Source organism: Lactuca serriola, chromosome 2, assembly GCF_051521515.1.
Source record: "Lactuca serriola cultivar US96UC23 chromosome 2, Lser_US96UC23_V15, whole genome shotgun sequence".
Lineage (NCBI taxonomy): Eukaryota > Viridiplantae > Streptophyta > Magnoliopsida > Asterales > Asteraceae > Lactuca > Lactuca serriola.
In genome coordinates this window covers 11,691,335-11,763,423 of record NC_136409.1, presented here as the reverse complement: position 1 = coordinate 11,763,423, position 72,089 = coordinate 11,691,335, and the positions used below count along the sequence as shown (strand labels likewise).

At 38.7% G+C, this 72,089-nt stretch overlaps 2 protein-coding genes across 2 annotated transcripts; one reads left to right on the top strand and one right to left on the bottom strand.

Annotated features, from left to right (window-relative positions):
• The first annotated feature begins 24,137 nt into the window (after positions 1-24,137).
• Positions 24,138-40,312, top strand: LOC145085976 (uncharacterized). Its single transcript, XM_079023683.1, has 7 exons — positions 24,138-26,809; positions 26,938-27,483; positions 28,708-29,382; positions 36,263-36,910; positions 38,842-39,663; positions 39,777-39,828; positions 39,937-40,312. Exons 1-6 carry the CDS (start codon positions 24,161-24,163, stop codon positions 39,813-39,815), a joined length of 5,379 nt encoding a protein of 1,792 aa, XP_078879809.1. The 5' UTR covers positions 24,138-24,160; the 3' UTR covers positions 39,816-39,828; positions 39,937-40,312.
• Positions 40,313-50,591: 10,279 nt separating this feature from the next.
• Positions 50,592-51,752, bottom strand: LOC145089027 (uncharacterized). Its single transcript, XM_079027527.1, has one exon. It carries the CDS (start codon positions 51,750-51,752, stop codon positions 50,592-50,594), a length of 1,161 nt encoding a protein of 386 aa, XP_078883653.1.
• Between the last annotated feature and the right edge of the window lie 20,337 nt (positions 51,753-72,089).

Sequence of the window (72,089 nt, the reverse complement as noted above, 5' to 3'; positions counted from 1 at the left end):
GCCGACCTGAAATTCAAGCTCGGATCGGCGCCTGTCAGCATAACTCTTCTGTCGGCTCTGGGCAGTCAATAACCTTTGTCTCACTCGCTGAATCTGCTCTGACGTCTGGAGCACGATCTCCGTGCTGCCCATCACTCTCTGTCCCACCTCTCCCCAGCAAATGGGGGTCCGACACCTCCTACCATACAACAGCTCGAAAGGTGGCATACCAATGCTCGAATGATGGCTGTTGTTGTAGGAGAACTCTGCCAATGGTAAATACGCATCCCAACTACCCCCGAAGTCTAACACACACGCCCGGAGCATGTCCTCCAGCGTCTGAATCGTCCGCTCGCTCTGACCGTCTGTCTGGGGATGGTATGCGGTACTAAAATGCAATTTAGTACCCAGCTCCTCATGGAATTTCTTCCAGAACCTGGAAGTGAAGCGCACATCGCGGTCTGACACAATCGAGATCGGCACCCCGTGCCGAGACACCACCTCTTTCACGTATATCTCCGCCAACTTTTCCGCTGAAGAACTCTCACTGATGGCAAGGAAGTGTGCACTCTTTGTCAACCTATCCACAATCACCCAAATTGCGTCAACTCCCCTAGCAGTCCTTGGCAATTTGGTGATAAAATCCATAGTGATCTGTTCCCACTTCCACTCGGGGATCTCCAATGGCTGCAACTTGCCATGCGGTCTCTGGTGCTCGGCCTTAACCCTACGGCAGGTCAAGCACCTCTCAACGAACCATGCTACGTCCCTCTTCATACAGGGCCACCAATATTCCTTCCTTAAATCCAAATACATCTTTGTAGCACCGGGATGGATCGAGAATTTCGATTTATGAGCCTCTTCCATCAACGTAATACGCGTACCGCCCACGAACGGTACCCAAATCCGACCCTGAAACGTCATGAGGCCTCGACTATCCTTGACAAACTCTGAGATTAACCCCACAACCCGCTCCTTCCTCCGCATTTCTGGTCGTACAGCCTCTGCCTGGGCTCCACGAATAGCGTCCAATACTGGAGTCATCACGGTCAGTCTCAAACATACATCTCGCAATGGAGTGCTCTCCGCCCTGCGGCTCAATGCATCGGCTACCACATTAGCCTTGCCTGGGTGGTACAGGATCTCACAATCATAATCCTTGACCACATCCAACCACCTCCTCTGACGCATATTTAGGTTGGGTTGATCCATCAAATACTTCAGACTCTTATGGTCCGTGTATAACGTACATCGAACCCCATACAAGTAGTGACGCCAAATTTTGAGAGCGAACACTACTGCCCCCAACTCTAAATCATGCGTGGGATATCTCGTCTCATGAGGCTTCAGTTGCCTCGACGCATAAGCTATCACATGACCCCTCTGCATCAATACTGCACCCAATCCCGAAATTGATGCGTCGCAATATACCACGAAATCTTCCATCCCTTCTGGGAGAGCTAATATCGGGGCTTCGCACAATCTCTGGCGAAGTGTCTCAAAGGAGGTCTGCTGCTCAGGCCCCCATGAGAATGCAACACCCTTCCGGGTCAATCTGGTGAGTGGCACTGCGATCTTGGAAAAATCCTTGATAAATCTCCGATAATACCCTGCCAACCCAAGGAAACTCCTGATCTCAGAGGGTGACTTCGGCACCTCCCAACTCATCACCGCCTCAACCTTGGCCGGATCGACCAATATCCCTTTCTGATTAACCACATGTCCTAGGAACTGGACCTCCCGCAACCAGAAGTCACATTTGGAGAACTTTGCATAAAGCTTCTCCGACCTCAATACCCCAAGGACCTCCCTCAAATGCTCCTCATGCTGCTCTCTAGATCTCGAATACACCAGAATGTCGTCGATAAACACAATCACTGACCGATCCAACATCGGCCTGGATACCCTATTCATGAGGTCCATGAACACAGCCGGGGCATTGGTGAGTCCAAAAGGCATCACCACAAACTCATAATGCCCATATCGCGTCCTAAACGCTGTCTTCTGGACGTCCTCTTCCCGTACCCTCACCTGATGGTATCCTGATCTCAGATCGATCTTGGAAAACCAAGATGCTCCCTGCAACTGATCGAATAAATCATCGATCCTCGGTAACGGGTAACGGTTCTTGACCGTTAGCTTGTTCAACTCCCGGTAATCAATGCACATCCGGTGTGAACCATCCTTCTTCTTGACGAACAGAATAGGTGCTCCCCAAGGCGAGCTGCTCGGCCGAATGAATCCCTTTCCCAGCAACTCCTGGAGTTGCGAGGACAACTCTTGCATCTCTGGAGGTGCAAGACGATAGGGCACTTTAGCAATAGGCGCGGCCCCCGGAACCAGATCGATACCAAACTCTACTTGCCTCACAGGAGGTACTCCCGGCAGTTCTTCGGGAAAAACATCTGAAAATTCACGCACCACAGGAACCTCCTTAACTGACTTCGGTCTCTCGGAAACCTCCCGCGTATCCATCACATACGCCACAAAACCCTTACAGCCCTGCTGTAGACACTGCCTCGCCCTAGCGGCCGAACAAAAAGCTGATCCTGAACGGGTACCCTCACCGTACACCGAAAGAATTCCCCCACTATGGTCTCGTATGGTCACCAACTGACGCTCGCAGTCGATGACAGCGCCGAATCGGCTCAACCAGTCCATGCCCATGATAACACAGACATCCCCCATCGCAATAGGAATCAGATCAATCGGGAATTCGACCCCGAAAATCTCTAGTACACATTTCCGAAGAACCTCCGTAGCACGAATCACTTTCTCGTCAGCTATAGAAACTCGTAAAGGTCGACTCAACGACTCACGACTAACGCCGATCTGCTGGCTAAAGGCTAAGGACACAAAGGACCTACTCGCACCCGAGTCAAATAACACTAAGGCAGGCACAGAGTTCACAAGGAAAGTACCTACGCGCATAATAACATAAGCATAACATATCGACATTAAAATAATTACACAAATTACAACATACCTGCCACAACATCGGGCGCAGCGCGGACCTCCTCCGCAGTCAGCTGAAAGGCTCTCCCACGAGCCCTCGGGGCCTCGACCTTCACCGGTCGAGTCTCAGTAGTCCTGGCAACAGGTGCAGATCCCTGACGAAGCTGCGGACACTCGGCCTTCCGATGGCCGGTCTGGTTGCAATGGAAGCAAACCATAAACCCCTTGGGGCACTCCCTAGCAATGTGCCCCTCTTTGCCGCACTTGTAGCAGGCACCGGCTCGACACGCCCCATCGTGACCCTTGCCGCACTTTACGCAAGTGCGGTTCTTCGAACCTCCCGTCCTCGAATCGGCGGACTTGATCCGCTTGGCTGCCGGCTGAGACTGAGCCGGCCGCCGGTCTGCCTGCTGAGACTCGGCCTCCTCCCTGGCCTGAGTCTCTAACTCGATCTCACGCTTCCTGGCATTCGCCTGAAGCTCAGTAAAAGTATGGTAAGTGGAGTTTGACACAAACTCCCGGATCTCCCTCCTCAGAACACCCAAATACCGGCTCATCCGAGCCTGCTCTGTGGCCACCAGCTCGGGGCAAAACATCGCCCTCTCATGGAACTTCCGCGTGATCGCCGCCACCGAATCAGTACCCTGCTTGAGGGTTAAGAACTCCTGAACCAATCGTTCCCGCTCCACCGGGGGAACGTACTCCTCCCTGAACATGGTAGTGAACCCCTCCCATGTCACTGCCGCTGTCTCTGCCAAAGTGAAGTTCGCCGTCACGAACTTCCACCAGTCCTTTGCTCCCAGACGGAGCTGGTTCAAAGCGAACCGTACCCTCAGGTGCTCCGGGCATGAACAAGTGTAAAAGCACCCCTCTATATCTGCGATCCACCTCATCGCAGCAATCGGATCCTGCGTCCCATCGAACTCTGGTGGCTTCGTGTTGCTGAACTCTCGGAACAGCAATGAATCACCCCCCTGTGGCCTAGCAGCGGCCACAGCTGCGGTAGCTGCAGCGGTTGCAGCCTCAGTCAATGCGGCGTACCGCTCGTCGAACGTCTCCATCAGGGTGGTCTTGATAGACCCAAACATCTCCGGGATCTCAGCACGGATCGCCGCCGCCACCTCCTCGTGGATCATCTGACGAATATCCTCGTCACTCACACCGCTCGTACTTGCTCCGTGACGCGGTCTAACCATGATATCTCTGAAATACAACATAAAACTATCAGAGATTCTACCGAGTATTATCGCACTCGATACGCAACCCTACTCAGTCCCAAATATCCAGGGATTCTTACTTGGGCCTCCCGCTGACCCGGTGTCCTCGGTAGTACGGGCCCAATACTACCGACCACACCGCATCAATGTTCATCCCAAGTCCTCCTCCCCAAACTCCGGATAGTGAGTACTCTACTTCTGATACGCCCTATCTACCCGCATACTAGCAAAGCATCTCATACAGGCAACTTCCCTAGACTAAGGCATCACAAATCAGGCCACTCTAGTCCTATCATGAATACCTAGTCTTCTAGCATGCATAACGATTCATATCATATAATATTGTAAGGTATTTTGGGGATCTTTACCGTTCGGGCGCTGACTGATCGTACACACTGCTTCTTTCTTGCTTACCACAAAACCATTTACAAAAGTTTATGCCTTTATTTGAAAAGCTTTCTCAAATCCTCGGTTTGAGTTCAGTTACCCCCTAAGGTGCACCCGAATCCCTCAAACCTGGCTCTGATACCAATTGTAACAGCTCAAATTTTTCAAACAAAATTTTCATTTTTAAAAACATAATTGTTTCCATTTTAAACAAGGCATAAATAGATTAATTATTCTGTCAAATACAATTATTCAAAATCCCAAGATCATAAAGACAATCTTCAGTGTGTATCGATCATGCCGGCGCCTTCCCACGGTCCTCGCTAGTACCTGAAATACATGCACAACAACTGTAAGCATAAATGCTTAGTGAGTTCCCAAATATACACTTACGCACATACGCCTTTCCAGGCCCTGACCTTCCGGTCCTCATAACGTAATCGCCTTCCGGCCCATAACATATTGCCTTCCGGCCCACATATCATACATAACACACATAACAATTAACTTACCACTTATAGCATACATATCACATAACATATCCGACCTTCCGGTCACACAGTCAAACCCTTCCGGGTACAGTATAGTGAGAAGACTCACCTCGTGAATGCTGAAAGCTAGCAACTCCTGAAATCACTCGTGCACAATCCGACGAGCTACAACCTTCCTATAATATCACATATCTCATTAACACTTATAACTTCTAAGGGTGACTATCCCTAAGAAGTCAGACTTAGGTCAACTCTGGTCAACGGTCAACGGTCAGCTCGACTGGACTCGGCGAGTACCATGATGACTCGGCGAGTCTAGACGTCCTCCAACTTTCTGAGATTCCCTATCTACTCGTCGAGTACCCTCCTCGACCCGACGAGTTACCCTTGAAAGAATCGCGGGGCCACCCCGACTCCACTCGCCGAGTCTGAAGAACAACTCGGCGAGTCCCAGTAAATCTTCAAGCTACTCGCCGAGTCGGAAGAACAACTCGGCGAGTCCATGCCATGCAGACGAGCATCTGCTTCCTGAATTACGTGTGGTCCCGAGATATACAACCATGGGACTTTCTGGGCTTCTAAGCATCTCATTACTGGGGGTATAAACGTTTGGGTAATAACATAATAACCCCTTTAATCACTAAATGGGTTTCATAAACCCTAACTTCATAAACACAACAAACAACAGAAGGAAATCCGAAATATTACCTGGAATACGCCCTCTCTGTGTTTCCAAACCGCAGAACTCAAATCCTTTGCTGTTCCTTTAGCCAAAACCTTTCTTCTCTTTGCCCCACAACCTCTTCAAGCCCTAATATCCTCCAATCTTGCTCTAGATGCCCACAACCGATTAGGGTTCCTCTCAATCGACTAAAACGAACAATGACGGCACCTAAGAGCGTTATATACGATCCAAAACCGAACGGTTAGGGTTTTTGCTGAACAGCGTCGACTCGCCGAGTCCATACCTGGACTCGTCGAGTCCAGTCGCGATCCCGCGACCAAGTCTGCGATCCTACTCGGCGAGTCTAGGCTCCAACTCGCCGAGTCCCCTCTTAAATCACCCAAAAACATAATTTAAACAATACCTGAGATTTCGGGCTGTTACAATTTTCTGCCAAAAATATCTCATGACTATAAATAGAATTATGAACCAAATTCATTCATTATTCACATTTCCAACTAGAGAAAAGCCATTTTCTCTCTGACGGATCTTCGGGTTTTTATCCCAAAATGTGAGTAACTCTTTCTAGTAGTGTTAGAAAGCTTATTATGTGCTTATAACATGATTTAGATGGCTAAATCATTAGATCTAGGAGTTTACTCCCAAGGTGTTCTTGGGCGGTAAACTCCCGAAACCGAGCCTAGATTGTCCCTTGTGTTATGCTACTGCCTTAGACTCATATGTATGTGTGTTAGGGACAAGAAAACAATCAAGAAACACAAACACATGGGAGTTCACGGCCCAAGAGCAATCTTAGGCCGTAAACTCCATTGTAATGGACAAAAGGGTGTTTTTAAGACACCTAAAGCCCTAGACCTTTACATGGAATTGTTCCCACTTGATTGAAGGACATAAACACATCAAAATCACTTATCAAAGTGAGTTTACGGCCAAGACTTTGTGCTCGGGCCGTAAACATGAAAGAATAGCACCAAAGTGTGCCTAATGTCTTCATATGCTTGGAATAAAAGCCTAGAACCAATACCACATGTGCAAGAGACTTGAAAACAACAAAAACAACACCCCAAAGGAGTTTACAACCGTAAAATCCAAGGGAAATGGCCTTGGGGCCGTAAACACCTAAATGGAGTGTTTCTAGACCTTAAACCCTTCCAAGAATTTAACCACCATGTTGGAATAATTCTAGGAATCATTTGGAACTTCAAAACACACAATACCCCCATGGTTGGGAGTTTACGTCCGTAAACTCAAGAGTTTACAACTGTAAACTCCATGTGTGATGGTATATGGGGAGTAAACTCACATATGGGATCCTTTGGAACCCTAAACACAAGTACCTTGTCCCACAATAGCTTAGATGCAATCCTTAGGGCTTAAAACACTTATATAAAGTGTTTATTATGTCTAGGATGTCTTAACATTATCAATTAGTGATTTAAGACTAATTGAAGGCATATATGTGTGATTATATGTTCATTAGGATCGTAGTGTGTGTACAAGTCCTCGCTTGACACCTAGCAATCCTATACCGTTCAGTTCATCCCAATCACCAACTTCAGGTGAGTTCATACCCCTAATCAATGTTTTAAATGATTTTAAATGCTTCAAAGGGGGGGGGGATAGAAGTAGAAACAAACATGTTATTAAATCATTGATATGTATTTTATAACTGTGTTTGTCATTCAACAGATTTCACATACTACAAAATGTGATGCATGAAATGGTTTTAAATCTTAAAAATACGTTGTTATCAAATGTTTTACTTTTTGAAATGTTTATTAAAATGACATCAAGTCATTGTTAATTATTGTTCAAAACCCATAAGATGTCTTACAAAACCATTTTTCATTCTTGAACTAAACTATGCATGTACACTTATATTCTTATATATGTATTGATGTTATAGTTTGCAACTTTCATTTAGTTTCGCACACTCTTGAGTTGCAAGAGTGTATAAACTTACTTGTACAACCAATTACCTATAAATTAACTATCATAGGGATAGTTAGAGGATAACAAAACATTATTCCTATTACAAGGAATCACACAAGAGTCAGTTCATTCATGAGTCTTTACTAGTACCTTACCTGATACATGAGTACATTTACATATGCTTACATGATACAAGAACACATTACATGAGTACCTTTACATATGCTTACATGATGCATGAACGCATTACATGAGTACCTTTACATAGATACACTTACCTGTGTATATTAACATGAATACTTGTATCTCGAATTGCAAGGATGATTTATTAGTATCTTCTGTGTAAATCTTCCTGCATATCCCTAGTACCTCGGGATATCTAGACATGACCCTATCCCTAGTACCTCGGGATACCTAGATGGGCCCCTATCCCTAGTACCTCGGGATATATGGACGGGACTAACCATTCCGGAACCCATCTGTTAGCAACAGTGGGTGATGAACATCTACGGATGCCTACGGTTATTACTTATATTAGGAGTACCTTTACGGGACTAACCCTTCCACCCAACTGCTGCTGCTACAGAGGACAAGTGGACAATCTTCGATTGTTCATAAGGTTATATCTTTCGCTTATTGAGATGTTGTGTTGGTCCTAGTACCCAGTGACAACACTTACAGTAGTACAATTTCCTGTTTACTTTATTTTGTGATACTTTCACATAAACGATGAGTTAGACTAAGTACTTTAATACTAGTCAATAGAAGGAAAAACTATCATTTTACTAACAAAACATTCGGGTCTTGGTAGAAGATTACATTGTCATAACAAAACATTCAGGTCTTGGTAGAAGACTACATTGTCATAACAAAACATTCGGGTCTTGGTAGAAGACTACATTGTCATAACAAAACATTCGGGTCTTGGTAGAAGACTACATTGTCATAACAAAACATTCGGGTCTTGGTAGAAGACTACATTGTCATAACAAAACATTCAAGTCTTGGTAGAAGACTACATTGTCATAACAAAACATTCGGATCTTGGTAGAAGACTACATTGTCATAACAAAACATTCGGGTCTTGGTAGAAGACTACATCTCACACTGATAGAAAATAAGGGATTTTCTAGAGCTTTTCATACTTACATCAACATTTTCATTTAAAGGTTTACATGACTTTTAAAACAGCTTTTAGTAAGCAAGACAACGACACTTATATACTTATGAATTCACCAGCTTCAAAGCTGATACTCTCTTTCAAAATAACTTGTATTCTCAGGTCATTAGTAGACAGGTACGGAGGCCAGGTTTTGAGAAGACGAAGTAGACAAGTCTCGTCTTTTATTTTGATTGTATATTTTTGGTGTCTTACTACAATGAAAGAACACACATGTATTAAAACTTTACTTATAATGCAATGGATGATGTTGTTGCTTGTTTATTATATTACACGGTTGTGATACTGTACATGACATCCTCCACACCTGAACGTTTCCGCCGTTCATGGTTTTGGGGTGTGACAGATTGGTATCAGAGAATTGTTTATAGTGAATTAAGTATATCAACCCATAAAAGATATACTAACTATAAATACATAGGATTAAAACACTCTGTCTAAGAGTGTATACTTTTAAATAATAAAATATTTAACAAAGTATACGTGCCTGCATTCATACTAAAATCAGTGTCACAACGTGAAGAACAAAAGTATTACGATTGTTGAATATCACAAGTAAGCCTAGGATATATGGTCAGTCTTGGGAATGGCATAGCCTGATCAACTATCTGGTCCGAGGGGTGATTAGCATATGCCGAAGAATGGTTGTGATGTGGCAACAAGTCTAAAAACTTACCAACACAACCATCATGAAATACCATAGGGGTATTTGGTCTTATTGTAATTATCTTAGGTAGTTCATCTAATTAACTATTTCTTATATCCCTTTTCTCACGTAGATTTTAAATGGCTGGATTTCACCACGACGATCCGTACTTCCTGAACCAAGGCAATGCTGGTTGGCTAGAGGCAGAACCAGAAGATGATCACCCAATCCCTGTGGATGATCACCATGCTGAGGGTTTTTCCGATAGTTCTGAATCCGATCCTGAAGTCAACAACCTACCCCCAGCTGCTCAAAACCCAAACTTGAATCCCCCGTCCTGTGTTTCAAGGACCCACACCTCTGTGGGCCACTAACTTGAATACCTGGAGTCATGAACAGAGTCAACCCATTCCCTACAATGGAGACCGAAGTTTCTACAACCTTACTGAAGGAGGTTCTGCTGATAAAGTCCTACCAATCATGGTGCATAGGATTTCCCGGAACACGATAATGGCTCTGGCAACTATCAATCAAGTCTTGGAAGTTGACGCCAACTCTGGTGTTAACGCTGCCCATATTCGCCAACTAGAGTTTGCTCATGAAAGGACTCTGGTCCGCAATGCAAATCTGCAGAGAGAACTTGCTGAAACCCGAGCTGAAGTTAGAGAACTTCGAGCTCAGCAAGCAAGGTCGGACAGGCATATAAGGGACATTGAACGTCTACTGTCGGGATCGAGGACTCATGCAAACAGCTCTCGTCGCCGATAGAATCTCGTCGACTCATCTTTTGGATATAACCTAGTTTATGTAAAACTTTGGTCTAATTTCCTGTCTGTATAAATCTTAGACCTGTTAGGTCTTGATCTAGTCTTAATTCTGTCAAAATTTTCCATCATTGGTTGATGTAAGGCCTACTTCTAGGCCATTTTTCCCGAACTTGTTACATCTGTAATTCCAGTATTATTGACAGATATCTAATCTTATGGAAATTATTATCCAACTACTGTCATTTCCAGTTAGTCATTCTATTCATTCTGTTGTTGGACTATGGGGAGTTAGTCCTTGAGACACATTCATTAATCATTTATTCTTATCCATGTTGTCATCTTTTAAATGTATAGTTAAAGATGCCGCTCCGCAGGAATCCCAGGCGTAATCCAAACAACGAAACACCGATACCACCACCGCCTATACCTGTTCAACCACCTAATCCTTTTGATGCCAACATGTTCCAGGCAGCTTTCATAGCAGCAGTTGCAGCTGCTGTGTCAGCAATCAACGCCCCTATCCCTAGTGGATCGGGAATAGGTGTACCTCCCTCGAACCACGGCGAAAGCCATGGATACCCTCAGGAATGCACCTACAAGGACTTCACTAACGCCAAACCCCGCAGCTTCAATGGTACTGGTGGGGTTATGGTGTTAAGACAGTGGATTGAGAAGATGGAATCTATCTTCGAAATTTGCGGATGCCTGGAAGGCAACAAGGTCAAGTTCGCAGCTTGTACCTTCTCTGACAGAGCATTAACATGGTGGAACGGCCATGTTAAGTATCTGACTTTGGTGGTAGCGTATTCCATCAGCTGGGAAAAGTTGAAAGACAAGCTGATGAAAGAGTACTGCCCTCGTGGCGAAGTACAGAAACTCGAGCAGGAGTTCTGGGGTATCATGCATTCCTCGCACACGTCGTCGATACCAGTCAAGAACTGAAAGACATCCAGAACATCCCAGAACTACGCGACTTTCCCGACATATTCCCAGAAGAACTTCCCGGTTTACCACCACAACGCCAAGTCGAGTTCAGAATCGACTTAGTGTCAGGAGCTACCCCAGTAGCCAAATCTCCTTATCGTCTAGCACCGACTGAGATGCAGGAACTTTCCAGTCAACTTAACGAACTTCTCAAGAAGGGATTCATTCAACCAAGCTTCTCACCATGGGGAGCACCGGTCTTGTTCGTCAAGAAGAAAGATGGATCGTTTCGCATGTGCATCGACTATAGAGAACTCAATAAACTTACCATTAAAAATCGTTATCCCTTGCCCCGCATTGACGATTTATTTGATCAACTTCAAGGAGCCAACTACTTCTCGAAGATAGATCTGCGATCCGGATATCACCAACTATGAGTGTTAGAGGAGGATGTTCCCAAGACAGCCTTCCGAACTCGTTATGGGCACTACGAGTTTGTACTGATGCCGTTCGGATTAACTAACGCGCCCACAGTATTCATGGATCTGATGAATAGGGTGTGTCGTCCTTACTTGGATAAGTTCGTCATAGTCTTCATTGATGACATACTTATCTACTCTCGAATTAAGGAGGAACATAGTCAACATCTCCGTAAAATCTTAGAAACATTGCGATCGGAGAAGCTCTACGCGAAGTTCTCAAAGTGTGAATTTTGGATTCGGCGAGTCGAATTTTTGGGCCATGTTGTTAGTGAAGAGGGAATACACGTGGACCCCTCCAAGATCAAAGCCATTGAGAACTGGTCAGCACCGAAGACACCTACCAAAATTCGTCAATTTCTAGGTCTCGCGGGCTACTATCGCAGGTTCATTCAGAACTTCTCCAGCATAGCGAAACCTCTTACAACCCTGACCCAGAAAGGTGTGGCCTTTGACTGGGAAGAGAAACAGGAAAGAGCGTTCCGAACGCTCAAACGAGCCTTGTGCACCGCCCCGATACTATCCCTCCCCGAAGGGATAGAAGACTTCATTATCTATTGCGATGAATCCAATCAAGGACTCGGATATGTTCTGATGCAGCGAGGTAAAGTCATCACCTATGCCTCGAGACAGCTGAAGACACATGAGGTAACCTACACAACCCACGATCTTGAACTAGGAGCAGTTGTGTTTGCTCTGAAGATCTGGCGACATTACCTATATGGTACAAAAAGCACGATCTTTACGGATCATAAGAGTCTACAACACATTTTCGACCAGAAAGAGCTCAACATGCGAAAATGACGGTGGGTCGAGCTACTCAGTGATTACGAATGACAAATTCGTTATCATCCGGGTAAAGCCAATGTAGTAGCCGACGCCCTAAGTCGGAAAGAATATACTGGTCGTAGAGTCAAATCTTTGACTCTAACTATCCATTCTCACTTGTCCACGCAAATTAAAGAGGATCAGCTCGACGCTTTGAAAACATGGTTGGTGAATCCCTTAGAGGAATGGATAAGAAGTTGGAAGTCAAGGGTGGCGGAGCCTTATACCTCATGGATCGGATCTGGACACCGAAACATGGTGGCTTCAGAGACTTGGTCTTGACCGAAGCTCACAACACTCGTTATTCCGTCCACCCAGGTTCAGATAAGATGTATCTGGATCTTAAAAAGCTATACTGGTCGCCTAACTTGAAAGCAGATATTGCTACCTTCGTGAGTAAATGCATTACTTGCGCAAAGGACAAGGTCGAATACCAGAAACCCTCCGGTCTTCTACAACAACAGGAAATACCAGAATGGAAGTGGGAGCGGATCACCATGGACTTCATAACGAAGTTGCCCAAGACGACGGGTGGACTTGATTCCATATGGGTCATCATCGATAGACTGACCAAGTCTGCACACTTCCTACCGATCAAAGAAACATACAAGATGGAGAAACTTACCCGAACTTACATTAGGGAGATTGTAAGGCTGCACGGTGTTCCTTTATCTATCATCTTAGACATAGATAGTAGATTCACTTCGAGGTTCTGGCAGTCATTACAAAATTCCCTAGGAACTAGGCTGGACATGAGTACAGCTTACCATCCACAGACCGACGGGCAAAGTGAGAGAACTATCCAAACCTTGGAAGATATGTTGCGTGCCTGTGTGATTGACTTTGGAAAAGCTTGGGATACCCATTTACCTCTTGTCAGATTTTCCTACAACAACAGTTACCATACGAGCATAAAGGCAGCTCCATTCGAGGCCCTCTATGGCCAAAAGTGCAGATCCCCTCTGTGCTGGGCTGAAGTGGGTGATACCCAGTTAGCTAAGGGATGAGTTCCCGAAAGCACTCTCACGGGTCCGGAGATCATTCGGGAAACGACAAAGAAGATCGTTCAAATTCGTGAAAGATTGAAAGCCTCTAGAGACCGACAGAAAAGCTACGCCGACAAGCGAAGGAAACCATTGGAATTCCAGGTGGGCAACCGAGTCCTACTGAAGGTCTCACCCTGGAAGGGCTTGATACACTTTGGAAAGCGTGGGAAGCTCAATCCAAGATACATAGGGCCTTTCAATATTCTTGCGAGAATCGGCCCTGTGGCTTACAAACTCAATCTACCGCACGAACTCAGTAACGTACATCCTACCTTCCACGTCTCGAACTTGAAAAAGTGTCTGTCCGACGAGACTCTTGTTATTCCACTCGATGAGATCGAGATCAATGAGAGCCTCAACTTCGTGGAGGAACCAGTAGAGATCATGGACCGAGAGGTCAAGCAAACAAAGCAGAGCCGTATCCCGATAGTGAAGGTGCGCTCGAATGCAAAGCGTGGACCGGAATTCACTTGGGAACGTGAGGATCAGATGAAACTGAAATACCCTCACCTATTCACTTAGTTATTTGTAACTTCTTATTTGCTTAAATTCTAATTTCGGGACTAAATTCCTTCTAACGGGGGGATGATATGACAACCCGAAATTTCCATTCTGTACAAACTATATCACTTCAATAGAAGTTATAGCAGTCGCAATTAAGTTTCAGACTTTTCGCGTAAGTTTGAGTAATTCGGGGTTTACACTTTAGGAGATATCAGGAGAGTGGGTGCACTAGGGTTTTGTGCAACACTGTGATTCCAACACTCTATTATATTAGAGATCATTTCAGGAATAAAAATATTTTCTGCCAAAAATATCTCAGGACTATAAATAGAATTTTGAACCAAATTCATTCATTATTCACATTTCCAACTAGAGAAAAGCCATTTTCTCTCTGACGGATCTTCGGGTTTTTATCCCAAAACGTGAGTAACTCTTTCTAGTAGTGTTAGAAAGCTTATTATGTGCTTATAACATGATTTAGATGGCTAAATCATTAGATCTAGGAGTTTACTCCCCAAGGTGTTCTTGGGCGGTAAACTCCCGAAACCAAGCCTAGATTGTCCCTTGTGTTATGATACTGCCTTAGACTCATATGTATGTGTGTTAGGGACAAGAAAACAATCAAGAAACACAAACACATGGGAGTTCACGGCCCAAGAGCAATCTTAGGCCGTAAACTCCATTGTAATGGACAAAAGGGTGTTTTTAAGACACCTAAAGCCCTAAACCTTTACATGGAATTGTTCCCACTTGATTGAAGGACATAAACACATCAAAATCACTTATCAAAGTGAGTTTACGGCCAAGACTTTGTGCTCGGGCCGTAAACATGAAAGAATGGCAACAAAGTGTGCCTAATGTCTTCATATGCTTTGAATAAAAGCCTAGAATCAATACCACATGTGCAAGAGACTTGAAAACAACAAAAACAACACCCCAAAGTAGTTTAAAACCGTAAACTCCAAGGGAAATGGCCTTGGGGCCGTAAACACCTAAATGGAGTGTTTCTAGACCTTAAACCCTTCCAAGAATTTAACCACCATGTTGGAATAATTCTAGGAATCATTTGGAACTTCAAAACACACAATACCCCCATGGTTGGGAGTTTACGGCCGTAAACTCAAGAGTTTACAATCGTAAACTCCATGTATGATGGTATATGGGGATTAAACTCACATATGGGATCCTTTGGAACCCTAAACACAAGTACCTTGTCCCACAATAGCTTAGATGCAATCCTTAGGGCTTAAAACACTTATATAAAGTGTTTATTATGTCTAGGATGTCTTAACATTATCAATTAGTGATTTAAGACTAATTGAAGGCATATATGTGTGATTATATGTTCATTAGGATCGTAGTGTGTGTACAAGTTCTCGCTTGACACCTAGCAATCCTATACCATTCAGTTCATCCCAATCACCAACTTCAGGTGAGTTCATACCCCTAATCAATGTTTTAAATGATTTTAAATGCTTTAAAGGGGGGATACAAGTAGAAACAAACATGTTATTAAATCATTGATATGTATTTTATAACTGTGTTTGTCATTCAACAGATTTCACATACTACAAAATGTGATGCATGAAATGGTTTTAAATCTTAAAAATACGTTGTTATCAAATGTTTTACTTTTTGAAATGTTTATTAAAATGACATCAAGTCATTGTTAATTATTGTTCAAAACCCATAAGATGTCTTACAAAACCATTTTTCATTCTTGAACTAAACTATGCATGTACACTTATATTCTTATATATGTATTGATGTTATAGTTTACAACTTTCATTTAGTTTCGCACACTCTTGAGTGCAAGAGTGTATAAACTTACTTGTACAACCAATTACCTTTAAATTAACTATCATAGGGATAGTTAGAGGATAACAAAACATTATTCCTATTACAAGGAATCACACAAGAGTCAGTTCATTCATGAGTCTTTACTAGTACCTTACCTGATACACGAGTACCTTCACATATGCTTACATGATACAAGAACACATTATGTAACAGCCCAGAATTTCAGGTATTGCTTTAAAACTATTTTTGGGGCATTTTTGGAAGGGACTCGGCGAGTTGGAGCCAGACTCGCCGAGTAGGACCACAGACTGGGTCGCGGGTTCGCGACTAGACTCGACAAGTCCATTATGGACTCGGCGAGTCTACGCTGTTCAGCAGAAACCCTAGCCGTTTGGTTTTGGATCGTATATAACGCCCCATATGCCGTCATTGTCCGTCTTTTAGCCGATTGAGAAGAACCCTAAGCGTCTGTGGACATCTAGAGCAAGATTAGAGGCTATTGGAACCTTGAAGAATTTGTTAGGCAAGAAGAGGAAGGGTTTTGGTCAAAGGAAGATCAAGGGGATCGAGTTCTGAGGTTTGGGGACACAGAGAGTACGTTTTTCAGGTAATACTTCGGATCATTCCTGTTATTTTGATGTGTACACGGATTTAGGGTTTATGAAACCCATTTGGTGAGTAGATGGATTATTATGTTGTTACCCAAACGTTTATACCCCAGTAATAGGATGTTTAGAGGTCCAGAAAGTCCCATGATTGTGTATTTCGGGACCATACGTATTTCAGGAAGCAGTTGATCGACTGCATGGCATGGACTCGCCGAGTCCAATGAACAGACTCGGTGAGTAGCTTGAAGATTCACTGGGACTCGCCGAGTTGTTCTTCAGACTCGGCGAGTGGAGTCGGGGTGGCCCCGCGATTCTTCCACGAGGATCTCGTCGAGTCAAGGGGGATACTCGACGAGTAGAAAGGGAACATCAGGGAAAGTTGGAGAGGACGTCTCGACTCGTCGAGTCACCTTTGCACTCGACGAGTCCGGTCCAGTTGACCGTTGACCGGAGTTGACCTGCATATAATTTCTTAGGGTCAGTTGTCTTGAATGATAAGAGTATTAATAAGGGTATATGGTATTATAGGGAGTCTGCAGATCGGCGGATCGAGTGCGAATGATTTCAAGAGTTGATAGTTTTCATTACCACGAGGTGAGTCTTCTCACTATACTATACCCGGAAGGGTTTGACTGTGTGACCGGAAGGTCGAATACGAGGTATGTTATATATGCTATAAATACAAAGGTAGTTGCTATGCATGATATGTATGTTTATACGGGCCGGAAGGCGATATGTTATGTGACAGAAAGGTCAGGTATGATATATGGTATACGTGCTATGTGCGTTAGATTAAATGTATTATGTGTTGTAAATGTTATGGGCCGGAAGGCAATATGTTATGGGCCGGAAGGCAATATGTTATGGGCCGGAAGGCGATTATGTTACGGGCCGGAAGGCGATGTGTTGTGGACCAGAAGGTCAGGGCCTGGAAAGGCGTATATGTGTAAGTCGTATACTGGGGAACTCACTAAGCATTTATGCTTACAAGTTGTTATGTATGTGTTTCAGGTACTAGCGAGGACCGTGGGAAGGCGCCGGCATGATGCATACACACTGCTGCTATTTGAGATCTTGGGGATTTTATATATGTATTTGATATGAAACATGGAATAAATACTATTGGTTGAATGAAATCACTTTATTTTAAATGAAAAATTTATTTGAAAATTTCTGTTGTTACACATTACATGAGTACCTTTACATATGCTTACATGATGCATGAACGCATTACATGAGTACCTTTACGTAGATACACTTACCTGTGTATATTAACATGAATACTTGTATCTCGAATTGCGAGGATGATTTATTAGTACCTTCTGTGTAAATCTTCCTGCATATCCCTAGTACCTCGGGATATCTAGACATGACCCTATCCCTAGTACCTCGGGATACCTAGATAGGCCCCTATCCCTAGTACCTCGGGATATATGGACGAGACTAACCATTCCGGAACCCATCTGTTAGCAACAGTGGGTGATGAACATCTACGGATGCCTACGGTTATTACTTATATTAGGAGTACCTTTACGGGACTAACCCTTCCACCCACCTGCTGCTGCTACAGAGGACAAGTGGACAATCTTCGATTGTTCATAAGGTTATATCTTTCGCTTATTGAGATGTTGTGTTGGTCCTAGTACCCAGTGACAACACTTACAGTAGTACATTTTCCTGTTTACTTTATTTTGTGATACTTTCACATAAACGATGAGTTAGACTAAGTACTTTAATACTAGTCAATAGAAGGAAAAACTATCATTTTACTAAAAAAACATTCGGGTCTTGGTATAAGACTACATTGTATAACAAAACATTCGGGTCTTGGTAGAAGACTACATTGTCATAACAAAACATTCGGGTCTTGGTAGAAGACTACATTGTCATAACAAAACATTCGGGTCTTGGTAGAAGACTACATTGTCATAACAAAACATTCGGGTCTTGGTAGAAGACTACATTGTCATAACAAAACATTCAAGTCTTGGTAGAAGACTACATCTCACACTGATAGAAAATAAGGGATTTTCTAGAGCTTTTCATACTTACATCAACATTTTCATTTAAAGGTTTACATGACTTTTAAAACAGCTTTTAGTAAGCAAGACAACAACACTTATATACTTATGAATTCACCAGCTTTAAAGCTGATACTCTCTTTCAAAATAACTTGTATTCTTAGGTCATCAGTAGACAGGTACGGAGGCCAGGTTTTGAGAAGACGAAGCAGACAAGTCTCGTCTTTTATTTTGATTGTATATTTTTGGTGTCTTACTACAATGAAAGAACACACATGTATTAAAACTTTACTTATAATGCAATGGATGATGTTGTTGCTTGTTTATTATATTACACTGTTGTGATACTGTACATGACGTCCTCCACCCCTGAACGTTTCCGTCGTTCGTGGTTTTGGGGTGTGACAGGTTATTGTTGGTCGGTGAAATTAATAAACTTATTTATTGTGGGTTGAAAACCCTATGTGCTCACCAGGCTCCCAGGCCCGACCCACTCAGTTTTATGTATTACAGGTAGTGGCGCTCGAGCATAGTTGTGATGTGTTGGGATGAGGGATTACGGATATAAGCCTGTAGATATGAAATAATGTAGTAAGGCTTATATTGTATTGTTTATACTTATGTACTGTATCGAACATGACATCCTGAGTCTTTTAATGAAATACATTTCTAAGGAAATGCTTTTGATAACTCTTTATCATATTATTGTTTTGAAACAAATTCCGCAACTCTTTTATTAACATGTACTCTGATTTTGAAATAAAGTATAAACAAAAAAAAACCTGGTCTTTTTTGGCCATGATTTTGGGGATGTCACAGTCAACCTGGAAGGTTGACTTTGACTAGGACTTTGACTTTGACCAGAGTTGACTTAGCTTGACTTCAAGAAGGCAGTTTTGGACCAAGTGTTGTGTGTTGGTATTGGTAGCTCGGGGAGCTAAAGTAGCATCTATTTGGGAGTTGTCAGATATCAGCTAGAGGAGTTTCAGTGGCATTTTAGCAATGCAAGGTGAGTCTCCTCACTGTGTGAATGGGTCTAAGGCCACAATGCTAGCCCATGTAGTTATGAGTAAGAAGACCCAAGGGTTAGCCTAGGCACTATATGCTAGTATGATATTCCGGACCAAGGTCCGATGCCGGTCGGGTGCCCAAGGAAGGTTTGCATGTTAGATTATACTTGTTGTCTTTGTGATACTTGTATGTGCCTGGTAGGGAGGTGGGTGTGGGCGAGGTCCCGTATATCACCACTAGCAGAGTGTGGACGGGGTTCCATGTCTCATTAGTAGAAGAGTAGGGGCGAGGCCCGAGATAGGAGAAAGGTGAGTATGGGCGGGGGCCCGTATCTCACAAATAACATGAGTTTGGACGGGGTTCCATGACTCACCAGTAGCAGGACAGGGGCAGGGCCCAAGATAGGCGAGGCCTAAGAACATGAATACAATAATGTATGTTTACTTTAAGTGCTATGTGCTACGGTTATATTTTTTGTATATGTTTAGCGGTCGGGGCCTTGAGACAGACGAGGCCTAAGAGAAACAGATTGGCTCGAAGCCAGGCGGGGCCTGAGAGCAGGCGAGGCCTGACGCCGGACTCATCCGGAGCCGGGCGGGGCCCAATGTAGCGGGCGAGGCGCAGTGCTTGCAGTATGTGGATATGTGTGGTATGTGGTAGGTTGGGGAACTCACTAAGCTTCTGCTTACGATTTTCAGTTTTGGTTTCAGGTACTTTCGGTAGCGGAGGGAAGAGCTTGGGATGATCGCATGACACACACCACTGGTTTTTAGCCTGGGATATTTTACTCTAATAATAGTGTTTTGAAACAATGTGACTTATGTTTTGATGGAATGATTTGATGACTTGTGGTTTAATTATTTGAATTAAAAATGAAATTTTTGGTCAGGATTTTTGGGATGTTACGGATGCATATGGACACACAAACAATTCATAAAAAAACGTCACCTTAATATACTTATAGTCATTTGTTTTGTTATGTTTAGTAAGCAGCTAAACGCTACATATGAACACACGAACAGTTAATAAAAATGACACCTTAAAATACTTGCAATCACATATTTTATTATTTTATCATGACAAATGCTAATTATTAACCACACATAATATAATATAACATGACCATAAATTTCTTACAACCACTTGATTTGTTATGTTTATTATATGTCGCTAAATAATACATATGGTCCTTCAAACAATTCATGTAACCATAGGTATTACCTTTTAGCTACATTAGAACCCATTACACATTATTTCACATAAAGCCAACACAAAGACGTGGTAGATGGTCATATTTGGTCACATTATTCGATCGAGGCTAAACAATACATATGGTCATATTTGGCCACAAAAAATTAAAAAAACGCCACCATAATAGACTACATGATCTGTTATGTTTATTATATGTTGTTACTTTGATACATATGGTCATACAAACAATCTGTATGACTATCGATATTACTTTTAGCTACACTAGATTTATACATGTGTCGCTAAACGATACATATAGTCATATAAACAATTCATGTGACCATATGTATTACCTTTAAGCCATATTAGATTTCTATATGTGACTGTATGTATACTATTCGTCTCATCGAAAACCATTACAATTTTTAAATATGCTGAAAACAATCGATGATTTTACCAATGATAATTTACCACACTTTATAACGAAATCGTCACACTTCAAAAGTGTAGCTATGCTATTTTTAAAAAGTACGGTCGTATGTTAAAATTGTTGTGGTGAATTATTTTCAAAAAAAAAAACTTTAATTTTTGTTTAATTATTGCAAAAGCTTAGTGATATTAACTAAACCAACCTCTATTAACGAGTTTATTACAAAACATAACCATTTTTTTAGTTTTTGAAAACAATCAATTTCTCCCAAACGCCTTTGGACTTGTTTTTCAATTTTTGGAATTTGTTTTTATTTGCACAATTACTTTCCAGAAGCTCTCTATTTTTCTCCGAAGTGTTTATTTCAAAGTTTCTAATATCATTGTATTTGTGATTTTAAAACCCTTTATCATATATAGTTTTCAATATACTATATTTCTTAAACTTTTTGTTAGATTTTATAAATTAGAATATATTTTCTCAAAATTCCATAATTTTTAATTGGATTTCGACTTGTTCTAGAAATTCCATAGTTTTTTTTTTCTTTTTTTTCCCCGAAATTTGGAATTCCGGACCTAAATCCAAAATGTCATTAAAAAAATTACCTTTTATCAGAAAAAATATTTTGTGTGGTATCCAAAATGTCGTTTTCCGGACTTGTTGGTTATATTGACAAAAAAGTAGATGGGTAATTTACTTTAATATTAAATCAAAATACGGTTAGTTTAGTGAATATCCCAAAAACTTAATAGGTTTAGTTGTTTTTGTTTTTTCTTTCTAAGTTTTGTTAATTAGCAGTTTGAGATTGTTTACAAACAAATAACAAAACTAATGTACACCTATTTTTTTTATTAAAAGAATAAAAAAAAATCAAACCATCACCAGTAATATCATATATATTCTTTCCGTACCATTACAGGTGATGATGTCTATACTTGTAGACCGCTTGGTGACCATGTCTATAGTTGTAGAATGCTTGGTGACGATGTCTGTATATCCGTACAACGCTTATCTCCCATGTAGTGGCGGACGCAAAAAGTTTGAGTAATGGTGTTACCCAAAAAAAAAAAAATCCCAACAAATCTAAAATAATAGTGACACTCATATTTCAAGACGTTGCATCTAATAGAAAAACATTTTTTTTACATTGACGACCGGAATTGGGGTAGTGGCCCGGGACCCCCGGAGCTCCATATAAGTCTGCCAATGCTCCCGTGCTCTTTAATCTTGGTGTCATCGCACCCATATCCGGCCAACATCATGTTCATGTTGCTGCCAACTCCCCAAATTTGTACACATCTTTGACATCCCCTTGCTACCATCAACATGGTCTCGCTACTACCCCCTCGTTGTCTCCTATATCCTTCGCTATTACCACCACTCAAATTCTCCATAGACCGTCCATTTTTCCATTGTCTTATTACTGTTTTTTCTCACAAAACAAGACGTCGACTCTCTAGTTTCATTCTTTTCTCACACCATCAATGAACTCCGGCTTTCCCTAACTCAATAGAATTAAGGGAAGAACTTCAACAATCCTTCTTGCTAACAAGTGATACTCATTGGGAAATTCATTAACTAGTGAACCTCACATTTTTTTTTCGTTGTTGTGCAGTCAATACCAGTGAGATCAAATAGATAAATATCGGACCTAGAAATAATATAGGTTAGGAATGTGGGTCCAAAATTGCAGTCCCAAAAGCTACGCATATATAGACCATTGGGTATTTTAGCCAATTTTGGGTTAATTTTTAAGCAATATAACTGGGCCAATCCATTGGCTATTTTAGCCCAAATATGAAATGGACTGGATTTTTTTATTTTCTTTCTAACATGCACGCACGCGGCACGCACATCTGGAAATCGGTATCACTCTAATTTGAAGACCTAGTCAACTTCATTAGCCTTCAGTCGTTACTTCCAATTACACCAAGTTCAAGTTCCGACTTCCAACGTCTCTTTTTTCTTTCCTAGATTCAGATTCCACTCCGATTCTGCAACAAAGGTGAGCTTGATCAGGGTTGAATCTAGCTGGATTATTTTTGACACTGCTCATCCCGAAATACTGCTTTCCACACTGTTGTATCATCGCCTCTACGAAATTAAATTTCTTTCTTGGCTCTGTTACTGAATCAGTAGCTTTGCAACTTGCTCACTATCAGCTGATACGTGTTTTACATATCTTTTGAAGAATAATAGGTACTCACTGTATTTTACATGTTGTATCATCCCACAAAAGATCTTTTTCCCATTTCCCTCAGTCGCTCAAGATCTATCCACCTTTATATATGTTATTAATGTTGGGATAATCGAGAAAAAAACTGGAGAGATTTAGCCCAGGGGCATTTTAGGAAAGTTTACTTTTTATGCGTTTTATGTGTTTGAGTAAGACTCTTTTAGAATTAGTATAAGTAGGGGTATTACGTGCTTTGTTTTATTATTCCAGAACAAGTTTTTCAGCCAATAATTACTTAGTCTCCAAGTTATAGTTGTTCCTTTGTTTACTTCCCCTGTTCGTTCACTTCTGTCATGTTCTTCTGTTTCATTCAACTAAGTTCACAAGGTGTAAATTAGAAGCAGCCTCTAATTCTTCCTGTTGGTACCTTTGTGAATAAGTTACAGAAGACATGAAGCAGGTCCTTTTGATTACTTAAACAATAACCTCTCTCCTGTTATCTTTGTGCCTCTTTTTTATCCCTTTTTTGTTTGAATTTCTTGTGCAAAAGGGCACAAGTTGAACTTGCAAGTTTACAGTTAAAGTCTTCCATGTATTTTAAAATAATCATATTTTGGTATTTTTTATAATTAATCAATGATAAACCATTTTCCTGATTCCTATTACTATATAATCTAGCGTTATTTTGTTAAAAACTTTATCTTTAAGTTCATTGTAGATTATGGGATGGACTTATATTACGATTACATCATCGGTCTATGGGACAAAGCTAATCAAACCTTACTCAATGCAATGAATCTAGGATGCATTTAAATGCCCAATCCATTACAAATTTTCATCCAATTTCACCTGACAAATTGTTGGTTACTATGTAGATACTTCCACAAAGAAGATTTTCCTGCAATGGATGTTGTCAGTGTCATTCTGAAACCAGTTGTCGAGACACTTATGGAACCTGTTAAGAAGCATCTAGGCTACCTCATTTACAGTACCAAACATGTGAGGGATATGAACAACAAAATGAGGGAGTTAAATTCAGCAAAACTTGCCGAAGAAGACCACTTGGACAGGAACACTAGAACTCGTCTTGAGATTTCATCTCAGGTTAAGAGTTGGTTGGAAGAAGTAGAAAAGATTGATGCAAAAGTACAAACTGTTCCTAGTGATGTCGTCGCTTGTTGCAGTCTCAAAATTAGACACACAGTTGGAAGGGAAGCCTCCAAGCTAATTGAGAAGATTGAAAGTGCCACAAGGCAACACTCTTTGATCGCATGGACTGATCAGCCCATTCCTCTGGGAAAAGTTGATACCATGAAGGCATCCACCTCCACACCATCAAGCGACCACGATGACTTTCAGTCAAGAGAAAAAACTTTTACACAAGCATTGAAAGCACTTGAACCAAACAACACATCCCACATGATAGCGTTATGTGGGATGGGCGGAGTGGGTAAGACCACAATGATGCAAAGGCTCAAGAAGGTTGCCAAAGAAAATAGAATGTTCAATTATATGGTTGAGGCAGTTATAGGGGAAAAGACGGACCCAATTGCTATTCAACAAGCTGTAGCGGATTACCTTCGTATAAAGTTAAAAGAAAGCACTAAACCGGCAAGAGCTGATAAGCTTCGTGAATGGTTCAAGGCCAACTCTGGAGAAGGTAAAAATAAGTTCCTTATAATACTTGATGATGTCTGGCAGTCCGTTGATCTGGAAGATATTGGTTTAAGTCCTTTTCCAAATCAAGGTGTTGACTTCAAGGTCTTGTTGACTTCACGAGACGAACACGTTTGCACAATGATGGGGGTTAAAGCTAATTCAGTTATTAATGTGGGACTTCTAACTGAAGTAGAAGCACAAAGTCTGTTCCAGCAATTTGTAGAAACTTCTGAGCCCGAGCTCTGTAAGATAGGAGAAGTTATCGTAAGAAAGTGTTGCGGTCTACCTATTGCCATCAAAACCATGGCATGTACTCTAAGAAATAAAAGAAAGGATGCATGGAAGGATGCACTTTCGCGTATAGAGCACTATGACATTCGCAGTGTTGCGCCTAAAGTCTTTGAGACGAGCTACCATAATCTCCACGACAAGGAGACTAAATGCATTTTTTTAATGTGTGGTTTGTTTCCTGAAGACTTCAATATTCCTACCGAGGAGTTAATGAGGTATGGATGGGGCTTAAGGATATTTGATAGAGTTTATACAATTAGAGAAGCAAGAAATAGGGTCAACACCTACATTGAGCGACTGGTGCAGACAAATTTGTTAATCGAAAGTGATGATGGTGTGCACCTCAAGATGCATGATCTGGTCCGTGCTTTTGTTTTGGGTATGTATTCTGAAATGGATCATGCTTCAATTGTCAACCATGGTAATATGCCTGGATTGACTGAAAATGATACGACTTACTCTTGCAAAACAATTTCATTAACATGCAAGAGTATGTCTGAGTTTCCAGGAGACCTCAAATTTCCAAACCTAACGATTTTGAAACTTATGCATGGAGATAAGTCGCTAAGGTTTCCTCACGACTTTTATGAAGGGATGGAAAAGCTTTGTGTTATATCATACGAGGAAATGAAATATCCATTGCTTCCCTCGCTACCACAATGTTCCACCAATCTTCGAGTGCTTCATCTCCACCGATGCTCATTAATGATGTTTGATTTATCTTCGATTGGTAACCTTTTCAACATGGAAGTGCTGAGCTTTGCTAAATCTGGCATTGAATGGTTACCTTCCACAATCGGAAACTTAAAGAAGCTAAGGTTGCTGGATTTGACAGATTGTGGAGGTCTTCGTATAGATAATTGTGTCCTAAAAAATTTGGTCAAACTTGAAGAGCTTTATATGGGTGTTAGTCATCGAAATGGAAAGGCCATTCGCTTGACAGATGAAAACTTCAATGAAATGGCAGAACGTTCAAAAAACCTTCTTGCACTAGAATCTGAGTTGTTTAAAAACAATGCTCAACTGAAGAATATATCCTTTGAGAATCTTGAACGATTCAACATATCATTTGAACGTTCTTTAGATGGAGATTTCAGTAAAAGTAGGAACTCATACGAAAATACGTTGAAGTTGGTAATTGACAAAGGTGAACTATTGGAATCACGAATGAACGAGTTGTTTGAGAAAACGGAGGTGCTTTGTTTAAGTGTGGGAAACATGAATGATCTTTCAGATGTTGAGGTGAAGTCCTCTTCGTTCTACAATTTAAGAGTCCTTGTCATTTCTGAGTGTGCAGAGTTGAAACACCTTTTCACACTTGGTCTTGCAAACACTTTGTCAAAGCTTGAGCATCTTGAAGCTTACAAATGTGATAATATGGAAGAACTGATACATACCGGTGATAGTGAAGAAGATACGATTACATTCCCCAAATTGAAGTTTTTATTTTTGGGTGGACTACCGAAGCTATTAGGTTTATGCGATAATGTCAACATAATTGAGCTACCACAACTCGTAGAGTTGAAACTTCAGGGCATTCCGAGTTTCATAAGCATTTTTCCGGAGAACAAGTTGGAAACATCTAGTTTGTTGACGGAAAAGGTAAATATGTTTTATGGCAATAAAATTTAAACAACATTTTTAATCAAAGGTTTCAAAATATGTCTATAATTTGATTGTATGGTGTATTATTGTTTGGACGAGGCTATTAATGAATGCTTATTTTGCAGGTGGTGATTCCTAAGTTAGAGAAACTGCATATTGATCATATGGAGGATTTGAAAGAGATATGGCCTTGTGAATTTGGAATGGGTGAGAAAGTTAATGTTTCTGTTTTGAAAGTGATTGAAGTGACCAATTGTGATAGTCTTGTGAATCTATTCCCATGCAATCCCATGCTTTTGCTGCATCATCTTGAAGAGCTTAAAGTAAAGAATTGTGGTTCCATTGAAGTGTTATTCGACATCGACCTGGATTGTGCTGGTGAAATTGGAGGAAAAGGCAGCAGTTTGAGAAGCATCTTCTTAGAGGACTTAGGGAAGCTAAGAGAGGTGTGGAGGATAAAAGGAGCAGATAACTCTCGTCTCCTCATCCGTGGCTTTCAATCTGTTGAAAGCATAAGCATTTTGAGATGTAAGAGGTTTAGAAAAGTACTTACACCTACCACCACCAATTTTGATCTGGGGGAAGTTTTGGAGATTTCAATAGATGACTGTGGAGGAAACAGGGGAAATGATGAATTGGAAGAGAATGGACAAGAGCAAGAGCAAGAGCAGGTATGGATTTCAATTTCACTTTCTTTCTTAATTAAGGATTAAGCTACTGGCTTTTAAATAAAAAAGGGTGGGATGACTAAACTTGGGCATCACAATTGGAACTAAACCTTACTAACCATTAAACGACAAACCATTTTTTGAATTAGTGTTGCAATACAAGTCATGTATAAATGTGACTAACTTTATTTATTTGTTTATAAAATGACTACAAAACATGTTTTTTCATCAGAGATCATCTATAAATGTGACTAATTTTTCATCAGCTAAATTTAGTTAATAAATCATTATAAATGTCAATAATTACTTTTTTAGTAAAAAATAACAAATTTAGTAAGGTATCAGCTAAAAATATCATTTTCAAACAAAAAATAAAAATTGGCTCGAAAAAACCCGTAACCCAAATAACTTAAAGTAAAAGTATTTGACACTTAAGATGAGCAATTCTAAACATGATTTGGACCAAACATCACCAACAACTCTTCAGTTCTGTCAGCTTATAATTAGATCTCGACCAACATAATCAGATAGACCAGAGCTGAAGCTAAATGCCCATATCAATTCCTTTCATCTGTTTTCTTGATCTTGATAGCAAGTGGAATCAACTTCAAACTGATAAAAATCTACACAATAGAGAGATTAGGTTGAAAACAATTGGTCAAGGTGGGTCTGGTCGATATGGTAGATGAAGATAGAAGGGAGAGCTGATTTCATAGACGCACAAACACATCTTGGTTTTTAAATTGCTCATATTTGTTTCAGTTGTTTTTTTCCTCCCATTTCTTTTTTTTTTCTTGATCTGTTAACAGTAGGGGTGGAGATAACTGATAACAAAAGGAGGGTGGGTACCATCTGGTCCGTGGGATGTGAGGTGGATAATTTACAACTGGAGATTAGGAATAATGGGAAGGGTTGTGAGATCGACCTGGGGAGGTGGGATGGTTTATGCTCGGCCCATTTTCATTTATATAAAAGAAGGGGTAAAATGGTCATTTTATACATGTGTAACCTACAAAATCTTTAATAATTTATCTAAAGATGAAAGATCCAACTAGTTTTAATTTGGAGAAATTTCCATCATTTGCAAATGTTCCTTGAAAAACTACCTAAAATCAAAATAATCATTTTCAAATTAAAAATTATAAGAGAGAATATAAGTCTTTAACATTTAACACAATTCGCTATTCAAGTTACTAATACATTTGATGTTGGGATATATGTGCGCAGACTGATAGTATGTCAGAGGAAGAGACATTACAAGAAGTCACAGGCAGTGTTTGTAATATTGTATTCCCATCCAGTCTCATACGCTCTTTTCATAACCTTCGTATGCTTAGATTGTGGAGTTATGAAGGAGTGGAGGTGGTGTTTGAGATAGAGAGTGAGAGTCCAACAAGTAGAGAATTGGTAACAACTCACCATAACCAACAACATCCTATTATACTTCCCAACCTCCAGGAATTGGATCTAAGTTTTATGCAAAACATGAGTCATGTGTGGAAGTGCAGCAACTGGAATAAATTCTTCACTCTTCCAAAACAACAATCAGAATCCCCATTCCACAACCTCACAACCATATATATTTTGCATTGTAAAAGAATCAAGTATTTATTTTCGCCTCTAATGGCAGAGCTTCTTTCTAACCTAAAGACACTCCAGATAACCGATTGTGAAGGTATTGAAGAAGTTGTTTCAAACAGAGACGATGAAGATGAAGAAAAGACTACATTCACATCTACATCTACCCACACAAACACCAGTTTGTTCCCTCATCTTGATTCTCTCACTCTACATTCTCTGTACAATCTGAAGTCTATTGGTGGAGGGGTTGCCAAGGATAAGAGCAATGGAATATCTTTCAACAATACCACTACAACTACTGCTTTTCTTGATCAATTTGAGGTATGTTTTGTACATATTCAGGGTACTTATTTAATTTCTTTGTTAGCATACATTTTTTCTTTGCAATATTCTATGAAAATCACCAAAGCACGTACAACTATACAAGAGATATAAACTTTTATTTCACACCAATTACCTACCATGCAAAGTCAAGAATAGGATCTGAAGGCTTAAAAAGTTCCATTGATCATTTGAACAAGTATTACCTTGTATTTGTTACTAATCATAATTCATATCATTTACTGATAAGATTTCTTTTTTATTTTTCTTTCCTAATTTAAAAATGCACACACATCTAATTAGGTTTGCCTTTCCATGTGAATCCTCTGTTGGTTGTTTCTGTAACCACGCATCTTAGATTATTTTTCCATTTTCATAGTTGTGTTTATTATGGAATTTTTTTATAGTTGTAATTCCAACCAGTTATATGTTAAAGTCTTAATGTACATAATAATGCATTTTATGCACCCTATACTAAGATAATAATTAGCTAAAGGATAAATGCCATGATATATATATATATATATATATATATATATATATATATATATATATATATATATATATCATAATTCATAAGTAAACAATCAAATTTATTTTTCAACAAAAAAACTAGGGGTGAGAAATGATAAGAGTTTTTAAACTAAAAGAACTTAAAAACACAAAAAATCCCACCACAAGTAACTTGTATAAACCAGATGCCGAATACATGTACTAAAATCATCTTCCTGTGAGAACTTTGCTACTGCTCTTCTCCAACAATGACAAGAATCGAACCAAATATTGATAGAAAAAGGTTAGTCATTATCATATTATGTCCGATTCATCGCATTATGAAATATTTCATAAATTAGATGAACTATTAATGCGGAAAAACGCAATAGAACGACCAAACGAATAACATGATATAAAGTGGAAACCCGAAATACATAAAACTACTCTGAAAACGACACCATTTTAAACAGTTACAATGCTGCTAAACCTTCAAGGAGAGTAGAGAGAAAGAAGATACTGCAATGAATAAAATATGACATCTAATGGCTTTATATAATAGGCTTACAAAAAGTCCTAAACAAACTCTAAAACCTGTAAATAAGAAACATTTCTAATATATGACTAACTTGATAGCCAAGTAAAAGGTTTAGGATCATTATGAACGAACTCCCCCCGAGACGAAACTGATCTTCAGCAAAAGAACCTTCAAACTTTAAAAGACATAAATCGGAAAATAGGAAGTGTCAAAAGTCTCTAAGGACTAACATACCTTCGAATACACATGCGACCTAAAACTGGTACCTTGCTAAAATAAGGCTCCATCCAAATGAGATGAGATACCAAAGAAGTAAAAAATTCAAACCGAATGTCAATACACCATAAACGTCTTTCGAACAAAATACCTTTCAGTATTATAATGTTTGAAAAATACCATTTGGTATTTAAAGTCTTGAAAATATCTTGTGATATTAAATATATGCTTGAAAATACCTTACGGTATTAAAGTCTTGAAAAATACCTTGCGGTATTAAAATCCTTGATGAAGTCGATCTTCAAATATTCATCAACAAATGAGAGATAGGATCCCGGGATCCCAACATTCCCAAAACCGAAAACCGATGAAAGTCGTTAATACAAAGGACAATAACCCGAAACTCCAAAAGACCTAAATCCACAATGAAGTCCCATTACTTGTGAATGATTCCTGAAGAATATTGTGATCTGTATTTCACACAGAATAAAGAAGTACATGGCCTTAATTTATACCAGAGACTATCTCACTAATCTAGGCAACTATTTAAACATGGAAATTATACACCTTGATTTACTCCTAATTGACAGCCTAATATTTAGCTAATTTACAATTAATTTTGAACACTCCCTCTCAAGCTGGAGCGTACAAATTGTATGTTCCAAGCTTGTTACAAATATAATTAATCCTTGGCCCTGCGAGAGACTTTGTGAATATGTCTGCTAGTTGATCATTTGACTTGACAAACTTGTAGCAATCTCCCCTGAAAGAATTTTATGTCGAATGAAATGGCAGTCAATCTCTATGTGCTTGGTTCGTTCATGAAAGACCGGATTTGAGGCAATATGAAGAGCAGTTTGATTGTCGCATATCAACTGCATCTGTTGAACCTTTATAAGTTTTAACTCTTCAAGGAAATGCTTCATCCATATAAGCTCACATGTTAATTTTGCCATGGCTCGATATTCGTCTTTGCCAGTTGATAAAGCAACCACAGATTGTTTCTTGCTTTTCCATGAAACAAGATTACGCCCAATAAAAACGCAATACCCTGTGGCTGAGCATCTTTCAAATGAACATCTTGCAGCATTAGCATCCGTATAGCCTACTACTTGAGTGTTTCCTTTGTTCTCATATAATAGGCCCTTTTCCGGAGTTTTCTTGATGTATCTCAAAACCCTGACAGCTGCATTTCAGTGGTTGTCACATGGCGTACTCAGAAATTGGCTAAGGACACTCACCGGGAACGTTATATCAGGACGTGTTACCGTGAGGTAGTTAAGTTTGCCAATAAGTCTTCGATTTTTGCTTGGGTTTGATAAAGGCTCCCCTTAATTTGGAAGCAGCTTGACATTCGGATCCATTGGACTGTCTATAGGTTTGCAATTAGTCAAGCCGGTTTCTTTCAAAATATCCAATGCATACTTTCTTGGGAGATAAAGACACCCTGTTGGGATTGTGCCACTTCTATTCCCAAGAAGTACTTGAGTTTTGCCAAATCTTTTGTCTCAAAGTGCTGGAATAGATGTTGCTTGAGCTTCTGAATTCCATCTTGATCATTTTCGGTAATTATGAGGTCATCAACATAAACAACCATATATATGCAATGGTTAGAGGAGCAACGATAGAAGACAGAATGATCAATCTCGCTCCGCTTCATACCAAATTTTTGAAGGACCGAGCAAAAGCGATCAAACCATGCTCGTGGGGATTGTTAAGCTTATAGAGAGAACGCCTCAGTCAACATACCAATTTAGACTCCCCTTGAGCAACTGACAAGACTCACATTCGAATGAAGACAACTTTGCAAGACTGGGTACCAATTTTTGTAACTTTGAAAGGCTAATATGTCCCAAACGATGATGAATAATGGCTGGAGAATCAGTTGCAATACATGTTGTGGGTGAAGATGGTGTTATGAGGTAGTATAGCCCATGGTACTCACGTCTTACACCAATCGTCCTCCCAGTGTTTCGATGGACAACCAGATACAAAAAGGACATCAAGAGATAATGAAGGCACGAGTTTGATCCAAAAATGTAACTTTATATGGTGGGGTTTTAGCTAGTTTACTAACAGAAATAAGGTTGAATGGACAACCAGGTACAAAAAGGACATCAAGAGATAATGAAGGCATGGGTTGGGCTTGTCCAATGCCCGTAGCTTTAGTCTATGATCCATTAAACATGGTAACAATGTATTTGAGTATGTAATGCTTAGACAATAAATTTGTGTTACTAGACACATGTTTAGTAGCACATGAATCAATCACCCAAGGAGCCAGTGGGGATGATTGAGATATGCAAGCAATATGAGATTGTTTATCTTCTAGTACTTTCAGGAGTTCTTCATAATCAATAGCAGAGATAGACACATTGCCTGGCAGGGTTCCCTCATGTGCACCATTAGCTATTTTAGGTGGTTTAAGCTGAAAGCATCGGTCAACTGTATGACCAATCTTATTACAATGACTGCATCGGGGCCAATTTCTATTCCCTCGACCACGGTTGCCTCCCTCCTTAGATGCAACAAGAATTGCAGAATCAGTGATGTTGGAACCAGTAGTGATGTTTGTTGGTGCTGAAATACGAACTAGTTGCTCAAAAACATTATCAAGATTTAGAATCCCGGGAGTAGCTAAGATTTGGTTACGAACAAACTCAAGATCTGGACGAAATCCTGCAAGTGCAAGAACCACAAAGAATTTTCCACGTTGCTCTTCTTGCAATTCGAGATCGGTAGAGAATGACATCAGTCATTGAACTATTGTTGGATAGTCTCTACGTTCCCAAGATAGGTCTGCATATCCTGTTCTTGTTGTATGATTTTCTTCATATTTGAGACCACTGTGTATAACGATTGATATCGTTCGAGTATAGTTCTTTGCTTTCTGCCAAACCTCGTAGGAAGAGCGATACGATCGGTATTGAGCAACAATCGTTCGATTTATAGAATTCCAGAGGGCATTACAAAGGAGGGCGTCAATCTGCTTCCACTTGGGTTGGCCTTTGACATCAATGTTGTTCAATTGCTTTGTCAAGTGATTATCAAGACCTTGACCAATAAACTACAACTCCACAGTAGATGACCAAGTCATATAATTATCAGAACTTGTTAATTTTTTAGCAAATTTTATAGCAGAGAGAACAAGAGAGGAAGAAAGATCGAACATATTGTTTGTTCCAGACATTGTTAACAAAACAAAATAAAAGAAATGCATGTAACAGGAGTATGCTAAACGAACTTATCAACAAAGACAAAAGGATGTGGAGTATATGGTGACCGGGGTCTGGTAAGAAACACAAAAACCCTAAAGGTCTGAAAAGAAAAGAAAAGAAAAGCAAAACACAGCAGGAATCAAGAATAATAACACTGCTCTGATACCATGAAGAATATTATGATCTTATTTCACACAGAATAAAGAAGTACATGGCCTTAATTTATACTAGAGCCTATCTCACTAATCTAGGTAACTACTTAAACATGGAAATTATACACCTTGATTTACTCCTATGCTAATTTACAGTTAATTTTCAACAATTCCAAACATCTTTCTCCTCCAAAAGAGTCCAATGTATCATCAAAATTACTTTGAGTCATAACTTGAGCCATAAAATCTATCATCTTCACTTGCCGACAGGAAAGTCTTGACCCACGATCCAAAAGCAGAAAGATATCCATAAAAAATGATTTTAAATAACCTCTAAAAAAGATTAAAGGAAAGTTGATTTATAAAGGATAAAAAAAAATCAATCAATAAGAGATGATAATTGATTAAAAGTGGCTGTAAAAGAAATCAATTTATACTGCAAAACAAATCAATTAATGGGCTAAAAAACAAACCGATTGTAATGTGGCAAGAACAAAAAAACAAAGTGGCTGAAATGTGATTTGTAAAGTCGAATAAATTGCTAGTGCCAATAAAGTCTATGTGTGGCTGGTGTGAGGCTTAAGGAAAAGAACTAAGATTAGAAGATTCCGTTAAAAAAACAATGAAATCCGATTTGTGAAATCGTATATAATGTGGAAGGTTTTTAATAATCCTTTCTAATAAATGAAGGTTTTTTTTTTGCCACTTGTCATATTCTTATTCAATTTGCCATTTTGTGGTTATTTTAATTTATTTTTTTCCACATGTCATTCTATGAGTTTTTCTATTTTATTAAATTCTACGTAATATTTTAAAATAATAATTGCAATAAATAATTTCATAAATAAATTTACTTTTAATTTCAAAATTCCCAAAGTTAAAGCTCATTAGTTTCTTTTCCTTATTTAAATTATTTGTTTAAATTTAAAAGATAAAAAACATTTACATTATAATAATTCATTATTTTTCTTATTTTCTTAAAAATTCAAAGTTCTCAAATATTTTGACCTTTATATATATATATATATATATATATATATATATATATATATATATATATAAATTAACCCATGTAGTACATGGGTCTCACAACTAATATTCTATTAAAAGAATTGATCAATGTGTTTGAAACACGTGGCTCTAAATGTGCCTGAATAATCAATATTTGGACCGTAAGACGATAAGGTAATGTGCCTTCAAAAAGAATACCGATAATAGGGCTAGTATTGGCCAAAAAAAAAAAAATTGGTGGTGGTTGTTAAAAAAAAAAGATTGAGCAAACAAATACATATAAATCTGATGTTTTAGTACTTTCAATCCAAAACAAGTTTCATGTGGACTAGATCGACTAGGAAAAAATCTTTAGATGAGATTTTATAAAAGTCAAACACCCAATGAAAAAGATTGGCCAAGAAACCCAATCAGAGCGGAAAAAATCAAGAAACCTGATTAACTCGAAACGGCCAAAATAACCCGACTCCAACGGAATAATAATCGGCTAAGAAACTTTATCAACTTGTAATGTGAAGAAACTCGATCACCCTCAGAAGAACAATTGAAAGAGAAATTTGATCAACCTGTATGTGTGACTTGGATCTTTGAACGCTCTGATACCACTTGTTATAATATAGATAAAGTATTAATGCGGAAAAACGTAATAGAACAACCACACAAACACTACGATATAAAGTGGAAACCCAAAATTCAGAAAAACCACTATGAAAACGACACCATTATAAACAGTTACATTGTTGCTAAATCTTCAAGGAAAGTAGAGAGAAAGAACATGTTGTAATGAATAAAATATGATGTGTAACTGCTTTATATAATAGCCTTACAAAAAGTTCTAAACAAACTCTAAAACATGTAAATAGGAAAAATTCCTAATACGTGACTAACTTGATAGCCAAGTAAAAGGTTTAGGATGATTATCAACAAAATATCATTTAATTATCATGTTATGATCAATTTAATGGTTATAGCTCCTACAACTAAAAGTTAATCATTAAAATTTGAGGGTCATGCATGTAACACATAACTTGTTAACGGGTTGTAAACAAGAGTAATGATACTATGATGTAAGAGTCAGAAACTTACCCTTTGTCATTTAGTATAATAAAAAAACAAAAACTACATTTTTCATGTGGATAACAGTCTTGTCATTTAGTATAATAAAAACACTAGATTTTGAATTAAATTTCTTATACAAAAGCTGTGCCTATATATAATTTAATTTTACATTAACTTTTCGATGTGTGTTGCAGTTGTCTGAAGCAGGTGGTGTTTCTTGGAGCTTATGCCAATACTGTAGAGAGATATATATAAGGAGGTGTTATGCATTGTCAAGTGTTATTCCATGTTATGCAGCAGCTGAACAAATGCAAAAGATTCAAGTGCTGAGACTAAAGTCTTGTACTGGGATGAAGGTGATATTTGAAAAGAGTGGTCGTGATGAAGGAATTCCAAGAGTAAATAACGTTATTATGCTTCCCAATCTGAAGATATTGGAAATTGTAAGGTGTAACCGTCTAAAATATATATTCACATTCTCAGCACTTAAAAGCCTGAGACAGCTTGAACAGTTAACAATAATAAATTGCAAAGCAATGAAAGTGATTGTGAAAAGGGAAGAAGATGCATCATCATCATCATCATCATCGAAGGAGGTTGTGGTCTTTCCTCGTCTAAAGTCCATTGAGCTAGTATCTCTACCAAAGCTGGTGGGTTTCTTCTTGGGGAAGAATGAGTTCCAGTGGCCTTCATTGGATAAGGTTAAGATCGATAACTGTCCAAAAATGACAGTGTTTGCACCTGGTGGGTCCACAGCTCCCCAACTCATGTATATACACACAGGATTAGGCAAACATACTCTTGGAGAATGTGGCCTTAACTTTCATGCTGCTCATCATCAGGTATATATTTCGAAAGATATCATGATCATGCCAAGTAAAATATATTAAACACGTTAGTCTAAGTTTATGCTGTCACTTGAATCAAAGTTTTTCCATTTTGAACAAGGGACAAGCATCCAAAATAACCTTACATTTTGAACAAGATATAGTAACCAAATATTTGGTGTATATATATTTAGGATTTTTTACTGTAACTGTTGTTCCACTGTTGATTGCCCCAATTACCTCTCCCCTGATTTCCAATTCTACCAAAGTTAGAGTTACCACGACCAAGGCTCCCCTGATTTCCATTCCGGCTGTTATTGGGTCGAGATGATGATTGAGGTTTTTGTTGCAGTTAGCTGTGGCCTGTTCAACTGGGATTGCAAATTTTTTCTGTAGTATTTCTTTCTTAAGAAGCAATTCTGTCAGGTCATCAAGATTGAGCGACTGCCAAACATGTGATGAGGATGTGGAGGTGAGAAATTCTTTGAACTCGGCACCAAGACCACCAAGAATTCGTTGAATAAGTTTGTATTCTTCAAGAGATTTTCCTGCAGCAATAAGGGAATCAAATATAGTTTTGGCTTGGAGAAGATAGTCTGAAACAGAGAGGTCTGTTGGTTTCTTGAGGTTATGAAGGTGGTCTTGTAGGTTTTCAATTTGGATGGACGATGTGGAGCCAAACCTCTTAGCAAGAACACTTCACGCTGTTGGGGGAGTGTCACAGGAGTTCAGCCTTTCAGGTATGGTTGAATGGCAGGGGTAACAGTGCCTTTTATCCGGAAGCAGATCAGGTCTGTTGCATTCTTCCATGTGTCATGATCTGGGTTTTCTTTGCTATCAGCTAGGGTTTTGTGGGGTGGGTGTGTGTTGATAACAAACAACAGTTTGTGAGCTCGTAGAAGGGTTTTGAAGAGGGTACTCCAGTTTACATAGTTTTCTTTGGTTAGATGGGTGTGAGCCATGATGGCATTAGGGTTGTAGAAAACAGGAAGAGAATGAGAATTAGTCATTGCTGATGAACCAGAATCGTTAGTCATGGTTGATTCAAATTCCATGATACCATAAAAGACTATTCATGGGAAGAAAGAAAGAGAACAAGAATGTTTGTGAAAGAAGATGAAAAGCAACAGTGACGAAAACCTAGCTTGATTCACTTTAGTCAATATAGACCACTTTATATACAAAGCTCTACAAGGGTAAAAAAGGAAAAGCACACAAAAATGGCAAATATTCAGCCTTAATTACACGACATAAAAGCTTGATTACAACCTAGTTAAAAATCCTAAAAATATATACACCAACTAAGCTTGATTGTATATATTCTTACTAGTCTATCGAAGTTTTCCAAATCATTTAAAAAACCTCAATTATGTTTTGTCTCTTCATAAAACCCCAACTAAATTAACATTTTGTCTAAAAAAGCTCAACTAAGTTACAATTTTGTTCATTCTATGGAAGTTAAAGAAGAGAAACAGATGACGTGGCTTATTACCATATCGGAAAATGACTTGTCAGACCAACAAAGTTTCCAAACCGTTCAAAAACCCTAATCATGTTTTGTCTGTGCAAAAAAAAAAAACTAACGAACTTAACCTTTTGAACAGACAAAACATAATTTGGGTTTCTTGAACGGATAGAAATCTTCGTTGGACTTTTTAGACAAAAGGTTAAGTTCTTTGTGTCTTCTTGAACAGATAAAACATGATTGAGGTTTTTTGAACTGTTTGAAAACTTCGTTGTGCTCGTAAGTCGTTTTCCTCCAAGATATTTGGTTACTATAATTACGCTTAGTAACCGTATAGATAACGTTTAGTTGGAGTTATAAGTATCATCATGATTAATAATTATAGTCTCTTGTATTTTATTAGTACAACATGTATACGACATTTCAAATGTTTTTGTTTGACATATATATGCCTCTGACATTTTATATATTGGACTTGCAGACCCCATTCCCGAGTTTACATGGTGCAACCTCATGCCCTGCTACTTCAGAAGCTATACCTTGGTCTTTTCATAACTTGATCGAATTAGATGTGGTATGGAATGATGACGTTGGAAAGATTATTCCATCCAGTGAGTTACTGCAACTGCAAAACCTGGAAAATATCCATCTATTCAACTGTAGTAAGGTAGAGGAGGTATTTGAAACAGCATTGGAAGCAGCACGGAGAAATAAAAATCAAAATAGTGGTTTTGATGAACCGTCACAAACTAATACTACTACTACTCTTGTCAATCTTCCAAACTTAACACAACTGGAGTTAGAGTGTGTATATAATCTAAAGTATATATGGAAACGCAATCAGCGGACAATATTTCAGTTTCCAAACCTAACAAAGGTTGCAATTAATGGATGCTTAAGTTTAGAACATGTATTTACTACTTCCATGGCTGGTAGTCTATTGCAACTCCAAGAGCTACACATATTCCACTGCAGTCAGATGGAGGAGGTCATTGTCAAGGATGCAAGTGGTGCTGTTGAAGAAGAGGAGGAAGAATCTGATGCCAGGAAGAATGCGATTGTGTTACCTCATCTAAAGTCCTTGACATTAGAAGAACTTCCATGTCTTAAGGGGTTTAGCTTGGGGAAGGAGGATTTTTCATTCCCATTATTGGATACTTTGAGAATCAACTTCTGCCCAGCAATAACTACTTTCACCAAGGGAAATTCGGCTTTTCCAGAGCTAAAAGAAATCGAAACAAGTTTTGGCTCATGTTACGCAGGGGAAAAAGACATCAACTCCTTTATAAAGATCAAAGAAAAGGTAAACTGGATCTTTCTTGCTTTAATAATTCTTAAACCACATTTGAAAAGTTTCATGTAAGTTTTTTTTGCTATTGTCAAAAGCCGCAACCTATGTTTATGTACTTTATGCAGGCATTCAAAAAGACCAGGACTCTATTTAATGTGAAGTAATTAAATACTAGAGGTAAATTCTATTTACAGGTCTCCTGATTGCCTATTATTTAATGGCCTGTGATTTTTGCATGTATTTTTCATGCTGATGTGAATGTTCTAATACCCCATTGATTGTTAGGTTGAATGTTGATGACGAAAGGACTATATACCAGGAAGAATATTCAAGGGGAAAATCCTTCATCATATGAAGGACATAAAAGAAGAACACAGATGCTATGAAGATGTTGGGAAAACATATGAATCAAATAAAAAGTTGCTAACTGATCTATGTTTGTTGGTTGAGGATATTCATTTTAATATTTCAAATTCGTTGGTATCATTATATGGGTTTATCAATAGTGTTAATGGGATAATGAGTAACTTAACCTAAATTATGTTGTTGGTAAATGTTGGACTCAAGTATAGCAAATTAGGAATGACTTGTGAAAAATATATGCAAAAGTAGGATTGAGTTTTATAATGAGAATACTATGAAACTAAATTATATAAATAAATGCAACATACTGTTTTGGTATCCTTGAAGCACATACCATGAGAGTACCTAGAAGCAGAGTTTGTTCCCATCTTCAGCTATTTATACTTTCCATTTCTTACCTGGAAAAATCTTAAACTTTTGCATCATTTCTATTTTTTTACCAAGAAAAGAGACTGGTGCAAATTTTCGTATAAAGGCCACAAGTATCTGTAAGCAAAGAATTCTTAGTGATATAAGAAAATAAGGTCACCTCAATAGCTTTGGAAAAGTAAACTCAAAAGATTTGAATGAGTTTCGACGAGTGAACACACAAGATTTAGTTGAGAAATACAAAAGTACCCTACAACAATTTTAATCACCAAAGTCATTTTGTTTGACCTTCCCTATCAATCAAAATAAATCATTTATGTATGTTGTTTGCATTTCCCTTATTTTACTCTTCTTTTTCTCATAATCCAGATCATCTTCTGTTAAATAAAAGATGAACGTTTTAATGAAACCCGATTTCCTACTTGGATGCTACAAGTGTTGAGTGTGAAGTGTTAATTGGTAATATGACAGAAAGTTAATTTTCATTCTTCATGAAAACTAAATGCAAAAATAAAAACCAGTTTAGTCCATATTATTCAAATAAAAATTGATTCTCGATTTTTTAGATATTTTCATTAAGTCATAAAATCAAACACTTAATTTGCGTCAAACGAAGGGTGGGGGTTACTCGTTCGCTCAAGTGCTTGTTTTTTTTTATTTATTTATTATTATTAATAAAACATTTCGTCAAACACTTGGTGTGAGTAAATAAAAGGGTGAGAATTAATTTTAGGGTTATTTCCATAAAAGACCTAATATTTTGATTTTTTTTTCTTATTAGACATTTTTTTTCTTTTTCAAAAAAGACTCAACTTTTATCCATTACTTGTCATTTTAGACCCCCAATAGGCCAACTTATGTTTTTTCTTCACAAAATACCTTATATTTTGTATTTTCTTTTCCGATTTAGATCTAGAATGTCTTTTTTCCCAAAATTAACCGAACTTTAATCTATTCTTCGTTATTTTGTTATACAATATATATATATATATATATATATATATATATATATATATATATATATATATATATTGTAACATCCCAAAAATATAGTCCAAAAAATCGTTTTAAATCATTTAAGAAAAACCCATAATTCATCAACAACATAATAAAATCACAAGTCTTGTATCTTAAACATCATATCAAAATATTGTATCAAAACCATGTGTCAACATATCAGAGTCTAAAACATCCCAGGCTGAAAACTGTGGTGTGTGCCATGCAGTCATTCCGAGCTCTTCCCCTTGCTATCGGAAGTACCTGAAATCAAAAATGAAAACTATAAGCACGAAGCTTAGTGAGTCTCCCCAAACTACCACATACTATACACATAAACACATAATAGCATACATTAGGCCTTCCCACTACATCGGGCCTAGCCCGACATTGGACAAATCCGGCATCGGGCCCCGCCTGACATCGGACCGAAGTCCGGCATCGGGCCACGCCTGGCATCGGACTGAAGTCCGGTATACATATAACATAGCAATAGGCATATAACACATAAACATATAAACATTCCTCGGGATTGCCCCGACATCGGACTGAAGTCCGGAACACATAACACATAACATATAAGCTAAACATTCATCGGTATTACCCCAGCATCGGACCGAAGTCCGAAACACATAAACAAACACATGCAAGAATCATGAAGACATAAAGCATATAAACATTCCTTGGGCTTGCCTCTGCATCGGAACGAAGTTCGGAAACATATAATCTACATCAGGCTAACCTTAACATCGGACCTAAGTCCGATATACGCTATTATACATAAACGGGTCGGCGTTGGTGCCTTCGAACCGTTCCTACTGGAGGAAAACTCACCTCTCAAGCTGGCTACTGAAATCTCAAGCGAGGAATATCTGATGGTCAAAGTCAACGCTCTGGTCAAATTCAAAGTTAATGTGAACTCCCAGGTGACCCACCTCTTCGAGTTACCTCCTAACTCATCGAGTTTCTATGCTATTCAGACTCGTGATAAACCAAGTCAACTCATCGAGTCCCTTCACAGACTCATCAAGTTCTACCTGGTACAGAATCAGGACAAATCGACTCAACTTGTCAAGTCCCCCTTTGGACTCTCTGAGTTCCCTTGTCTGTTTGGGGCTATTTTGATGGATTAAGCCCCTACGCCTCAGATCCAGGCGTCATACTTCACATAAACCCCGAAAATGTCCTTTTTAAGGAAAAGTTTCCACCTTTATCCGTTAATACCTCTTTTTAATGGGTTTAGCTCCACCCCTAACTCCTTGGGACCTAGAACTTTATCCTTAAGCCATCCATACCAAAATAAAGCTTACAACCACAGATCTAAACCCCTAACACTACTTGGACACATAAATCTCCCACCTTTCTCTTCATGCATGGTCTTTTTGGGTCTAAAAGGCCAAAATGACACTCTATGGCTTGCATGGGGGCTCTAATGGCATAAAGTTTGCACCTTTATGCCATACCAACCCTTCAAGGTCTTAGATATGGAAGAATACCCACTTGGGTTGACCATTCTCCAAAAGCTATCATTCTTGGGCCAAAACCCTTATAAAAGATAAAGGAAGAGATCTAATGAACTAGTGGTCAAGATAGAAACTTGACTAGAAAATGATGAGGATGGAAGGAGTTTTTGGATCTACTATCTTCTCCTTGAGCCTTCTAACTCCTTCTTCTTCTTCTTCAAGCTTCAAGAATACACAAGATTAGTCACAAATGGCTCACACACTCACAAAATGCTCAAGGGTTTCGTGGAATAGGGTTTGAGACTCGGAGGCTAGGAATGACGCCATAATGTTGGGATTAAGTTGCTTAAATAGGGTGCAAAACCCCGAAATTAGGGTTTCATTCTGGCAGGCCTACTCGTGGAGTTGAGGGCTCTCAACTCATCGAGTAAACGGCTTAAAACCCACGTCCAATTTCGCTTCTACTCGATGAATCTGGGGCTACCAACTCGTTGAGTAGCTCTACAAAAATAAACAAATTACAATTAAATGCATACTAGGAATGAGGCGTTACAATTCTCCCCAACTTGACTTAGACTTCGTTCTCAAAGTCTGCTGCATCTGGAAACAACTCCCGCTAGTGCTCCCTCATCTCCTCCTCGGGCTCCCAAGTCCACTTTAAACCCTTGTGGTGTTACCACTGCACCATCACCAGCTCAACCCTTTTGATCCTTAGCTCCTCCTTCTTCTTATCGAAAATAGCTACTGGTCTCTCGATGTAATTCAGGCCGTCATCAACCTGAATGTCCTCTAGAGGCACAACCGCCGAGTCATCCAGTAAGCACTTCCGTAGATGGGAAACATGGAAAGTGTTGTGGATCTGGCTGAGCTCTGCTGGAAGATCCAATCGATACGCAACCTTGCCCACCCGGGTTATTATTGGATTAATGTCTAAGTCATAACTATAATTGGTAAGACTTGACCCGACCCGACATGGTCCATTTGGGTTGCATGACATCATGCATTTGGATTATTTAATTAGTATTGATCAAGAATTAATCTAGGATTAATTAAGTGATCAAAAGAAGACTAATTAAATATATGGGTTGATAGTGTAAATCATCCATACTTGTATAGTGGGCTAACGATCCGTGGATTGTCAAGTTGGGCTAAAACCCATAAGATGCTTCATGGTGTATTTGTACCCATAGATCATGGAAATGAAAGGTCATGACAATTTGGGTTTACATGGTGTAACCCTAACTATATAATGATCTTATTCTTGGAGAAAATCGGCGACTATGGATAACACTAGTACAAAAATGACCTATGGTCACACTTTTGTCAAAACCGCCTAGCCACACTTTTGACTAAAACTGTGTCTAAAGGTTATTGCTAAAATTCTGCATTGTTGTAGTGACATTTTAAGTTGTATTTCATGACCATTAGTAATATAGTTGAAACATTTAGACATGTTTAAACATAACAAATGTGACAATTATTAGCCACACCGAAAAAATGAGGCCAAATGTCACCATCCGCCACATGTTTGTCAGATATATGGAAAAACTTGTGATGGTTTTTATAAGAGACAATATATTATTATATGGTCACATAAAACAAATGTGTATGTGGCTGTATCATGGAGCAAATATTGACATTTGAATGCAACATAACTAAAAGGCAATATATGGTCACATTAATTATTTGTGTGTCCCTACTATAACATTTATTACACATTGATTAAGAGCAACCAAACAAGTAACTATAAGTACTTTATCGTCATGTTTAGTGTATTATGTATGTCTAAAAATAAACATTTGTCATGATAAATGAAAAAAAATGTATAACTATAAGTATGTTATAGTCACAGTGAAACATGTTATGTGTGGCTAAAAGGTAAATTATGTTCGTGAAAAAAGAAAATACTTGTAACTATAAATAATTTATTGTTACTTTTTACAATTTGGCATGTGTATAAAAGTAAAATATAGTCATCATTAAAGTAAAAAATTGATTATAAGTATTTAATTGTCACTGATTAAATTATTAGGTGTGTAAAAACAAAAAAAAAAATCTTATGTTAAATATAAAACATATGACTGTGAGTATTTTATTACCAATTTTTAGAACACGTAGTCATGATTTAATCTCTTATGCTTGTTTAATAGTTAACAATAGTCATGATACAAGAAAAAAAAATATGACTGTTAGTATTTTGTGGACATTTATTTATTTCATATGTATGATTACAAGTAAAAAATATTAATAATCTTAAAAAAAAACATGTGACTTTTAGTATTCTAGAACCATGTTTTAAAGGAAAAAAACAAGTACTATAAGTATTATATGGTTACGGTTTAATGAAAAAAGAACCTTGAACTAGAAGTGTTGTATGATTACGGTTTAATTTTTACGTGCGACTAAAAGTAAACAGTTGTCGTGAAAAAAGAACATATCACTATTAGTATTTCATGGTTACCGTTTAATTCTTATGTGTGTCAAAAATGAAGAATTTTCATGATAAAAGAAATTAAAACATTTGCGTATAAGTATTATTATACCGCCATGTTCTACTATATGGGGTGTCGAAAAGTGAATATTTTGTTATGTAACACAAAAAGAAAACATGTGACCATAATTATTCTTTTACCACTGATACTCAATGTTTAATAGTTGAACTCTAAACATCTTTTGCAAAAATAGTCAAAGTAAATATAATGATGGTTTAATTGATCATTGATGAAATAAAATATTATAAATTAATAGAATTTGAATAGAAACTATATTATATTAAATTAAATTGCCAACAGAGAACTAGGAATAGTATAATTACAAGGAGAGAAAAACAAAGTACACTCTTATAATTAGAGTTCTCGATCATTAATCCACAATTTTGTTAAAAACAAATATTTTAGCAATAAGGGTATTATTGTCAATTTTGGGTTAAAACAAAAATGAGACAAAGGAGTTTTAATTCTAATTAATATACATCAAGCAATTGACAATTTTTTCAGGGAGACCTAGTAGCAACTGCCAACAAGCATGCACTCATTCGAGCAAATTTCAAAGAAACCTTTTTTTTCCTCTTTCAGACAACTAACTTTGGGGTATCGAGCACCAGACAACAAAACGTAAAATTAATAACACCAGGATCAAGGATTCTCATGTGCCTGATACAAACAAATGAAATCATTAGACTCAGAAAAATGTAGCAAAAATATTACTTATAAATATGTAAATCATGGGATGTTCACAGTTGAAATAAAACAAATGCAAGAATTAGAATGTGAATGAGAAATTTATACCTTATGTATGACTATACCCGGACAGTCAGTCCGGAAATAATCATTCCGTGATTCTTTACGCAAGTCAAGTGGATCTACATGTGGCAATATATTGTCATTGTGAGGAAAAAGTACAGTACTAAATTCCTTATCGACATCGTCATACATATATCTATAATTTTTGGGAGGTGTCATAAAGACAATTGATATTTTTTGATTCAGTTGGTCTGTAACGTAGAACACTTGTCGTGCTTGTGAGGCCAATATGAATGGATCATCTTTGTGGCCTAACCTACCAAGCCCAACCAAGGTGTACCCAACCGGATCCTTCTCGACTCTGTTTTTATTGTCAACCCAGTCACACATGAAAAGAGGAATTTTTTTAAAATGATAATCTATTACCCATATCTCTTTTACAACCTCATAATAAGAGTTTTGGTAATAGGTTACAACTTCATTAGAAATATGCGTGTCAGTTGCCACTACACTAACCTCGCTGTTCTGATGAACTTTACCTTCACGGCATTTTGTACGAAATGTATATCCATTGATGTCATACGCATTGTATTTCAGTACATTGGTGTTTGGTCCATGTGAAATCCACCTAACGGTCTGATACACTTTCTTTTGAGACCAATAACTCTTTTTCAACCTAAATCATATTAGAAGGATAAGCTTCAACTCATATACAACAAAGAAAAAAATAATTTCAATATGAAAATAATGTACCTCCTCTCGTAACCATTGACCAAACATTTTACTGTGCTCATTCTCTAGCCATGCATTTCGTTTAAAAGGGTGTTGGTTTCTCAGAAATGCCTTGTGTCGACTGTAAATACATTGATTATTATTATATTAGATACACGATATTATAAAATTTTAAAATAAATACATACATGTAAATAATACTTACTTAATATATGGTACAACTTCATTTATATTTTGCATTACATAGAAATGTGCTTTGATGAAGAGGTCCGGAGAAACTTGAACCGATCGACATGCTGATACATGAGTGTCATCCCTAAGAGAAATACTATAGTCATTGTAACACCCCAATTATGGTATGATATTTATATTGTTATTTGTTGTTATATTTCTTCAAGTTTTAAGGGGAACTCGACGAGTCAGTAGCTGGACTCGTCGAGTTGGGTCGCGATTTCGAGCACGTTTAAGTTGGCGATTCGGCGAGTCCGCCAGTGTGGATGAAACCTTGATTTCAAGGGTTTTCACCCTATATAAACAACGTTTGGGGCCTCAAGTCAGCCCCCATCACCCCTAAGAGCTTCATTCTCGAAACCCTAGAGCCCTTTTTGCATTTTGTGTGATTTTGGTGTGTTATTTGAAGATTTTGAGAGATAAAGAAAGGTAGATCAAGAGGAGAAGAAGGAGATCCTAGATCTTTGAGGAATTTTAGAAGAAAGTAAGGTATATCTTGGCCTTTTTCTGTTTCTATGCTTAAATCTCCTTTGTGAAGTCATTCTGAAACCATTTCATAGATTAGTAGTGGTATAGAGGACTCATGGAGTTGATTAACCTTCAGATCTAACTAGATTTGATTTCCAGGAACCTAGATCTAGCACCTTTATGGATCTATTTTTCATGAAAGCTCTAGATCTACTATTATAGTGTGCTTTTAACCCTAAAACTTCCATTTGATGTTATTTACACGTAAAGTGGAAAACTTTACGTGTAAATCGAGTCCCAGGAACCCAGATCTACTAATGGCATGGATTAGTTTCAAGCAGAATCGAGTGTATAGTATTTGCATGTATACGACTCGGCGAGTCGTTCTTCTGAATCGGCGAGTCGAGTCGCGAGTCCCTTGTGCTTACTTTTCCGAGTTATGTCGAGTGGATCTAGTGAGTGAGAAGTGGACTCGGTGAGTTAAAGGGTTAGACTCATTCGTGGAAGAACTCAGTGAGTCAATGCCCTGACTCGGCGAGTTCAAGGCCATCTTCATACTTCAAGAACAGACTCGACGAGTTGTTCATACAACTCGGCGAGTCACAGCTAGAATAGTCATCTGATGAAGGAGAACTCGACGAGTTGTTCATACAACTCGGCGAGTCAGATGCAAATTGTCAGAGTGTTAGTATCGAAGAAGAACTCGCTGAGTTTGCGCCAAAACTCGATGAGTAGTAGTGAGTGGAATCCAGGAAGTAAGAGTAAGGACTCGACGAGTTGGCGGCCCAACTCGACGAGTCAGGTCAACTGAATGTTGACTTTGAAAGTTAGGTTGACTTAGACCAAGGGTAGGAGAGTCATTTTACCCTCTGTATTATTATTATCAGTATTTGATTAATGGTGCTCATGGATATTGTAGCCGGGGTGAAACTGGAGACGCAGCAGACAGATTCCAGAGCAGTCCTTTCAGCAGCTAGGCGGCGAGGTGAGTTTCCTTCCAGTGGGAACGGGTCTAAGGCCACAATGCCGGCCCGTTTAGTAGTAGTAGTTTTCGGACTTTGGTCTGATGCAGTTGTTAGTTTATTTGATGCCTTCGTGGCTCATACAGGATTTATGTGTTAAGTGTTATGGGCTACGGCCTGACGTAGTATGCAATATATGAGTTTATGACCATGTGTGTTATGCTAGTTGATATGTGTTTATGCTATGCTATGCTATGCTCAGTTAGTTTCCGGACTTCGGTCCGATGCAGTCAGTTCTGGACTTCGGTCCGATGCAGGGGACAAGGTCCCAGTCAGTTCCGGACTTTGGTCCGATGCAGGGAACAAGGTCCCAGTTAGTTCCGGACTTCGGTCCGATGCAGTTTCCGGGCTTCGGCCTGATGCAGTGGGTAGGGCCTAGTACGTGTTTATATGCTATTGTATGGTATGTGGTAGTTTGGGGGAGCTCACTAAGCTTCGTTCTTACAGTTTTAGTTTTGGTTTCAGGTACTTCCGCAAGTAAAGGGAAGAGCTTGCGATGATGGCATCGTAAACACCACAACTTCAGTCTTTATCCTGGGCGTTTGTTTTGATTCATAGTTTGATTTGATACAGTTGTTTCACAACATTTTATTATGAGTTGAGATATTTGACATATGGTTTTTATGATATGACGATCAGTATATGATTTATATTACTATTTAAACAAAAAAATTTGGGTCGTATTTTGGGATGTTACAGTCATCAATATGATTTCCAAAGTTGTTATGCTTCTCAAGTGGAATACCAACAGTATTCATATTTTTTTTGGAATTCAATTAAAAAATTAATTGTCTCTTCTGCAATATTCTCTTTTGCAATGCAACCTTCTGGTTTATTTTTATTCTGCACGAGCCCCTTAATAACCTGCATACACCTTTCGAATGGATACATCCATCGAAAGCATACTGGACCACATAATTTTACTTCCCTAATTAGATGCACAGTTAAATGAACCATAACATCAAAAAATGATCCAGGAAAATATTTCTCAAGCAGGCACAATGTGACACATAATTCTTCTTGCAACTTATCGAGCTCCTTAACTTTTATTTCTTTGCTACATATTGATTTGAAAATGAAACAAAATCTGGTAATAGCATCCCTTGTGGATTTCGGCATAATAGACCGTATTACGATGGGCAAAAATTGTTGCATGAGCATGTGATAGTCATGTGATTTAAGTCCGATAAGCTTCCTATCCTTTAGACTCACAAAACTAGAAAAATTAGAACAATAACCTTGTGGAACCCTTAAATTGTATAATGTTTCACAAAACATGGTTTTTTCCTCTGTTGTTAATATGTAACTTGCTGCCGGAAGTGTGGTTTTGTTGCCTTCAATATGAACTTGTAACTCTGGCTTTAACCCAAAATGTGCCAAATCCAATCGAGCTTGCAATCCATCTTTTGTTTTGCCAGGAATGTTGAGCATTGTTCCAACTAGACTCTCACCTACATTATTTTCGACATGCATAAAATCTATACAATGATGGACAAGATTATGCTGCCAATACCTAAGACGTCGATACCATATATTATATTTCTTCCAATATGTGTTTTCTTTGTTGCTAACATCTGAATAACACACTTCTTTTGATGTTCATTTTTTTCTTTTTATCTTCCCACCTCTTCCGGTCGAAGTTTTTTGGATGTTTGATTCCTTATTATTATCTCCCTTTCCCTATTTATTTATAACATATTTGACATTGTTAAATATTTCTTCACCACTCAAAGGTTCTGGAGCAGTTGTGAACTCTTGTTATCCATTGAACGCATTCCTTTGACTTCTAAAAGGATGCTTATATGGTAGATATCGTCTGTGACCAGCATAACTCTGCTTCTTTGATTCAGGAAGTCTAATACAACGCGTTTGTTCCCCACACACTACACAACCTTTGTATCCACTGTAAGGACAACCACATAATGTACCAAGAGCAGGGTAATCATTTATCGTCCATAACACAATTACACGTAGAGTAAACATCTCCTTTGAAGATGCATCATATGTTTCAACTCCAACAACGAATAAGAGTTGCAAATCATCGATCAAAGGTGCTAAAAAACATCAATATCATTTCCTTGTGTTCCTGAGATCAATAACGATAGCATGATAAACTTTCTTTTCATACACAACCATGGTGGAAGGTTGTAAATGACAGTCAAAATAGGCCATACACTATGATTCCTATTTCCTCTATTCATGTTGACCCCGTCAACCGAAATGCCTAGTCGTAGATTTCTTGGATCATTAGCAAATTCAGGATATCTTTTATCTATGGTAGCCCATGCGGGTGTATCTGCTGGGTGATGTAAAACATCATCATGTATTCTATCGGTGGCATGCCATTTTAAATTTTGTGATATTGTCTTTGATTGAAATAGTCGTTTCATTCTCGGGATAATGGGAAAATACCATAACACTTTTGCCGGGATATTTTCATATATAACTTTTTCTTTCTCATCGACTTTCCATCTTGATTTCCCACAAGTGGGACATACTTTCACATCTTTGTACTCGTTCCTGTAAAGAATGCAGTCATTGATACATGCATGTATCTTTGTATACCCTGAACCCATTGCTTTCATTGCTTTCTTAGCCTCGTAGGTACTACTCAACATTTCGTTGCCTTCGGGTAACATCTTCTTTATCAAAACTAATGTTTCAGTAAAGCACTTATCTGAAACTCCATACTTACTCTTCAAGTTTAGGAGTTGAACAACTGCAGACAACTTTGTGAAGTTACGACACCCTTTGTATAGTGGTTTCTCAGCATCTTCAATTAGTTTTTGAAATTTGACATGATCTCCTATGAAAGTTTCTTCTATGGCTTTAACCATGTCTACTGTATCTTTGGTATCCGTTGGAATTCCTATTGTGAATCTCATGGATTCATCAACATATGTTGTGTTCATTGAGTAGTTGTCTTTAAACGAAACATTTCTTGGTTGGTCCTCTTCTTCTCCATGCTTAATCCATTTTGTATAGTTTTGATCAATTACATATCTGAATAAGTGATGATCTACTTCTGACACATGAAGACTTATGTGGTTTACACAATTAATACACGGACATGGAATTTTTATTTTTATTTTGGAATCTAGTGGGTCCATATTCATCGAGATCTTCAAATTGCGGACTGCATAATCCAAAAATGTTGCAACTCCATCGATGTAAGGCTTTTTGTGTGTATCAGTTCCCATCCAAGACTTGTCCATCTTTTTGTAAGGATCTGTTGTAAAAGATATTCATCCCAACATGTAAAATTTGATACGACATTGAACATTCAGTATGGTATGAAAAGTAAAATCACTACAAATTGGACTACATTAAAATAGGAGCAATTTGTTGGATAATTTAAAAAAATATAGGTCAATATTAGTCTAGTGTTCCTCCCCTGTTCGTTATTTTGTCCACTATGAAGTTTCCATTCTTCAAGTAAAATGACATCACAGAAACAAACTTAACATAAAAGATTACTATTACTGTTTTCATGAAGTGCATCATCCTAGAAACCATTATGATAATTATTTAGCCACATAAATATTGTAAACCGTGTTTCTACAGAAAATTACTCAGAATAATAACTAAACTGAACTGTGGTGGATTATGAACTATGAATTGATCAAAGAGGTCACCTGGATGTTTCACAGAAATGAGATCAAAGGAAGGAATTCAATTACCTGCACAGACACTGCTCTTTGGATGTTTCTTGACCAACTTTGCGGTGTTGGACGAGACTACCCCTGGCTCCTAATCACTTCCAACATTGCTAAGAATTTCGTTTTGCAGGTGCGAAGTGGTCATGTATGAAATAAACAAATTAAAAAAAATCATCAAACGCCTTATGTGCATAGGATTTAACATGGTAAACTTCTTCAATCGACCAGTTCTTGAATAATAACACTTTAAAACAGTACAAAATGTGGATCAAATTAAAACCATTGATTGACATTTATACAAATTGAAGGAATCGTGTGACAACGTTTCTAATTAAAATTTGATATCAATAAAGTGAGGTCACAGGAAGAATTCAATTACCTGAAAACCCACTGCTTCTTAGATGTTTCTTGACCAACTTTGAGGGTAGGCTATTTATTTGCGATCAGCTGGAAGGTAACTAGGTAACGTCAAAGACAGAAGGAAATATTGAAATGTAAAAATTGGTATTAGTCGATGAAGTCCAAAAGCAATTTTATTATTTATCCCAATTTACATATATGAAATCCATTACGTTTTTATTGGGCCTCAATATCAACTGAATTATTTATTTACATATATCAAATCCATTATTGATTTTCACATTTTTGGACAATATTGCGCTGCACAGTGTTTTTATGGTGAAAAAAAAATCATTTTTTTTACAGTTTTAGTCAATATCGGACCTTTCAAACTGTTTTTATAGCAAAAAATTAAGGATTTTCACATTTTTGTACCATATTGCCCCTGAGCAGTTTTGGTATAGTAAAAAAAATCAATTTTTACATTTTGGTTCAAACCGGATCCTGCACACTTTATAACAAAAAAAATTATGGATTTCATAATTTTAGACCATATTGCCCCTGCAGTGTTTTTATAATAAAACAAGTTTAATTTTTAAAGTTTTGGTTATTACCGGATTTTGCAAACTGTTTTTATAGCAAAAATTATGGACTTTCACAATTTTGGACCGTATTGCCCCTGCAGTGTTTTATAATAAATTTTTTTTAATTTTTCTAGTTTTGGTTAATACCGGAACCTGCAAACATTTTTTATTGCAAAAAAATTTGGATTTTCGCAATTTTTGACCATATTGCCCATGCAGAGTTTTTATAATAAAAATTTAATTTTTACAATTTTGGTTAATACTGGAACCTACAAACTGTTTTTATAACAAAAAGGTATGGATTTTTACGATTTTGGACCATATTGCCCCAACAGTGTTTTTATAATAAAAAAATTTATTTTTTACAAGTTGGTTAATACCGGAACTTGCAAACTGTTTTTATAGCAAAAAATTATGGATTTTCACAATTTTGGACCACATTGCAAAATATAATCATCCTTTTGATTATACATAACAAACATTAATTTCAATAACAAGTAATTGGTTGCTATTGGATTACTACAAATAATCATTTAAAGCTAATGGATTGTGTATTTAGGGCATACGGGATTACGACATACAACTTAAGGCTAATGACTTATTTTTTATGGGCCATTTAGGTTTATGGTTATTTGATTACTATAGATAATCATTGAAAGCTAATAACTTGTGTCTTTAGGGCATATGTGATTATGACAAACAACTTAAGGCTAACGACTTTTTTTTGGCGCAAGGCTAATTAAATCATCTAAAAGACAAACTTTTAACTTCACTCTTAGGTTATTGGTTTACTTACTGTTTGATTGTGATAAGCCACGAATACAAGCACCTAAATTGATTGTTGCTTAAACCTTTATTTGAGTGATGTTTAATGTAAGGATGTTTCTATAAGCAATAAAGAGGGTAAGTGTATAGTCTTTATGGAGTAAAAATACAAATAAATTCGTTTATATCATCCAAAATACCAACCTAAAATTATATTTGTATAACTTAGTGTTTTTTTTTTTGAATTTAGTAAAATAACTTTAATTATAACAAGAAATAGCAACATAATTTTATAGATTTTCTTATTATAGCATCCTTCGTTTTATTTTTTATATAAAAATACAGAACAATGTTGAGTGCAAGAAAAAAATAGGGGTTATAAGTTTAATGCCTTAAATAAAACTAAACTATATTTAACCAAACATGTCACATTAAAGACATAATGAGTTTTATATTTAACCAAAAATATAAATGAATTTTAATTTTTACTTCAAATTGACAACTTATTTTAAATACTTAACATAAAAATATTATATTTTTTAAGCAAAAACAACATACTCCTAATATATATTGCCAAAAAACCACATTTTTTTAATCCCAAAAAATGTAGTTTTATTTTTAACCCTAAACAACCAACAACCACCCTCCCACCTACGTAACAACATTAATCGTTTTTAGAAACTAATTTCCGAAATAAATTACTCGCATTTGATTATTTTGTAAATGGTTAAAATGGAATGATCAAATGGGATGCAAGGTATATTCCTGATTTACTACTGGTTTAAATGCAAAAATAACACTATACTTTCTTTTTATTTATTTATTGTATTTTAGCATTACACTTTAATTTTTTCTCTTTTATCTATGTTTGTAACATCCGGAATTTCATGTATTATATTTAATCGTTGAATTTCAAGTTTTGTGGAAGAACTCGGCGAGTTGATGCGTAGACTTGCCGAGTAGTGATGCGAATCATTATCCGGGTGGATGGCTGGACTCGGCGAGTCGCGCCGAGGGCTCGGCGAGTCCATGCTGTTTAATGAAACCCTAATTCCTCGGGTTTGGGGCCTATTTAAAGGGCCTTATGGCCGTCATTTGCGGCTACCAGACCCAGAGAGAAACCCTAAGTGAGCTAGAGCGTTTGTGAGAGGAAAGGAGTCATTTCTTGATCATTTGTTAGTGTTTTTGCAAATAGAAGGGGACCAAGTCAAGAGGAGGCTGAAGAGGGTGCTAATCCAGTGATTCCAGTGCTCAGAGACTTCATTTTGAGGTATTCATTCGACCCTTCTTCAGTTTATGGTGTAATTCTTAGAGTTAGGATTTTTTAGCCCCTTTAGAAGAGGGTTATATGGAGTAATTGGTCCCTTCTCGTGTTAGTGTTGTAGATCTGGACCCAAAGAGGTACAGAGACCTTTTTCCCTTGAGCTTTATGGGTGTTAATGGGGGTGATGAGCTTAAGATGTCATTTTAGAGGTCATATCTTCAAATAAGGCCTTTGAGCCTTTGCATGTGCACCAAGATGATAGCTTTACGTGATTATAATGCTTTGGGAAGCTAGATCTACGGTTTAGAGGAGCAGATCTAATCTCAGGAGGTCAGTTCAGCTCGAGCATGGCATGAACTCGCCGAGTCCAATAGCTGACTTGACGAGTAAGACGAGGGTTTTCCCGATAATCACACAGTTGGTGACTCACTGAGTTGGGGAAGTGACTCGGTGAGTAAGAGGGAATCTAGAGGACAAAGTGCATGATGGTATTCACCGAGTCACAGTTGTGTACTCGGCGAGTTTAGTCAAGGTTGACTGTTGACTTCGTTGACTTTTAGGGTTAGTCAATGTTTGGACCTTAGAGTCATCGGAAGGGTAGGATAGTCTTTTACCCTTCCTAGAGGATGTATAGAGAGAGAGAGAGAGAGATTAGCCTAGCCCTGAGGGTTGTATTAATTAGAGTATTTATTTCATGTGATTAGGCAGGGGCTAGACCAGAGTTTACCGAGTTAGAGATATACTGAGATATCCGAGGTGAGTCTTCTCACTATTGTTTACCTTGAGTAGGTAATCAGAGTTATGTGATACAGTGTTTGTATGCTATATATGTGTTATGTGTTGCACTGCATTATTCTATGTGATTTATGCTGTGCATGCTTACAAAGTTAGAACCTGAAGGTTCACAGAGTTGGGTGCACGGACCCACAGAGTCATAGCCTCGAGTGGCTAATATATGTTATATATGGTATTTTGGGGAACTCACTAAGCATTTATGCTTACAGTGTTATGTGTTATGTGTTTTAGGTACCAGTGATGATCGCGGGAAGGTGCCGTCATGATTCGTACACACGCACACCAGAGTTTATATACATATTTTGATCTTGGGTTTTGTACTGATACAATGTTGATACAATGTTTTATTTATGATATGATATTTTATGGGTTACAAAAGTGAAAATTTCTTCAAACTTTTACAGTGTTACAAGTTGGTATCAGAGCCTTGGTTTGAGGGATTCGAGTACACCTTTGGGTGTATTTGAACTCAACTTGAGGATTTGAGAAATATTTTCAAAAGAGAACCAAGTTTTCTAAAAAGAGTAAAAGATTTTTGGAAAACGCAGAGTAGAGTGTGTGTACGATCAGTCAGCGCCCGAACGGTGATTTCCCAAAATACCCTTATGTTATATGTTTATGAGATTGATATGATGTATTCTCGTGCTAGAGTAGGCTAGGTAATCCTATTAGGACTAGAGTGGCCTGATTTGTGATGCCTTAGCCTAGGGGAGAGTGAGCTGCTATGAGATGCTTGAGAGTGAGTAGGTAGCAGTGAGGAGCTTATGAGAGATCTGTTAGAGAGTGGATTATGCATAATAGAGTACTTGGGACTTGGGATCCTAGGAGGAGGACTTAGGGTGTATACTGATACGGTGTGGACGGTAGTATTGGGCCCATACTACTGAAAACACCGGGGCGGTGTACAGTTCAAGTAAGAATCTTCGGGATGCCAGGGAACAAGGAGGGATGAGTTATCGAGTGCGAGTATGCTTGAGTGAGTTCTAATATATCATATGTTGTATTTCAGAGGTAGATCATGGTGAGGACACGTCATACACCAGAGAGCAGTGGGACTAGTGATGAGGAGATCCGCCAGATCATACATGAGGAGGTGGATGTGGCCATCGGGGCAGAGATAGCAGAGATGTTCCGGTCTATTAAGACCATGCTGATTGAGACTTTTGACGAGCGTTATGCCGCTCTTTCTGAGGCTGCAGTTGCAGCGGCCACCGCAGCCGTCGCTGCTGCTAGGCCGCAGGAGGGTGACTCGTTGTTGTTCAGGGAGTTCAGCAACACGAAGCCACCAGAGTTTGATGGGACACAGGATCCGATTGCAGTGATGAGATATGTATCTGACATTGAGGGGTGTTTCTATACATGCTCGTGCCCGGAGCACTTAGGGTTCGGTTTGCACTGAACCAGCTTCGTCTAGGGGTAGGGGTGTAAGTGAGCCGAGCTACTCGTGAGATACTCGGGATCGACTCGTTAAAAGCTCGACTCGAGATCGAATTAAACGAGCCCGAGCCGAGCTCGAGCCTAAATATGAGGCTCATTTATTAAATGAGCTCGAGCCGAGCTTCAATTAATGGGCTCGCGAGCCTAAATGGGCTTAAACGAGCCTCTCTCTCTCTCTCTCTATATATATATATATATATATATATATATATATACACACACACACACATACACACACACACACATAGAGGCTCGTTTAGGCTCGATTAGGCTCGCAAGCCCACTAAATTATTCATGAGCCGAGCTTGAGCTTCATTTTAAGGCTCGAATCGAGCTCGAGCTCGAGCTTCCTCAAATTAAACGAGCCGAGCTCGAGCTTTGTCAGGCTCGGGCTCGGCTCGGCTCGTTTACACCCCTATCTTGGGGCGAAGGACTGGTGGAAGTTCGCGACAACACACTATTCTCCAGTAGAGCTTGCTGCGGTGACCTGGGAGAGGTTCACCACCATGTTTCATGATGAGTACGTTCCCTCGGTGGAACGGGATTGGTTGGCACAAGAGTTTTTGACCCTCAAGCAGGGTACGGAGTCCGTTACGGTTATTACCAGGATGTTTCGTGAGAGGGCGATGTTCTGCCCTGAACACGTGTCTACTAAGCAAGCACGTATTAGCCGTTATCTGAGTATTTTGAGGAGAGATATTCGGGAGTTCATGGCGAACTCCTCGTACCGGACATTTTCCGAGCTTCAGGAAAATGCCCGAAAGAGGGAGATCGAGCTAGAGACTCAGGTTAGGGAGGAGGCGGAGTCTCAGGGGAGGGATCGACGACCGGCACAGTCCCAACCGGCAGCCAAGCGGGTCATGCCCGCTGATTCCAGAGCAGGGAGCCAGAAGGGCCGCACTTGTGGAAAGTGCGGCAAGGGTCATGACGGAGTTTGTAGAGCTAGATCTTGCTACAAGTGTGGCAAGGAGGGGCACATGGCCAAGGATTGCCCCAAGGGGTTTGCAGTGTGTTTTCACTGCAACCAGACTGGACACCGGAAGGCCAAGTGTCCACTACTGCGAGGGTCAGCACAGGGAGCATCTCAGGGGTCTGCCCATGCTGCTGTTAGAGCTTCTGATAGTCGGCCGGTGAAGACCGAGACGCCGAAGGCTCGGGGGAGAGCCTTCCAGTTGACTGCGGAAGAGGTCCGCGCAGCGCCCGATGTCGTGGCTGGTATGTATTCTTTCATGTATTTATTTTAATATTTGAGATTTTGTGCTTATATTATGATATGCGTAGGTACTTTTTTTGTGAGTTCTATACCTGCTTTGGTGTTATTTGACTCGGGTGGGAGTCGATCTTTTATATCGTTGGCTTTTAGTCAGCACATCAGTATTAGTCGAGAGGCGTTGAGTCGACCTCTGAGAGTATCCATCGCCAACGAGAGAGCAGTGTATGCCACGGAGGTGATTTGAGGATGTGTACTCGAGATTTTCGGTGTAGAGTTTCCTATTGATTTGGTCCCGATTCCAATAGGATACGTCTGTGTCATCATAGGCATGGATTGGTTGAGCTGATTTGGAGTAGTTATCGATTGTGAGCGGCAGCTGGTGACTATACGAGACCCAAGTGGGGGAGTTCTTACGATGTACGACGATGGCACCCATCCCGATTCAACGTTTTGTTCAGCTGCTAGAGCGAGGCAGAGTCTACAGCAGGGCTGTAGCGGTTTTGTAGCGTATGTGATGGATACGAGAGTTGGTGCAGAGAGACCGAATACGATTGAGGAGGTTCCGATAGTGTGTGAATTCTCGGATGTCTTTCCCGACGAGTTACCGGGTGTGCCTCCCGAGAGGCAGGTTGAGTTTTGCATTGATTTGACTCCAGGGGCAGCACCTATTGCCAAGGCACCCTATCGCCTTGCACCTCCAGAGATGCAGGAGTTATCCTTGCAGCTTCAGGAGCTGCTGGGGAAGGGGTTTATACGGCAGAGCAGCTCGCCGTGGGGAGCATCGATCCTTTTTGTGAAGAAAAAGGATGGTTCGCATCGAATGTGCATAGATTATTGAGAGCTGAATAAGTTAATGGTCAAGAACCGTTACCCTTTGCTGAGGATCGACGATTTGTTCGATCAGCTGCAGGGAGCATCTTGGTTTTCCAAGATTGATCTAAGATCTGGATATCATCAGACGAGGGTGCGCGAGGTGGATATCCAGAAGACCACATTTAGGACTCGTTATGCGCATTACGAGTTCGTGGTGATGTCACTATAACTATACTAAGATTAACCGGTACTTTGTAATGTACCCCTTTTTGTATAAACCCGGTACTTTGTATTCGTACCCCATTTATAAGAATATCCGGTACTTTGTAATGTACCCCTTTTTGTATAAGCCCGATACTTTGTATTCGTACCCTATTTATAAGAATATCCGGTACTTTGTAATGTACCCCTTTTTGTATAAGACCGGTACTTTGTATTCGTACCCCATTTATAAGAATATACAGTACTTTGTAATGTACCTTTTTTTGTATAAGACCGGTACTTTGTATTTGTACCCCTTTTCATATGAAAACCTTTTTAATGAGTAGGAATGTAAATAAAACATAAACTACACCTATTATAGCTTATCAAAATGTTTGTAATGTATATGCGACCTAACTATGTAAGTCGAATGTATGGCAAAATATAACTATGTTTATCATTCTAGTTTTGTACTAAGGGTAATGGTGGAGGATTCTTATACTTCAGTGAGTATTAATCTTTTATGTAATTATACCACATCAAGAAACACATGTAAAATATTAAATCTTCAATAATAACACTTTGCTCAACAAGTTACAAAGTGTGATGAAAGTTATAAAATGTTATCTAGATTTTTACCTTTCTACACTGTTTTAGAAATGTCCTAGAAAAATCATATGAAGTCAAAAACTGATTCCATAAATTTTGGGAGCTCATAAATTGTGTCTAGTTTATTCATAATGTTTATTATGATTTTTAGAAGTCTTTAACTAGTGTTAAAATGTTCATATTCACAGACTGGTCCGAATTTGTTTCTGAAATGATAGGCATTTTTGTAAAAATCACTATAAATTGTAGAAAAATCATGTGGAGATGTGCAAGTAGTCATTTTAAATCTAAGAACTGGAACTACTTGGATCTAAAACAGTTTTAAAAACTAAAATTTTTAAGTTGCCCAAAACAGTCCGTGAATGGAGTTGAACTTTTCTGATGAAGGCTGTTAAATGAGTTTAGTTGTGTTCTTGGTGTTTTAACTTGTATTCCCCCACCCCCCCCCCCCTTAAAACTTAATAAAAGCATGAAAAGATAGGGTTATGAACTCACCTTATATCATTTCAATAGATGGATGATGGAGAAAGGTAGTGTTCCACTCAAGAACACTATGAAGATGTCTTGAAGGTTCGAAGATATGACACAAAGATGATGGAGTTTGTGTAAGAAATCAATGATTTGAGTAGGAGGATGTGAAAGAATCATGGGAATGATGAAGATACTTACCAAATGGAGAAGGAAAGCCTTGGAAATGTCGAAATTGAGAGAGAAGAATTGAGAGAAAAGTGTTTGATCTTTTGGTGGAAAATGAGAGAATGAATGAAGTGTGAGGAGAGAGGATGGATGTTCCATCTCTAAGAACGTGGAAAATGGTTGGAAATCATGATAAAGTACTTTGACATGACCTAGGTATGGTAGAAGGAGTGTGGATGGTCATGGAGTGGGTGTGGGTGGTTGCTTGTGTCATAAACTAAAGAAAAGTCAACACTCCACCTCTTGTACTTTACCCACTCTTCTTGGATAAGATTTATCCCAAAAACGTGATTAACTAATAAATATGGGGCCTCATATGTTAAAATAAGATTTTGGATGAAAATATCGCGTTAAAATAATTAAAAATGGGCCTAAAATGAAAAACTAGTAGAAAACCGGGTGAAAAAGAGCTTCCTGCGAGACCTCTCGGTACTGTGTCGAGGTTTGGTTCCTTCTGTTGCTGGGCCGAAGGCGAAATGGAGCGAAAGGGTTAGGAGGCGAAGGTAGGGTTCGGTGTTCAGTGAGGTTCGGTCCGAAGGGACCTTCGGGTTCAGTCTATGCGAGCCTTCGGTCTGAGATAGGGTAGTTCGCTTCTGACACCTTCGCTTCTGACAGTTCGGTTCCTGAGAGGGTTTGGCTCCTTAAGAGGGTTCGGCTCCTTAAGACTGTTTTTCGCGTAGACTTTCGTTTTCGAGCTGTTTTCATCTAATTTAAGGGTCGGATGCCCCAAGTGATCATAAAAAGTTGAGAGAGATTTTGGGAGAGTTTCACATACTTGGAGAGATTTCCCATACTTAGAGAGATTTGGGAGAGATTCTAGATAGAGAGAGATAGAGTGAAAACGATTGAGAGAGGTTTCGTGTGTGACATTTGTGAGTGTCCGGCTTCACAACGTAAGGTCCGTAAACCCCGTTAAGCTATGTTTAAGAATCTTACACACTCCCAATGAGTATGCAACACTGTTTTATCGGTTTGGTTCATTACTTAACACAGTTTTAGATTAATGAAATCTAGATATACAAACTTTTCAATTGATGATTTCTCATTAGCATAACGAGTTGTATAGTAATTACCTAAGGTAAGCCCTAGTACCCACGGGTTGATTGAGTCGACCGGTTTGACTTATTGACTTTAGTTGACTTTGACTTGACCGGAAATTGACGGTTGTCACATCATCCCCCCGTTAAAGGTACTTTCGTCCCAAAATTAGAATTTAGGCAAGGAGTAGGCATGAATAATCGAGCCAAGAAGTGGGGATACTTCCTAATCGATTGATTCTCGCGCTCCCAAGTGAATCCAGGTCCTTAGTTAGTATTCCAGCGAACCTTCACTAATGGGAAGCGGCGTTGCTTCGTCCACTTGACCTCTCGATCCATGGTCACTACGGTTCTTCCACAAAGGTGAGGCTCATGTGGAACTCGATCTCGTCGAGGGGGATTACAAGGGTCTCATCGGATAGATACTTCTGCAAGTTCGAGACGTGGCGGGTAGAATGTACTTTACTAAGCTCGTCGGGTAGATTGAAGTTGCGAGTTACAGGGCTGATTCTGGCCAGAATCTCGAAGGGCCTAATTATCTTGGGTTTTAGCTTTCCACGCTTTCTGAAGCGTACTAAGCCTTCCCAAAGTGAGACGTCCAGAGGAATTTGGTCTCTTACTCTGTAGTTCTAACGGTTTCTCCCTCTTGATTCTCTTCCCAGTCAAGGGTTGCTCCCTTCAGAGTCAAAGTCGTAAGGGGTTCCGTAATTTGCGAGAAGTTCTAAAGGAACTAAGACGATAGGTCAGCGAGACATAGAATTTCGGCGAATTCCCGTCGACGCCTTCGGTGAAGACAATTTCTCAACGGTTTTGATTAATTGAAAGGGTCCTCAAGAATTCCCACATCACTAATAGTGTGTCTTAGGAATTTGACCCTTCAATTCCAAAACTTGTATCTAGAGAACTTCGGGTAAGGCTTCTTTAATCGTATTGTTTCCACGGTTTGTTGTAGCTGCTCTCTTTAGTTTCCCTCTTACTATAAGGGTAGATAAGCAAGTCATTTACAAGGACAATGATGAACTGATCCCAGTATGAATGGCGTACCCTATTCATTAAGTTCATGAAAATTGCGGGCGGGTTGGTCCTATCCGAGGGGTATCACTACAGACTCGCAGCGTCCGCATCGAGTTTGGAGAATTATCCTCATACATCCTTCTCCAATACTTGCGACTGGTGATGTTCGGATCTCAGGTCCATTCCTAAAGGGTACCTCGTTCCTTGCGGTTGGTCGGCCTATTCGTCTATGTGAGGCAGATACTAATGATTTCTACTGGAGATATTGTTGGGGCCTCTGAAGTTGATGGACCTATGAGCAATTTTCCTTTCTTCTTGAATTACAAGAACGGAGCTCTCCATGGTGAGAAGCTTGGTTCTTCAATTCCATTTTTGAGTAGTTCGTTAGGTGTGACCTGACAGTTCTTGCAGCTTGGTAGGGGGTTAGACTGTAGGCCGATCTGGTTACTAGAGTCATATATAATTAAGATTGAAAAGGTAATCGAATAAATGGTTCTTCTTTAAGCTCACATCCCAACAAGGAAAAGAAGTAAAAGGGGAATCATTAATTCTAAACCTGTAGAACCTTGGTTATATACCACCCTTGTGTATACATTCTTCAGCGATAGATTAACCGTACGGGTCTTTGGATTGAACTTGACGTACTACCCGAGTGGTACTTTAGGGAGGTTTGTTGAGGTTTCTTCGGAAAGGATAAGAAACCTGAGGTACTCTACGCATGAGTACTTCGGAGTTCTGGAATGACGGCTTCGCTAGAAAGATCATTTCGGAAGAAGTGATTTACGCACGAAACTGGTATTGTGAGGATCGGTGGACTCCAGTTGTATGATAAAAATCGGAGTCACTTGGAAATAAAGGCACTAGATTTGATCATAAAGGTGTTGCAGACAAAACACAACTGTGCAACTTTTAACAGAGTTACAGTACTATAGATTTACTACAAGACTATTGTTGCGAACTAGGTATACTACAAAAGACAAGTATACGCAACACGAGGGTCCCTCTACTGATGGGGTCTTGCAAAAGATAAGAATCTAGTTGCACTAGTTTTAAACAGTTTATGAGTCTGTTACAACGAATGCCTTAGATATTTTAACAGGGTCCGGAGTAGTTTTCCTGCAGCAGTGATCCTTAGTATCTTCCCGTGTGCGCCGAAGTTCTTTATTATTGGACAGTCCTTTTTGAGGTGTCCTATCTCGCCGCATTGGTGACATATATGGCTTGTACTAGCATTGGTGGTGAAAGTGAGGTGTTTAGTCAGAGTTACGTGGACACGAGTGCCCTCCTCGTTCATCCACTTCAAAAATTTCCTTTTATGGGGTCCGGTTTTACCACCACCTTTGTGTGCATGGTTGGTCCCGATGCCAGGGACTTGAGGAATGGGTTGTGCTGGTGCTGAAGGGGCAGGAGGTGTCACTTGTTGTTATTGCATGGCAAGTCTTTGGGATCGTTGGCACTCCTTTCGAGCTCGGCGATTTCGTTTCCTCCTCTTGGTTTTACAACTTTGTACGTCGTGACTGTTTCCCTTTGTTGGCTTCCTGGATCGATACATCGATCGGAATTTTCAATTCCTTCGCCAGTCGTGATTGCATTGTCAGCATTAAGGTTTGCAAGGATAGCTGTCACGGCAATTGTTACTGCGGCTTGGAATGTAGCGGCGTCGATATGAAGGATATGGGCTTCATTGATCGGCTGACTATTTCCGGATGATGACATGATTCTGCAACACGAAAGGCAAGGAGTTCGTGAGTGACTAAGGTTGACTCTATATTATTTTGATTCTGACTAAGAGATGAGTTATTACACATGAAAACTTAGCTTATACACATTATGATATAACCAAGACTGGGCGGATAGTAAAATGTGTGATTCTACTTTAGTTTCACATCCCAACGAGGAAAAGAAACTAAGTTAGAAATCTCACATTCTATTGTCTACCAGGTCTTCGTTATATATAACTGTGGAATGTATAAGTGAGGAAATCATAATAATAACATTCTCACTGATCCCTCTTAATGAACTAGAATTCCTAGTAAAGGCCATCATTGAACCTAGATGTATTTCGACCGTTCACCTATAGAGTAAAAGTATGTTCTCGAAGGTTTGACCTACATCCGTATGATGCAGTCCTATTACGGAGTAGAAGTGAGTTCGTAGAATGGTCTCATGATGTTTTTCGATTAAACCGGGTTCCATTGGTTGGTGAATAACATGATCCAACCTCTGAAAGAGAATTGGGAATGATCCCAAAGCTAAATTACCCTAGTCCAACAACTTGACTAGACTGGGTTTCAGATAGACTCCTATGATAGTATGATGGAAGTATTTGAACAAAGAGTGACACAGAATTTAGCCGAATGACAATGTCATTGATGTTTCAGATGTAACAGGCTAGGGAAAATTGACCTTGTAGAGGGTCTTACATCACATCCGGAGTAGGAAAGTTTTGGCCGCCTAAAGGCCTAACTAAAAGTACCTACAGTACAAGATAGTTTCATAGAAAATACCATATAGGACATAGATACGAAAAAGATTCCTTTTTAACAGGGAAAGAAAGTAAGGCATCTACTACTGACGGCGGTCATCCCTCTGGTGTACCCTCAGTTCAGCCAGTTGTCGCTCCATATCAAGCATGTGCCTTTCGTACACCCTCTGGCATACTCGGAGTTCTATGACTTTGGCTCGTGTTTCAGCCAGTGCTTGCAGCAGGGTTTCATGGTCTCTCTCAGATCTTTCACGAGTGTGCTCAAGACGATTGATGCGGATTTTATGCATTCTTGCATTTGCATCTACCTCTGTGATACGATGGAGAGTTGTTCTACCCTGAATCTCGTTTCGGGCAACTCTACGGACCAGAATTGGAAGAATTCTGTCTGCTGAGCTTCCTTCGCTTATGTTGTAGAAGCTTCGGTCTCCATTAAATGGCATGGGTTGGTCTTGCTCTTCGCTCCAGGTTTCCAAGCACTCTACCCAAGGAGGTGTCAGGCCTTGAAAAGTCGGACGAGGGTTAGGATTCGGAACAAGAGCCATCGGGGGTAGGTTCTCCACTTCAGGTTCGGAGTCAGAACCATCAACAAAGCCTTGAGCTTGGTGACCATCCACAGGGATTGGGTGATCATTCTCTGGCTCCTCTCCGAGCCATCCAGTATTGTTGTGGTTAGGGTAGTACGGGTCGTCTTGGGGATGGAAATCCAGCCATGATATCCACGCGAGGAAAGGGAATATAAGAAATAACTAAGTAGACATACTAATTAGATAATTATAAGATGATCTTTATCAGGTACTTCAATACTTGTTTAGTGCATACTGGTTATATGTATTTGGGACAGGATAGACCTTCGAATAAGCGACCCTAACTCTAAGTCCACAACCCAACGAGGAACAGGAAGTAAAGCAAAGATCCACAGATTCAAAGTCTATGACGTCCTGGGTACATATAATTTTAATGTATCCACTAAGCAATTATTGACCTATTGATAAAAATCTATTTAGTTCTTAGATAAGTACTTATAGTAACACCAAATCCCCTACGATATTTCATTGTGGTAGTGTTGGTAAGTTTTTAGACTTGTTGCCACATCACAACCATTCTTGGGCATATGCTAATCACTCCTCGGACCAACATAGTTGATCAGGCTATGCCATTCCCAGGACTGACCATACATCCCCAAGCCTACTTGTGCCATTCAACAATCATTACTTTTTTTTTTGTTCTAGAATGATGTTGACCTTAGTATGTATGCATGCATGTATACTTTTAACAAGAAACTATTTATTTCTAAAAGTATAGTCATTTGAAAATGTTAAATCAGAAACCTTAGTCCCAATGCATTTATAGTTTGTATATCTTATATTGTTCGATATACTTAGTTCACTATAAAAATTGCTCTGATACCAATCTGCCACACCCCCAAACCAAGGATGGCGGAAACATTCGGGGGTGGAGGACTTCATGTATAGTATCACAACAACGAGTATAATAGTGCTCAAAGTGAATACAACCATCATAAATATAATTGAAAAAGTTACACCAAAGTATATGTTTACATGATTCAAATCAATTACATTATGATGACAAAATGAACTGTTTGACGATTTATCGTCCCATCCTCAAAACGCTGTTGATTTCCTGTTTCACCGAATTCCTGAGAATATAAGTAGTTTTGAAAAAGTGTCAACAATTAAGTTGGTGAGCTCATAAGCTTTTGAAAGTAAGAGTTTGAAAACCAATCTTTGTAATGAGTTGTATGTTACCAAGAAAAACCAATATTTTCCTTGTAAAACGATATGTAGTCTTAAAACCCAAGACTGGATGTGCGTGTGAGTTTTGTGTTATGTGATCTCAAGTACCGAGACCGAACGTGTACACGTAAATTCCATATTTATTGTTATTAAAGGTGGTTTTAAATCAACATAAACACCCTTTTTGATTTATAAAAATCCCATATACTTTAAGTTTTGTTAACTCCCTATGTGAGTCACTATAACTATACTAAAATAGTTTTGAAAACTAACATTCTTAAGTTGACCAAAACAGTCCGTGAATGGAGTTGAACTTTTCTGATGAAGGCTGTTAAATGAGTTTAGTTGTGTTCTTGGTGTTTTAACTTGTATTCCCCCCTCCCCTTAAAACTTCAGAAAAGCATGAAAAGATAGGGGTATGAACTCACCTTATATCATTTTAGTAGATGGATGATGGAGAAAGGTAGTGTTCCACTCAAGAACACTATGAAGATGTCTTGAAGGTTCGAAGATCTAACACAAAGATGCTGGAGTTTGTGTAAGAAAACAATGATTTGAGTAGGAGGATGTGAAACAATCATGGGAATGATGAAGATACTTACCAAATGGAGAAGGAAATCCTTGGAAAATGCCTTGGAAATGTCGAAATTGAGAGAGAAGAGTTGAGAGAAAAGTGTTTGATCTTTTGGTGGAAAATGAGAGAATGAATGAAGTGTGAGGAGAGAGGATGGATGTTCCATCTCTAAGAACGTGAAAAATGGTTGGAAATCATGATAAAGTACTTTGACATGACCTAGGTATGGTTGAAGGAGTGTGGCTGGTCATGGAGTGGGTGTGGGTGGTTGCTTGTGTCATAAACTAAAGAAAAGTCAACACTCCACCTCTTGTACTTCACCCACTCTTCTTGGATAAGATTTATCCCCAAAAATGTGATTAATTAATAAATATAGGGCCTTATATGTTAAAATAAGCTTTTGGGTGAAAATCCTGCGTTAAAATAATTAAAAACGGGCCTAAAATACAAAACTTGTTGAAAACCGGGTGAAAAAGAGCTTCCTGCGAGACCTCTCGGTACTGGGCCGAGGTTCGGTCCCTTCTGCTGCTGGGTCGAAGGCGAAATGGAGCGAAAGGGTTAAGAGGCGAAGGCGAAGGCGATGGTAGCGTTGGGTGCTCGGCGAGGTTCGTTCCGAAGGGACCTTCGGGTTCAGTCTATGCGAGCCTTCGATCCGAGATAGGGTAGTTCGCTTCTGACACCTTCGCTTCTGACAAGTTCGGTTCTTGTGAGGGTTCGGCTCCTTAAGAAGGTTCGGCTCCTTAAGACTGTTTTTCGCGTAGACTTCCGATTTCGAGCTGTTTTCATCTAATTCGAGGGTCGGGATGCCCCAAGTGATCATAAAAGGTTGAGAGAGATTTCAAATACTTGGAGAGATTTCTCATACTTAGAGAGATTTGGGAGAGATTTCACACACTTGGAGAGATTTCTCATACTTAGAGAGATTTGGGAGAGATTTCACAGACTTGGAGAGATTTTTCATAGTTAGAGAGATTTGGGAGAGATTTCACATACTTGGAGAGATTTCTCATACTTAGAGAGATTTGGGAGAGATTTCACACACTTGGAGAGATTTCTCATACTTAGAGAGATTTGGGAGAGATTTCACATACTTGGAGAGATTTCTCATACTTAGAGAGATTTGGGAGAGATTTCACATACTTGGAGAGATTTATCATACTTAGAGAGATTTGGGAGAGATTTCACACACTTGGAGAGATTTCTCATACTTACAGAGTTTTGGGAGAGATTTCACACACTTTGAGAGATTTCTCATACTTAGAGAGATTTGGGAGAGATTTCACATACTTGGAGAGATTTCTCATACTTAGTGAGATTTGGGAGAGATTCTAGATAGAGAGAGATAGAGTGAAAATGATTGAGAGAGGTTTTGTGTGTGACATTTGTGAGTGTCCGGCTTCGCAACGCAAGGTCCGTAAACCCCGTTAAGCCATGTTTAAGGATCTTACTGTTGGGTTTTGAGCATTCTAACACTCCTAAGTGTACATGCAACCCTAAATACCTTGGATCTATGTTTTCTCTATTATACATGCAAATATGAACATCCAAGGTATTATCCTAATCTAGCATACAAAACAATGAATATAACAAGATAGAATACATACCTCTTTGGTGTAGAATGTTCTCAAGAAGCTTGAGTGCCTAGTGCCCCAAGTGTGACACCTCAAATGGTTCACACAACACCAAATACACTTGGAATAACTTGAGAGAAACTTGAACTCTTCTAAAATCGGCTAGCCCTTCTCTTACACACACTAGTGGCCGATTTTGTCAAAGAATATGATCTTATGTAGTTGTTACAATTAGTGTAAACCCTAATTGTCATGACTTTCCATTTTCCTTGGATCCATGGGTTCAAATACACCACGGAGCATCCATGGAGCATCTTATGGGTTTTAGCCCAACTTGATAATCCATGGAGCATTAGCCCACTATACAAGTATGGATGATTTACACAATCAACCCATATATTTAATTAGTCTTCTTTTGATCACTTAATTAATTCTAGATTAATTCTTGCTCAATACTAATTAAATAATCTTATTAATATATTATAACTTATAATATATTAACAAACCTTAAGTGTTATTTCTCTCATTATAGTCTATCCAAATGCATGATGCCATGCAACCCAAATGGACCTTGTCGGGTCGGGTCAAGTCTTACCAATTTTAGTTATGGACTTAGACATTAATCCAACAGTCTCCCACTTGGATAAATCTAAAACTATTATTGCGTATGACTTCAAGAACCAACTGGCAATCGTAGGTCTCAAAAGCTTCCGTCGAACTTTGACCTCGTAGATGAACTCTGACCTTTGTCACTGACTTGTCCATTAGGAAAGGGATCATATATTCCTCCATTCTAGATATCATATGGATTGAGACATGGATTATAAATCCTTCTCTCTGTCCATCTGTTGTTTCCTGATTTCTGATTTATGACGACTGACTGATTGAACAAATCATATCAGTCCTGGCTTAGCCAAGCACTCACATGTATCATCATTAAATTATCGAGGGGCCCACATATATCACTTTTATCCCGAAGTTAAAAGGAATGGATAAACTTCGACTCATATGGCTTGTTCAGCTACTTGTTGAATCATACACAAAGACACGTTTTATAACATCGAGTTACCAATGTGGTTTCGCGCAATCAATGTACAACCAACTCATAGTAACAACTCATATCTCTAGGTTTGAAGAATATAAGATATTATTGTCTCATGATCACTCGTGATAAAATCCATGAAGTGAATAAAATGAGCGTGGGTTGAATCCAATACTCAGAACTTATGAGCACTCATGAATGTTGTAGCACAACTTTGTCCACCAACTTGGACCTCTACAAGCCAACCCATGATAGTCTTGATTCATATCTACTTCCAACATATGACCGACTGTGGATGGTTTAAATAACTTAGTCATTCCGGAAGAATAACCTAGTTATTATTGAAGTTAAAACATGCAAAGTGAAACACAAGAATAAATGAATCAAATATGGTATCAAACCCTATGAATATAAATAGGCCACTTCTATTTATCACCATACTGACTACTTATTATTCATTGTTTCGGTTTTATCAACTCTATACTTGAATTAAAACACTAGGTATCCCATGCTCCAAGCATGTACACTATGTTTTCCTAAACACTAGTTTTGCCATACACCAAGTATGCACTCTATGTTTATCTATGATCCTTACTTTGTGAAATAAACCAATTGACCAAACTTTCAATGATTCTAATTTCACACTCCCAAATCGAAATCTTGTTAGGCTTTAAACTTAAATGCACTACCCTCTTGCAATGAATGTGTATAAAGTTACAAAGACTTGTCAACAACCATTACAGGGTATTCCAATGAAGACCTACTCCATCGACACAAAGCCTTATGTTCAAAGTATGCATTGCTTTAAACATGCTTCTTGCACTAAGTTCTTTCTAATTTTACATAGATTGCTTCTATCTATAGAGACTCCTCTATATTTCCATTTTGACTACTACTTCTGAACAAGAGTTGCCTCTTTTCAAACTATGTCAATATGGTCCTTCCAAAATTCACACTATACTTATAACTGTCCTTGAGCAACCAAACTTTGGTAAACCTTAGATTGTCCTCGACAATTGCTTAATCACTTTAGTCATATCCAATTCTAGAAATTTTCCTCCTTAATGCCCCAAGGCATTTGGAAAAATCAGAAAGAATAAATCTTATAGCACATGTAATCAATCTTGTACCCAAAGGAAATGGGACACGATTCATGATGTCTCACATAAAGACATGGTTCTAGACCAGTCTTTTGCCATAATAATTTTTGTTTGCCATATTCTCAAAATTTTACTATGAAAAGGGATGCCGTAATCATAATCGAATTTTGAGCACGCAATATATAGAATTTCCTTAAGTTGAACCAATCCAACATGAAATTCATATATATATATATATATATATATATATATATATATATATATATATATATATATATATATATATATATATATTCTTGACTAAAGGTGATTAAAATCTCAATATAAGCTCTTTAGAATGATTATAAACTCAATCTAAGCTTTTCATAATTGAAATGAAGTATAATTTCCTCTCCCTTAATTATAGCAAAACAACTTTTTCAACCCCTGCAACCTCACGAATTGAAACTTTTGTTTTCTATAATTAACATTGCTAACTTGCAATACTTATCATAATTATCATGCTCCCACTAACATGATGATTATTAGCATAACACTTATGCTCCCACTAGCTTTGACATGTACTCAGAAATCTGCTATTAAATTTTTTTTTACCAA

Excerpts from the sequence above, each read along its gene's own strand:
- LOC145085976 (XM_079023683.1), top strand. The coding sequence starts at position 24,161 with ATGGATGTTGTCAGTGTCATTCTGAAACCAGTTGTCGAGACACTTATG. Across the intron at positions 26,810-26,937 it reads CTAGTTTGTTGACGGAAAAG|GTGGTGATTCCTAAGTTAGA; the intron begins GTAAATATGTTT and ends CTTATTTTGCAG. Across the intron at positions 29,383-36,262 it reads CTTTTCTTGATCAATTTGAG|TTGTCTGAAGCAGGTGGTGT; the intron begins GTATGTTTTGTA and ends TGTGTGTTGCAG.
- LOC145089027 (XM_079027527.1), bottom strand. The coding sequence starts at position 51,752 with ATGGACAAGTCTTGGATGGGAACTGATACACACAAAAAGCCTTACATC.